This window comes from Anolis carolinensis, unplaced genomic scaffold, assembly GCF_035594765.1.
Source record: "Anolis carolinensis isolate JA03-04 unplaced genomic scaffold, rAnoCar3.1.pri scaffold_12, whole genome shotgun sequence".
Lineage (NCBI taxonomy): Eukaryota > Metazoa > Chordata > Lepidosauria > Squamata > Dactyloidae > Anolis > Anolis carolinensis.
The window spans coordinates 24,727,161-24,798,634 of NW_026943823.1; the positions used below are offsets into that span (position 1 = coordinate 24,727,161).

General features: G+C 43.8%; 4 protein-coding genes across 5 annotated transcripts; 2 read left to right on the forward strand and 2 right to left on the reverse strand.

The window, feature by feature from the left end:
• The first annotated feature begins 25,746 nt into the window (after window positions 1-25,746).
• On the forward strand, window positions 25,747-29,328 carry eola2 (endothelium and lymphocyte associated ASCH domain 2). 2 transcript variants are annotated; one of them, XM_062963804.1, is made up of 3 exons: window positions 25,747-25,851; window positions 27,869-28,152; window positions 28,877-29,328. In XM_062963804.1, the coding sequence occupies exons 2-3, from the start codon at window positions 27,900-27,902 to the stop codon at window positions 29,098-29,100; spliced, it is 477 nt and encodes a 158-aa protein (XP_062819874.1). In that variant the 5' UTR covers window positions 25,747-25,851; window positions 27,869-27,899; the 3' UTR covers window positions 29,101-29,328. The 2 variants fall into 2 exon arrangements, with proteins under 2 accessions (XP_062819874.1, XP_062819873.1); XM_062963803.1 differs by having other exon boundaries at window positions 25,747-25,847.
• Window positions 29,329-30,492: 1,164 nt separating this feature from the next.
• Window positions 30,493-34,422, reverse strand: LOC100565450 (heat shock transcription factor, Y-linked-like). Its single transcript, XM_003225569.4, has 2 exons — window positions 33,540-34,422; window positions 30,493-31,373 (listed from the first exon to the last, which is right to left on the reverse strand). Exons 1-2 carry the CDS (start codon window positions 34,101-34,103, stop codon window positions 30,579-30,581), a joined length of 1,359 nt encoding a protein of 452 aa, XP_003225617.2. The 5' UTR covers window positions 34,104-34,422; the 3' UTR covers window positions 30,493-30,578.
• A 1,387-nt stretch (window positions 34,423-35,809) lies between these two features.
• tmem185a (transmembrane protein 185A) lies at window positions 35,810-43,883 on the reverse strand. The gene is made up of 7 exons (XM_062963855.1): window positions 43,692-43,883; window positions 41,744-41,920; window positions 40,017-40,224; window positions 39,538-39,621; window positions 38,688-38,864; window positions 37,159-37,282; window positions 35,810-37,027 (listed from the first exon to the last, which is right to left on the reverse strand). The coding sequence occupies exons 1-7, from the start codon at window positions 43,727-43,729 to the stop codon at window positions 36,783-36,785; spliced, it is 1,053 nt and encodes a 350-aa protein (XP_062819925.1). The 5' UTR covers window positions 43,730-43,883; the 3' UTR covers window positions 35,810-36,782.
• Window positions 43,884-53,232: 9,349 nt separating this feature from the next.
• Window positions 53,233-67,711, forward strand: ids (iduronate 2-sulfatase). Its single transcript, XM_062963861.1, has 9 exons — window positions 53,233-53,469; window positions 58,717-58,853; window positions 59,986-60,163; window positions 60,330-60,418; window positions 61,948-62,148; window positions 63,320-63,490; window positions 63,686-63,812; window positions 64,852-65,025; window positions 67,062-67,711. Exons 1-9 carry the CDS (start codon window positions 53,379-53,381, stop codon window positions 67,523-67,525), a joined length of 1,632 nt encoding a protein of 543 aa, XP_062819931.1. The 5' UTR covers window positions 53,233-53,378; the 3' UTR covers window positions 67,526-67,711.
• Window positions 67,712-71,474: the final 3,763 nt, after the last annotated feature.

Genomic DNA, 71,474 nt, shown 5'->3' on the forward strand with positions numbered 1-71,474 from the left:
AAACAAGCTCCCTCCCTCCTCCCTATGACTTCCCCTCATGTATTTGTACATGGCTATCATGTCTCCTCTCAGCCTTCTCTTCTGCAGGCTAAACAGGCCCAGCTCTTTAAGCCGCTCCTCATAGGGCTTGTTCTCCAGAACCTTAATCATTTTAGTCGCCCTCCTCTGGACGCTTTCCAGCTTGTCAACATCTCCCTTCAACTGTGGTGCCCAAAATTGGACACAGTATTCCAGGTGTGGTCTGACCAAGGCAGAATAGAGGGGGAGCATAACTTCCCTGGATCTAGATGCTATACCCCTATTGATACAGGCCAGAATCCCATTGGCTTTTTTAGCTGCCGCATCACATTGTTGGCTCATGTTTAACTTGTTGTCCACGAGGACTCCAAGGTCTTTTTCGCACACACTGCTGTCAAGCCAGGCCTTGTCCCCCATTCTGTATCTTTGATTTCCATTTATACAGAATGGGGGACGCCTGGCTTGACAGCAGTGTGTGCGAAAAAGACCTTGGAGTCCTCGTGGACAATAAGTTAAACATGAGCCAACAATGTGATGCGGCAGCTAAAAAAGCCAATAGGAGAGGAGGAGCTGAGATCGACTCCCGCTTGCTTTCATGTCGGGTGTGTTTTAGTTCCGGGAGGGCCCTTACCATTATGCTCCTGAAGTACTGAAAGTACTGAAGAAAACGGAGGAAACGAAATCCTCGCACAACCCTAATAGATAGGAAATGTGTTGTCGGGGGGGGGGGGGGGTGGAATGAGAAAACCAAAAAATAAGAAAAAGTAGTAAACATTACAATGAGGTCAGACTTGATGACCTTTTGATTCCTATTAACTTGACGACAATATTGCAATATCCTCAACAAAGCCATTTTGCTAACGGAAAGTTCTCTCTGCTTTTTCAGGTTCATAATGTTCATGTAATAGCTATTACCTTCTCTGCCGTTGGTTAAACCTTTCTCCTCGCTGCCATGGACCGGGCAGGCAGTGATCTGCTTAACCTTAAAGAGAGAACAGTGTGCAATCAATTTCTGGGGAGGCTCCGGCAAAACACACTCGAGCGAGCGAGCGGAGCCTCTGGCAGCAGGAAACCCATCTCTGGGCTCTGCTTGATGTCAGGTTAGGCATACTGTGTGGTATCATTACTAGACATCAAGAACAAGTGTGATTTTGAAAGTATGTTCTTTTCCTTGGTGAGAAAAGAACATACAATCACTTACCCTTCAAACCTGCTAAATTGAAGTGGGAAGAGACCTAGCTGTTAAGGGAAGTTCGGAATGAGTGTCTTATCAAGGTTTCCAAAGAGCCAAGGCATCTCTTTTCTCTCCTCCTCGCAGCTAAAAGGGAGGAAAAGCAAAGGGTTCGGGGCATTTCCTCACAAAGTGACTGCTGGTGGGTTCCTTTTTCTAAAACCCTCTGAATACGGGGTGGATGGAAAGGGAACGAAACATGCTTCCAGGTTGTTGTTGTTGGTGTCTATCTTCAAGGCACTTCCAATTTACGGAGCCTGAAATCGTCTGGGGAGGCCCTGCTCTCGGTCCCACCACCTTCGCAAGCACAGCTTTCAGAAAGAGAGTCAAAACCATGTCCTTGGGAGCAAGCCTTTGAGAAATAATTCTGCAATCAGTTTACTTGAAATCGTGCAATTGACTCTGGATCGGCCTTAGACTTTGGATGCTGTGTCATAACATTGGATCGGATTCAAATATGTTTTTATGTATACTTATTTTAATCTTAAGGTAACTTTTTTATGTTTTATATTGTAGGCACTATGTAGTGCCATTTGTAAGTCTCCTTGAGTCCCCTCAGGGGTTGAGAAAGACGGGATATAAATATGGTTAATAAATAAATAATAAATCATGATATAGTCTTGGTAAAATTTGCTTATCCAAGGCTGAGAGAGTGTGACTTGCCAAAGGTCACTGGCTCTTCCTGTATCATATGATTTGTGAGGATTTGTAAAAAGGCACCATGATATAATGGGTTGACTTGAAAGGCATGTGTTGACAGCTGATTGGCTGAGCCAGTCAAAAGCCAGAATTCCGATTGGCTGCTGTCTCTAGCTTGCTGCTGAGACAAACTGCCACTTTCACCTCCGAGAGTGAAGAGAGTGCTGACTGGAAATAGTCAGGAAGGAAATGGCTGCCAACTCTCTGAAGCCTGATTATTTATAAGGCAAATGAGGCACATTTAAAGACTGTATAAAAGGACTGTTTATTCCCTCTGTTCTCTGTGTGAATTCAGAAAGACTGCTGTATATATTGTTGCCCTGTTTGATCTTTTGAACTGAAGTAAAGATACCGTTACTTGTTACACAAGCCTGAGTGACACTTTATTGTACTGCAAGGTATACCTTGGTTCAGAAACTGTGGTAAAGCTTCTAATTATTTATATCTACAACATCTAACATAATTGACTGAGAAAGAGGCTGGTCAGGATCTGGGGCGGCATTGGCTGAGGATTCTCTTGACAGGGATTCCCACGATAGATGGTCCAGGAAGTCGCGAAGAGTCGGAAGCGACTGAATGAATAAACAACAAAAACTGATGGGTCCACACAGAGCACAGTCCAACATAATCGATTCTGCCTGCTCAGCTATTTTGGGGAACAAAAGAAAAACCAGCAAGTTGAAACAAAGTTTCAGTTATAAAAGAAGCATGGTTATGTGCTGCGACTATCTACTTGATGCCAATAGTGACCTATACCCAGCTCCAACTTACTTTTTAAACCCCAACCCTGTCTTTCCTACTCACAATATTAGAAAAAAAGGCCTTTGGGCTGCTGATACATGAAGCATTTGTGGTATTTGGTAGACAAGGGCCCTGTCATGCTGTCCCTGTGTTCGGCAGTCTGCTTGGAAAGGGCTCAAAGGCAGCGTTCTTTGCACACTATTTTGGGCATGCCATCTGTGTGCCTTCCCGAAGCTTCCCATCAAGAGCTGGCCACAGAGATTGTATTATACCAAACTTGCTGGCATCTACCGGCTGCCCATACTTTCCCAGACCCAGTTTAAAATGCAGGCTGACACCAGATTTAAAGCCTAAATCTGAAAACATACATGATGAGCCTTCCTGAAATTTGTTGTCTTCTGGAGAAGTTGTCCCATTGTCGTGGTTTAGCTAGGCCAGGAGAGAGAAAGAGACTCACCACACTGAAGACAAGCCACAAAGGTTTATTAAGATTTGGCCAAAAAGGATGCAAGGACAAGCAATTTGCCTCGAAACGTATCCATACTATTCCAATGCACTGAATTTTCCTTTGTTCTAGCCAGTTTCATTGCAAAAGCCATGAAGGACAGCTCTGTCACAAATCGGGAAATCACCATGAAGAACATTACTACCAGAGAGGGGTTTAGGATTCACTCGGCTCAGATTTCACTTTGTTCTGATTGTGCAAAGGCTGATGATCTGGATAAGCCTTCATTTCAATGCTCTCAGGTTTCCTTAGGTTATTCCCAGGTCAGTTGCAGCCAGTTTGAGGAAGATTGTGTTACGTCCAGCAGTCCTTATAAGTGAACACAGGCTAGATGATCCCTGGTTCGAACTGCGGCAAATCCTTTCTTTCCATGAGCTTCCTTGTTAATTTGCAACTCGGTTTTATATAAACTAAACGCAAACTCTACATTACTTCATTGGTGGATCTCCTGCGGTGGACAATGAAAACTTCCAAACTTTCAGAACACTGAATGAGAAAGATCGGCAAGCATATACTGAAGATCAAAACTGTTAATGTGGGATTTGTGTATTGGTAGTGTTTAAATGCAATTTGTGTCTTGCTTGTATTGCATACTGATTGCATCATCCAGAGTGTGCTATAGTCTGGAAAGAGTTAATTACTGAGAAGCTGTGGTGTCCTTGATGTGTGGCTGGAACTGGGGAGTGTCCAGACACAAGTGTGTGTATGCATTACTGATTGCATCAGTTCAGTTCTGTTCTGTCTGCCTAGAGTGAGAGTCCTGTGTCTATTGTCTGCAAGTCTGTTTGTCTTGATTATTACTGAAGTCAGTAAAACTTTGTATATAGTTTTACCAACGTCTCTGATGTCTCTTCGTTCTGCGTTCCACTGATTCCATCCAACTGCTGCTGCGCTGCGTAAATTACTCTGACAAAAACAACTTGATCTGGGAAGAAACACCTCAAAAGGATTAAAGAAGGGAAGGTCTCTTTGCTTTTGGATTTTTAAAAAAGCAGCATGGAATAGAAAGAAAATGAGCATTTGGCACAATCAGAATAACCAGCCAGATCTCTGTTAGTACACCTGGAGTATTACAATAGTGGTTCCCATCTCTGACATCAGGAGGGATTGTTGTACATACCTGTTGTGACTCAGACTTTGTGTGACTCTGATGAGGATTCTGGGATTCAGTTTAAAGATGGGAAGTATGGGATTCAGGTGCAGAGTGTTCCTGCCGTGGGAGATGAGGAGCAGGGAGGCTTTCCCACGGGTAGAGATGTTGTTGTTAATGATGATGGTTTTCAGGTGCAAGAAGCAGAAAGGGAGAGCAGCTCCCAGCCTCAGCCTGATAACACTAACGAGCCCTCTGGCCTTGAAAGCGATGAGGCCGCTTCTCTAGATCAGGCCAGTCGTTTGGAATTTCGGTGGTTGCGCAGAAGTCTCAGAATAGCAAATAAGAGGGAGGTCAAAGAGCAAAGAAATGCCTTCATGTTCTGCTATTAAAACAGTCTGCTGAGAGGGAAATCTTTGTCAAAGCAATTTCCTTGCTTGGATCAGGAACCAAGTCTGCTTTCCTGTATTATCTTATAGCCTGGATGTTTCCTCGTTTCTGGGACTTTGGCTTCATTTTAAGGACGTTGTTTCATGCCTAATGTTTCCATGGATTTGTTCTTACAGCCTTGTTTTTGTAACTATCTTTTGAAACTGAACTTTTGCATTTATGAACGATCTTTTCCCTATTCCCTAATAAACTACAAAAGACTACATTTGGTGTGCAGTCTGGTGTCTTTAGCAAGGTGAAGCTAATCTGAGGTGCGACAGTACCAGTGTATTTGTACTGTATTGTTTAATACATGTAGTTAGCCCCGCTGAACTTTTATAAGGACAGACAGGCTATAAAGACTTGAAACAAATGAATATACATGACAGGCCATGCAAAAGCACTAGCAGATTTGAAAGGCTAATGTACTAGATATGTCAGTCATTTCAGAAATCAACATACCAAATGATGTGTTGTTGAAGGCTTTCATGGCTGGATTCCCTGGGTTGCTTTGAGTTTTCCAGGCCATATGGCCGTGTTCCAGTAAAATACTCTCCTGTCGTTTCACCTGCACCTGTGGCTGGAATTTTCAGAGGTTTGTTGGAAGTGAGGCAAGTGGAGTGTATATATATCTGTGGAATGTCCAGATATATAGACAGACACCATCCTGACATTCAGAAATATTCCAAAACATTGTGCAGGCTTTTCTCCAAGCACATGCTCAACAGACCCATGAAGACAGTCGAAGCTCACTGACTGATGTACCTACATGACCGAACTCTTTGCAAACATATTTTTGCCTTCATTCCCCATAATTTAGAGACCATTAAGGAGCGCAATACGTGGAACGGCCTTTTATTTGTGGGTGATCATTTATTGTCACCGGAAGACAAAATGTTCCGTCTGGTTTTAAGACGATGTAACACCGGTACAATCACCAACTTTCTTTCCGTCTTTGAATAAATTGTCTCAACATCAGGAACGACCCACCAGAGAATCACCCCAGACTGACAAAATACTCACAGAGTACACAGACAGTGCAAATAACAGACACAATTTACAGTACATAATAAAACAAGAAGAGTTGAGCAACATGAAAGAAAGCTGGGAACCAAACAGAGTAATTTATAAGACATAATAAAGGAAGAGTTGGGCAATATGAAAAATAGAACTGTTGCTAGTAGTCTAAATGGCTGACAAGCAGTCTGGATTCCCCCGCCTTTCCATATTTTCTCATAATCTGTATGTGCTAAACATCCACAAATGTTATTTTGTTTTGGTTTTCAAGAGCTACCATTTGTTTATTTATTAAGGAGGAAGAGGGGGAAATTCTGCGGTGCATTTCAGCAGCATCTGCTTGATAGATTGTTCAATATTAGCCTAGATCGCAGCCTGGATTCCTCTTTATTCCATGGGACAGCAAGAGATCTAGCAGATGCGAAGCTATTGTGCCATGCGGGCAGAGCCTGAGTGGAGACAGGGGCGGTTCACCCGTAAGGCAAACTAGGCAGTTGCCTGGAGCCCCACGCGTTGGGGGCGCTGTTGGGGCCCCTCAGCAGGCGGCAGAACCGATCAGTAAACTGGCGGGTGCCTGCTTGCGCCATGTGGCCACTTGGCTCCGGGCACAGGCCCCAAAGCCTAGCTGGCCGAGAGACCGAAGCTGAGCGGAGGCGGGGTGCATACCTTTCCCACCTTGAAACTCTACATAGAAGTTGCCGTTTTCGAACAGTAGGTTTTATCAAAGCATCGCTATTTGAAAACCACCACTGAAAACTGGCACATCATGTAGGATTTCCAGCTAAGGTTGCCCGCCTGCATGTTCAAACACTTTGTCTATAGCTTTCCAGCCTTTAGTGAGAACATTTGTTTATTTAATGACTACACTTCTATCCTGTTTTCCAGACTGAAGAGTTCAAGGAAGTGTACACAGTTCTTCTCTCACTCCTCTTTAGTTTTCACAACAACCTTGTGAAACAGGTTAGGATGAAAGAGTATGGCTGGTCCAAGCAGGCATCATCGTTCTGTAGGGATTTGAACCTGCGTCTATCCTGACATTACTCAGACCTTGAATGGTTACCAAGCACAGGCTCTGAGCCCAGCATGAAATTTTATTTAACGTTACTTTAAAATCTTCAGCTTATGAGCAATAAATTACCGGGAACTTTGTAAATATAGTGTAATTTTCATTGTACAACACTGACCATTTACGAGAAGGATAACTCAGGAGGCACGCAGGGCAGTAAACAAATAAATCACGGAGACTGCATACTTCTTTCAAATGAAAAAGGAGCAGTAAACTCTCTCTCTCTCTCTCTCTTTCTCTCTCTCTCTCTCTCTCTCTCTTGCCTACTGCACTGAACTTTCACAGCGGTGTGGTCTTCTCAGTTTAAAAAAACAGCAACAGACTGTCAGGTCTTAATTTATGATATAGCTTCTGCGAATAAGGACCATGGCTGAACAGCATCACACAAACTCACAAGAACAGCCCAGACCAAGCACAACGGTTGCAAAACACCACCATCTAATGGCTCCATGCTGTAACTGTATCACTGGCATCAAATAAAGCTGAAACCTGTTGTCTAGCACCACCAAGCTCTTCCAAGGCTGGAATCCTGTGAATGATCTAATACTAAGCAGTGAAATTACTTATGGAGGGAAAAGGTGCAAAGACGACTATTAGACTTGTGCATTTCAGCTGAACCTTGATCCGTTTCTGTTGGCCAAATTCCATTTTTGCTGCCTCCTGAAAATGGGCAGGTTGCTGAATATCCGTTTCTGGTCCACAGCTGAAAGATCTGAGAAGGTCCGGCCCATTGGTGGGAATGGGGAACTTATGAGGCTCCCTTTTCCTTTCCTGGGATCCTTTCTTTTCTTCCTTTCAAAGGAGCCTGGGTTTGAGCAACGGGGTTAAAGAAGCATCCCTCCTGGGACCCTTTCCTTAGACACAGTTTCATAAGACATGTTATGGCATTCTGCTATTCTGATTGGCCCATCAGGCAGGGCTCACAGGGAAACCCTGTGCAAGCAGCACGCGGTAGCCTTTCCATGTGTTGCTAAATAGGGGAGGAGGAGCTGTGATCAGCTACCACGTGGCCCTGTAACAGACAAAAAAGTGACAACTCAGCCCTTACCATCAGGCCAAGACAAACAAGCTGTATTGGCCGAAGGGAACCGACCACTCTGAATCCATGCACAAGCCTCACGACCACAGCTGTCCACCAGCCTCCAGCTTTTATCCAAGCTTTGTGAGCACAGTCATCTGTTGTGGTTCAGTCTGATGATGAAGGGGGATTTGGGTTTCAGCAGGTTGACCAAGGAAATGTTGAAGACTCTGAATTGTCAGAAATGCAGGCTGACCAAGGATATGTTGAAGGCTCTGAAGTGTTAGAAAGGCCGCAGACTAGCAGGTAAGCTGAAGTTAGTGATAAGGGTGACCTTGACACAGGATTCTGAACATCAACAAAGTCCAGGTGGCTCTGGCAGGGAGGCAGAGGAGTCTTCCTTAGATAAAGACACAAGATTAAAGTTAAAAGTTCATCCCAGACGTTCTGTGAGAATCGCTAATACATGTGTGGGAACCCAAGGTCAGAGGAATGTTTTCCTAGCTTGTAAGCATGGTTAAAAAGGATGAAACAGGGAAAGATTTCAGGCTGAGCAACATTGATTTTGGAAGCTTTACTCCTGCCTTGTCTCTGCTCATGGAAATAGATCCTCGCTTTGGTTCCTGCCTAGATTCTGTGTTTGGATTTTATTTCGAAGTTCCTGCTACCTTGTTTTCCAAGACTGAGATGCTATTTTAGAGACTTTAAACTATTTTCTACAAAGACTTTGATCTGTATTCTGCAGATTGCCTTTGCAATTGGATTACTGCTTTCTTTACTGCTTTTTATTAAGTTTTGTTATCTTTTGTCAATAAACTGAAAAAAACCCAAGTCTGCTGTGGTGGAGTGTGTGTTAAGAGCAAGGTGAATCAGTGCTGAGGTGCAACATCATCCTTCAGGAGTGGCTCATTTCCCCCGAGAGGCACCCTGGGGAGCTCCCACTCCAATACGCAACTACTCGGTTTAGCAAAAGTACTCCTGAGGCAGAGCTCCAAGGTGCTTCATCCCAGGCGAGCGAGGCAACTCCGTAATGTAATGTAATGTCATTACAATGGCATCTCATGCTTTTTCTCCACTCACGTTGGCACCCAACTGCAACCAGAAGAGTGACTTCCACAGAGAGCAAGCAAAGTGTAGCCAGAAAAAAACAGAAGGGTGAACATTTCCCCTACATAATGGAGAATGCTCTTCTGCTTGCAGGTGTTTTCTATCTGAAAGGCTGATCGAGCCCAGTTTTAAAACAGGGAATGATGTGGAGGGAGAGGCAGGGAAGAGACGGCCCGTGGTGAACAGGTGAGCATCGGACGGAGCCGAGACGCAGCCTTTTCCACTATGGCGCAATATAGTGTGTTTCTATTTAAAATATGGAACTATGCCTAAATTTACATCTTAAAACATGCAAATTTTATGCAGAGCATTTGTGCTCTCCCTTGATGGTGCATGTTTTACTTTTTTGGGATGTGAAAGTGGTAACCTTAGTAAGCTAAAAAAAGTCATTGCTCAAATAAATGTCACATCATCTACAGAGAGACTAGGCACACGGTAACAAGTCGCAACTATTTTAGCCTCGTTTTCCTCACCTTGCAAAGTACAGTCGAGAGCAGAGGCCAACCTTTTGGGGCTGTTTGAAGGGTTTCTGTTAACGTACCGGAGCTCTTGGAAAGCACAGTTGTCTTGTCTTGAATTGGATTGCCACTTCATTTACGGTCATATTGCCACTTGGCCAAGGCCGTTCTCCAAGAATAGATGTTCTCCAGTTCTCAAATGAATTTGAAAACATCCATGACAATCTTTATTTTTCAAAAGACAACATTTTACAGAAGTATTCGATGTCTCTCCTGCAGCAAATAACAGAAGTTACCGCCCAAGGCATTTCCAGTAACCTTTTCCCAGTTGAAGAGGTGAAGTATAACGCAAGTGTCGAAGCTTTGCTTGTTATTCTGCCATCAAATGACCAGAGACATTCAAGGGACATCTTCCTTCAATAACAGAACACGCAAAACCAACTCTACTATTCTATGATTCTGTGAAAAATGGAAGGAATGTCTACTGACAGTTGAGTTGGAAGAACAACTTCTGTAGAGTAAAGGGCAGCTGTGTGAAGGCAATCCAGAGCTGTGTCGGAAAACATGGCTTTCGTAATGAAAGAACTTAAGGAACTATAAGATGAAGCTGAGTTAAGGAGAGAACAGAGCGCTCTCACTCACCCTTTATGTGTAAGAAATGCATTCATTTTTAGGGAGACTAAGAACGGTTAGACATTATCGACCTTTCCTTGAAAAGGTTACTATGTAAATTTCTTAGGATAATTAACAAAAGAGCACTTTAGTTACACTTTCCTGTGAAATGTTATTATTTACTGTTTTATGATTTGCTGTTACTGGCAACCTGCTGGGCCACTGCGGGCCTCCTAGTTTGACTGAAATGGCATTGCTATCACGTTTGCCCGTACGAACAAATGCAGAAAGCCTGGTCACCAACTAGCCCTAGACATACAGCTTGCGGAGATAAGTATTGATTTTCTGTTCCTTTTAAACAAAGCCTTACACATCCTGATAAATGACTGACCACAACGGAGAGGCCTCCTAAAAGCAGAGAGAAATGCTGAAAATACACAAAAGTCAGTCCTGTGTGCATAACTTAATAGCTTGCCTCTCTCTGTATTCTAGATGCTACTCAGAGACATGTTTTTACCGGTGAGCCTGTGAATGGAAATTAAAACAGTGCAACATGAACCATGGCATTCATATTACCAGGGTTAAACCCATCTTCCCATGGGCAAACACGTGAAGAAAATACCTAGCCAAAAAGAAGAAAGAAAGAAATGCCGTGCACATTTATAGTGGGAAGATTACTGTTTTGTGCATTTCTTTCAAGCCTTCAGTGTTCAACGTGAACATTATATTGTCAAAAATTCAGCAGGCGTCTGAAAGATGTAGCGTGTTTGTGAGCAAACACATTTGCATCGCAAGAAATCCAAGGTTTACGATGAATGGATTCAAATCAAGGAGAGCACATGTCGGTTACGCCAGGTGCACATCCACGATTCTCATGTTTGTCTCGTAAATTCAATGCTAAATTCAATTGGAAAATGAGAAGCCATATTTCCATTGTACGGATATGAAGAGGAGATAAAACAGAGCAGCAGTGCGACAAAGATTGGCGGATACTAAGATTGAGGGCTGGGCTGTAGCACAGCTGGTAAATCACCGGCAGTAATAAGGTCGCCCAACCGAAAGGTGCCCAGTTCGAAGCCTGGTTGGGGTGAGTACTCAACCGTCAAGCCCAGCTCACTGTTTACCTAAGCAGATCAAAAACAGCTGTAAGTAGAGAAATTAGGTACCGCTAATTTAGCAGGGGAGATATTTTATGACACCATAAAATGCCGGTGACTGGAAGGAAGGAGGAAGTCCTGATGGCTCTTCGCCATAGAGAATGGAGCAACAGCACCCCCTGTGGCTGAATCCGAGCACAACCTCCAAGGCACCGAAGCCGGACTTCAAAATACAACATACCTCCTTTTTGTGTGTCCTGTTCTGTTCTGCATGTCCAAAATGGCACTAAATGTTTGCCGTGGATGTGTACTGTGACCCGCCTAGTTCCCTTGGGGAGATAGATAGGGCGGAATATAAATAAAGTATTATTATTATTATTATTATTATTATATGACACAGCAAACACGATAGACATGCTGGATTTCGTATCACAAAATCACAAGTCGAATACTTCCCAAGCGTTTAGGACTGTGTGATGTATTTTCGGATGATGCGCGCAGATCCCAGTAGGCTGGACTTTTGCAGTTGGCAGATCGTAATTTTGTCAATGTCTATTGTTTCCAAATGCCGGCTGAGATCTTTTTGCCCATCACCACCGGGACCACCTGCATTGGTTCCTGCCAGAGTCTTTGAAGTTCAATCTTGAGGTCCTGAGAGCGGCTGAGTTTTTCCTGTTGTTTTTTGTCAATGCGACTGTCACCTGGGATGGCAACATCTATTATTATTATTATTATCATCATCATCATCATCATCATCATCATCCTCGGGATATAGGATCAGGCTCTGCCTCCTTCTCCATACAAGCTCAACTCATCCTCTACCACCATGAGCTGAGATGCAGCTGCTTATTGATTCTGCTTCCCAGAATCAAGTTGGGGCACTAAGTTGGCACAAAAATCATTGCATAGTATAAGTGGTAACCAGCTGCAATAAATCACTACTGACCAAGAGGTTATGAGTTTGAAGCCCGGGTTGGGTTAAGCCCCCGACCATTAAATAGCCTGGCTTGCTGTTTACCTAAGCAGCCCAAAAGACAGTTGAATCTGTCAAGTAGGAAATTTAGGTACGCTTTATGCGGGAGGCTAATTTAACTAACTGACAACACCATAAAACTGCCAACAGCAAGTGGAAAGGAATGAGGAAGTACAGCACTGGGTGTCACTCGTGGATGAAGCAACAGCTCCCCCTGTGGCCGGAATCGAGCATACCCTCATGAAGCTGGAAATGTTAAAATTACCTCTGTGTTTGTCTATACTGTATGTTGTTTGTCTGATGGCATTGAATGTTTGCCATATATATGTGCATTGTAATCCGCCCTGAGTCCCCTTTGGGGAGATAAAGCGGGGTATAAATAAATATAATAATTATAATACCGGGTGGTTGTATGTTTTCCGGGCTGTCTGGACATGTTCCAGAAGTATTCTCTCCTTACGTTTCGCCCACATCTATGGCAGGCATCCTCAGAGGTTGTGAGTATATAATTATAATACCGGTTGTTATGAATTGCGGGAAACACCTGGAGGGCTGAAGTTTGCCCAGGCCTGCACTATAGACTCTATTTCAGGGAATGGCAAAATCTCCTCTGCATATCCCTCGCCTAAGAAACATCTATGGAAAATTAAATAAAAACCAACTGCGAATATCTTTATTTTGTTATTTCACCACTTACAAAGGGAGGACTGGCAGAGCAACACATGGTGAATCAGATTTCCGCTTCAGTATTCAAGGGATCTGTTTGCTGAGAGCGGGAAGTATATTAACGGAATGACAATTGACAAGAGCATCTATCACAACAATGGGCCCGCGGCTTTCATTGGCAGATGTGGGAATACGACCAGCCTCTGGAATTCAGGGCTTATTTGTAACTAAAACATCTTTGGAACTATTATAATAAAAACAGGGAGCCTTTATTTTATTCTCAAACCAGTCAAGACGATACTCCTAAAGATGGATTCACAACATGAAAATAAAATTATTAGGGTGGGAGAAAGAACTCTTGTCTGTTGGAGGCAGGTATGGATGTTGTAATTAATCACCTTGATTAGCATTAATGGCCTTGCAAGTTTCATTCCTGCCTGGGGAAATCCTTTGTTCTGAGGTGTTAGCTGCCCCTGATTGATTCCTGCTTGGAATTCCTCTGTTTTCAGAGTGTTGTTCTTTATTTACTGTTCTGATTTAGAGGGTTTTTTAAATACTAGTAGCCAGATTTTGTTCATTTTCATGGTTTCCTCCTTTCTGTTGAAATTGTCCACATGTTTATAAATAAAGATCAACACTCTGAAAACAGAGGAATTACAGACAGGAATCAACCAGGGGCAGCTAACACCTCTGAACAAAGGATTCCTTCAGGCAGGAATGAAGCCAGCAAAGTCATTAATGCTAATCAAGGTGATTAATTACAACATTCACACTGGCCTCCAACAGACAAGAGTTCTTTCTCCCACCCTTGATCTTCCACAGATATAGAAAGTTCTCTTGCTTAATTTTCCAACATAACCTCACAACCTCTGAGGATGCCTGCCATAGATGTGGGCAAAACGTCAGGAGAGAATGCTTCTGGAATATGTCCATTCAGCCTGGAAAATACACAACAACCCACTATTACTATTTGGATCACTAATAAACCTCTCTGGCTGCCTTCACCTGGTGAGCATGTTCTTCAGTCAGGAACTTTGGGCTTTAGCGTAAACGCTTGCCAGGCACGGACCCTCCGTATCCGCGGTGCTAGTCTAAAGTAGACCTCAATTTTATCTTTAGGAGAGAAGGAAATAATAATAATACCAACAATAATAAAGGAAAGGGCATCAACATATACAGTCAAGGACAGGAAAATAAAACTGAACACTATAAATACACGTGAAATAAATGGAAGGATATACCTGAAGCCTTACCAGGGATTTGCCTTGACACCCTCAATTCCGAGAGTTCTGAGTGTTTTTATTGATTGTCCTCCTCTGTTGTAATGGTGCAATGGTAGTAAATTGACAAATGACCTATTTCTGAAGCACTTTTTCCGAAGTGAAGGGGGGAGATAGCCCTCCTCTCACACTTTGGTGTTCCAGTCTTCCTCCTCCGCCTCCTCCTTTCTTATCTGTTTCCAGACTGAAGCTGAAAAACTCGAGGAGAAAGCCCAGCCATTACAACACTGCCAGTTGAATTGCATATATCTTGGTTCCAACCGTTCCCTTCCTGTTTGTTCCCCGTTCCCGCTCTGCATGCATGCGTGCCTGTGTTTGTTCTCCATGCAGAGTTGGACATATGGACAGTTACTCTGAGTATCCGGATCGGGACAGCCTTGTCTTGCCTCGATTTGGGCCTTTTCATCATTGTTAATAATACAATCCTTGATTTGTGGGTGGGAGGGCAGTGAGAAGTGTTTTGTGAGACCGGCGGAAGTTTCCGCGCACTCCTGAGGCAGCCCCAAGGAGAGAGCATTACAGTAGTCCAGATGTCATGCTGCAGAATCCAGTTAGCAAAAAGAACAGGTTTGATTGGAGCAAGCCCATCACTCATCCCATTCTTTGGTTTTCCGTTCCCGAAGGTTCCACAACTTGGTCTCCAATGCCGTCTCCTGGCCCAGGATGTCATGGAGAGGTTTTATGATGTCTTCGGGACTTCAGAAATCTGATCCCTGACACCAGATGGATTCCAAGGCATGGACCACTGTGGCCAGATCTGTCTTCTCAAGGAATGAACGCAGTTGGTAAACAAGGTTTAATTGTTCAAAGAATGCCCTCCTGGCCAGGGTTGGGGTTATTGTCCCTGGATCTGGGAGTTGTAGCTCGCCCTTACCCAGGGAGCCCTGAACCCAGCCAACAACGTATCTGGACCAAGCTTAGCTCCTGTCAAGTTCGAAAACAACAGATGTCAGTCCTGGTCTGCAGCAGGGACTGGCTTGGTCAGTAGACTCTCCTCTACAGTTCCATTTGGTGGGAAGCCTTAGCATTGAACAGTTGTGTTGTTAAAGTGCGAAGTATGGAACCCTGCGCAGACAGTCAGTCAATGTGACTTAAGCAATATGCAGTCATTGAATTCTTGGCAGCAGAAGGTGTTAACCCTAAGGAGGTTCATCAGAGAATCCATCTGTTCCCGATAATGAAAGAAGATCTGCGGGGACATCATTATGCTTCTGATGAAGACGTTGAGAGAACTGTGAGATGCTGGTTGCGGGAAACAGAGTGTCGACTTCTTCCGTGACAGCTTCAGAAAACTTGTTCATTGTTGGCAGAAATGTATCCAATTGTCTGGTGATTATGTGGAAAAGCGAATAATGGTAGTTAAAGAGCACATTCTGAGGATTATTTCTGTGTTTGATTTATTAAAATATTCCCATCCAAACCCAAGTAACGAAGGTGGAGGCATTACTTTTCATTCATCCCTCATACACTCTGGAAATGCAACCTGCCTTTTGCAACTACAATGGAGAGCTGCATGTTTTTAATGATAGGATGCTTTGACTCTTTGTTGCTTCTACATCACACACATATTTCTATGGGACGCTCAATAACCATTTTTAAGAACCAAGGGCCTCATCCTGCCTTTTCCTTTTTCTTTGCCAGACAGATGAATCCGCCGGGCGACCTCCGCACATGCGCATAACTCCTTCCTTTCTCCCCCTTCTTTCTTTCTTTCTTTCTTTCTTTCTTTCTTTCTTTCTTTCTTTCTTTCTTTCTTTCTTTCTTTCTTTCCCGCCTGGTAAACAGAGCCCTATGATTAAAGTCTGGGCTCCCATGGTTGTCGCGCACACAAGTATGCATTACACATACTGTCTCAGCAGGTCCTCATTATGTAGTCACGGCGTCGGGAAAAAATAAATGCCTCACTGAACAAGGCGGAAGGGAGAGATTTTTCAATCGCTGTGTGGCAAAGCATTAACAATTTAAAGGGGGAAAGAAAAAGAAAACATAGGATTAACATCGTTCTCGGGTTTTTTTATCCCCGTTTCCAGAACATTTACTGATAGAGTAGAATAAATGCTTTAAGGGCGAGAAGAAGCGCTCTCCGGAGATCTTAGACTAAGCAGATTTACCGTCTAGGACTTGCTGGCTATTGTGTCCAATATGATTTGCAATGTGCTACCGAGTAAATTGTTCATTCAGGCCACCGGTGAACCCACTTTTTCTTATTTCAGCAGTCAAAATGGCTAATGTTCTGAGAGTTACTTTTTATTTCGTGTCAAAAGCATTGCATAATAAATAATTTTAAAAGTGATAAAATACATTTTATCTGAAAGTTACTGAAACACACACACGTTTTGAAGACAAGCTCCAAGGTTCGACTCGATGCCTTTGGAAAACCAAAATGGGTGTCACTGCAAACAAACCTCTTCCACAAACAGCACCTCCAAAATCATGTCCCAAATCATCTTTGAATGAACATAATTGAATGTTTATCAACAATTGATACAGAATCCTAGAGTTGGAAGAGACCCAGTGGCCAATATCCGGATGCTGGATCATGGAGGAAGACAAGGAGTTTCAGGAAAACATCTATTTCTGTTTTATTTATTCCAAAGCCTTTGACAGTGTGGATCATAACAAACTATGGCATATGCTTGGTGGTATGCGCATACAAAGTCACATTGCTTGTCTCCTGAGAAATCTGTATAAAGACCAAGCAGCCACAGTGAGAACAGACTACAGAACGACAGACTGGTTCCAGACTGGGAAAGGAGGGCTGTGTCCTCTCACCCTCCCTATTCAACTTGTACACAGAACACATAATGTGGCGTACATGCAGGGCTTGCTAAATCTAAGGCTGGAGTTAAAATTGCTGGAAGAAACAACAATTAATATGCAGATGATACCACTCTGATGGTGAGGAGGAGCTGAGGAGCCTTCTAACCAAGGTGAAAGAAGAAAGCGCAAAAGCCGGGCTCAAGTTAAACATCAATAAAACCAAGATCATGGCAACCAGACTGATTGATAACTGGCAAATAGAGGGAGAAAATGTGGAAACAGGGACGGACTTTGTATTTCTAGACACGCAGATTCCTACAGCCAGGAAATCAAAAGACATTTCCTTCTTGGGAGGAGAGCAAGGACCAACCTTGACAAAATAGCGAAGAGCAGAGACATCACACTGGCAATGAAGATCCGCATAGTCAAAGCAATGGTATTCCCCATAGTGACCTATGGATGCGAGAGCTGGACCATAAGGAAGGCTGAGTGAAAGAAGAGAGGCACTTTTGATCTGTGGTGCTGGAGGAGAATCCTGAGAGTGCCTTGGACCTTGGCAAGAAGATCCAACCAGTCCATCCTCCAGGAAATAATGCCCAATGGCTGCTCACTGGAGAGAAGGATATTAGAGGCAAAGATGAAGGACTTTGGCCACATCATGAGAAGACAGGAGACCTTGGAGAAGAGAAGGATGCTGGGGAAAATGGAAGGAAAAAGGAAGAAGGGCCGACCAAGGGTGAGATGGATGGATAGGATCCTTGAAGGCACTGGCTTGACCATGGCCGACAGGGAGCTCTGGCCTGGGATGGTCCATGAGGTCACAAAGAGTCAGAAGCAACTGAACGAATGAAGAAGAAGAACGACTCTGAATTGAGCACAGCAGGCTAAACATAAAGGCAGGAAAGATATATACAGTAGAGTCTCACTTATCCAAGCCTCACTTATCCAAGCCTCTGGATAATCCAAGCCATTTTTGTAGTCAATGTTTTCAATATATCGTGATATTTTGGGGCTAAATTCGTAAATACAGTAATTACAACATAACATTACTGCGCATTGAACTACTTTTTTCTGTCAAATTTGTTGTCTAACATGATGTTTTGGTGCTTAATTTGTAAAATCATAACCTAATTTGATATTTAATAGGCTTTTCCTTAACCCCTCCTTATTATCTAAGATATTCACTTATCCAAGTTTCTGCCGGCCCGTTTAGCTTGGATAAGTGAGACTCTACTGTATATATATATATAAAGGCATTGCAATCGTGGTGATCTTGTTTTCAACAGCATTCAGATGCAATCTTATTTTCCTTTTTTTTCCACATGTGGACAGATGTTTTCAGCACTGTTCCAGATTTCTTTCCTAGCCCATCACTGTTGCCGTAAAGCCCAACAGCAGACGTGTGAAGTTAAGATGTATTTGCCAGAATATGCATCGCTTTACACACCACTCCACTGAACTGCATTGGCCACTTTGGTGCCTCTTCACCCGCTTGGAGAGCTCTTTCTTAAAAGCTCTTCGCTGTCGTCTTTTTTCTTCTTCTTTGAACTGCCCTAAATAATTTAGCGTCGTCCACAAATTTCCGCTGCAGGTCTTACTTTGCTGCAGATCTTGCATGCGGATATTGTCCTTCCCTGTTCTCCTTCAGCATAATTTGTCTACACAAAGGTAAGAAACAGCCGGATCAGTTGCCCAGACATAAATCGAACCTGGGACTCCCTTTTGGGTTGTGAGCTGGCCAGGGCTGAATGACACCAATTCTGTTTACAGCGAACTTCCATCGCTTACAACTTTACAAGATGCAACAATATCCAGTTTCAACATCAGCAGAGGACAAAAGAAAGCTTTGGGCAAACTTATTTTCATTTTAACCTCAAAGGAATCCGTCTGTCCTTTGGCCCCATTCTGTTGTTGGTGGAGTTCAGAATGCTCTTGATTGTAGGTGAACTATAAATCCCAGCAACTACAACTCCCAAATGTCAAGGTCTATTTTCCCCACACTCCACTAGTGTTAAAATTTGGGCATATTGATTACTAGCTGTTCCCAGCCACGCGTTGCTGTGGCAAAGTATGGTGGTATGGGAAATAAAGTATTGAGGAATTGGTGGTAGTTAAGGTAAAGGGTAAAGGTGTGGAGTCCAGATAATCCAGTTAAAGCAGATAATACAAGATTCTAAATGGGTTATATAGCTGTGTGGAAGGGCCTTGAGTCTACACTGCCATCTAATCCAGTTAAAATCAGATAATCTGTATTTTATAGGCAGTGTGGAAGAGGCCTAACTCTGCTTGTCCCCTGGGTTGAGTGGGTTGCTAGGAGACCAAGTGGGCGGAGCTTAGCCTTTTAACTGGCAGCAATTGGATAAAAACAATTATTCCTCTCCCTCTAATTAGGACTTCATTTTTCTTTTCTTTTTGTTGTATCAACCTAGAGGCATGGATGATGGGTTGTGTTGTCAATTTTCGAGGTTGTGGGTGTTTAGTTTTGTTGTTTTGGCGGTCGCCAGGATTCCATCACTCTTTTATATATATGGATTTATGCCAAGTTTGGTCCAGATCCATCATTGTTTGAATCCACAGTATTTCCTGTTGGAGTTCTGTGTGCCAAGTTTGGTTCAATTCCATCATAGATGGAGTTCAGAATGCTCTTTGATTGTAGGTGAACTATAAATCCCAGCAACTACAACTCCCAAATGGCAAAATCAGCTCCCTCCCAACCCCACCAGTATTCAAATTTGGGCGTATCGGGTGTTTGTGCCAAATGTGGTCCAGTGAATGAAAACACATCCTGCCTATCAGAGATTTACATTATGATTCATAACAGGAGCAAAATGAGTTGTGACGTGGCAACAAAAATAATTTTATGGTTGGGGGTCAGCACAACATGAGGAACTGTATTAAGGGAAATGTATTAAAGGAGGTTGAGAGCCACTGGCTTAGACGGTAACTCCACGAGACTAAAATGTTGTCGTTCCTGTGAAGTCTGAGTGCAGTTTAGTCCTTATGATGAAATATAAATCATTTTCCCAGAGAAAACAGAACTGAACGCATTCAGAATGTTTTCAGCCACCTGTTTGTGTAGTTTTAAGTATTGCTTGTGCTCTTTTATGTACCAAGAAACAATTGAACAGCCGCAGCAACAACAACAACCACCGTGTTTCCCCGAAAATAAGACAGTGTCTTATATTAATTTTTGCTCCCAAAGATGTGCTAGGTCTTATTTTCAGGGGATGTCTTATTTTTCCATGAAGAAGAATTCACTTTTATTGTTGAACAAAAAAACCCAAAACATTATATACTGTACAGTAGTTCTCATCACAAACCAACGTAACCAGATGAACTGTGAATCCTATCAAAAATTTATTGTTACTACCATTATTTCTATGTACAACACTCAATGGTATGTACATTTACCAATACTGTGTGCTCTGGTGTTTTGTTCGGCGGGCATGCTTCCAAACAAAACCTTTGCTAGGTCTTACTTTCGGGGGAGGCCTTATATTTAGCAATCCAGAAAAACCTTTACTAGGTCTTATTTTCTGGGGATGTCTTATTTTCGGGGAAACAGGGTACTACAACAACTACAACAACAACAAAAAGACTCTCGCAGCACTGATCTTTGTAGTCTTGTATGAATGGATTAGTTAAATTGCACGGAAAGTTATTAAAGTCAGTCCTGAGCGACTATAAAATGTGAAGAGCCTTCGCATGGTGTGTAAACTTAGCCCAAATGCCACATCCTTTGTGTCCCCAAGAGATGCCTTAGCTGTTTGTTTTCTCAGAAATCTGTTTGTCTGTCGCAGCTCCCCCCACTTCGGTTACACCGGAGGGAATAGCATCGACACTCTGATTTGAAATGCATAACCACACTCGTAAATTTTCCAGGAACCTGTCATTTTAAGTCACAGCAGATGTTTTGTGTGTGGATGGAGGGGCTGCGTTACAACAACATCAATCTCTTACGGCCGGGGTTTGCCTTGGCTGAAGGGCTTCTGCAGGAAAGGCCACCAAAGAGATTTGCAGAACACCGGAGCTTGTGTGATCATGATGCTGGGGAAAAGGGAAGGAAAAAGGAAGAGAGGCCGACCAAGGGCAAGGTGGGCAGATGATGGGATCCTTGAAAGGACTGGCTTGATCTTGAAGGACAATGTCGAAGAGATAAGAACACTATAAAGGTTCAAAACATACAAAGAGATGTGTATATTAGAGCATCTTTCAAAGGCCACAGAAATAGCCAGGCCTCTCTGAGTATAGAGCTATCTTCCTTCTATGTCAAAAAGATAAGCAAATACAGTAGAGTCTCACTTATCCAACATAAATGGGCCGGCAGAAGCTTGGATAAGCGAATATCTTGGATAATAAGGAGGGATTAAGGAAAATCCTATTAAACATCAAATCAGGTTATGATTTTACAAATTAAGCACCAAGACATCATGTTATACAACAAATTGGACAGAAAAAGCAGTTCAATACGCAGTCATGTTATGTTGTAATTACTGTCTTTACAAATTTAGCACCAAAATATCACAATATATTGAAAACATTGACTACAAAATGGCTTGGATTATCCAGAGGCTTGGATAAGCGAGGCTTGGATAAGTGAGACTCTACTGTACTATAAAGTTTCAAAACATAAATTGCACTATGTAATTTAGAGCATCATGTACATACAATATTACCTGAGAGTTGACAACAATAATGAAAAATAATTAAATAATTAATTTTCATTATAGTTGACTGTACTTATTATTTTTCATTATTGTTGTCAACTCTCAGGTAATATTGTATGTACATGATGCTCTAAATTACATAGTGCAATTTATGTTTTGAAACTTTATAGTATTTGCTTATCTTTTTGACACAGAAAGAAGATAGCTCTATACTCAGAGAGGCCTGACTATTTCTGTGGCCTTTGCAAGATGCTCTAATATACACATCTCTTTGTATGTTTTGAACCTTTATAGTGTTTGCTTATCTCTTCGACATTGTCTAGTATAGACATTTCTGTGTATTTATCATTGACCTTGAAGGAGCCGGGGGCGGCAACGGCCGACAGGGAGCTCTGGCCTGGGATGGTCCAGGAGGTCACGAAGAGTCGGAAACGACTGCGGGAATAATGAAGAAGAAGAAGAAGAAGAAGAAGAAGAAGAAGAAGAAGAAGAAGAAGAAGATAGCCTTTGGGGTCTCTTTCAAATCTCTCTATATAAAAGAGTGATGGCATCACGGCAACCCACAAAACAACAAAACTACAGGCCCCCCAACCTCGAAATTTGAAAACACAACCCATCATCCACGCCTCTAGGTTGATACAACAAAAAGAAAAGAAAAATAAAGTCCTAATTAGAGAGAGAGGAATAATTGCTTTTATCCAATTGCTGCCAGTTAGAAGGCTAAGCTTCACCCACTTGGTCTCCTAGCAACCCACTCAGCCCAGTGTTAATAAAAGAATAAAAATAATATAATACAAATAATACAATAAAAAATAATAAACACTAAAATAATTAAAAACATTAAAAATAATTAATACAATAAAATACTATAATACCAAAATAACTAAAAATAATAAAATATAATAAATAAAAAAGATAAGTTACAATAAAATTAATTAAAACATACAAATAACGTCAAATAAAAATTCCACAACAATTTTTAACCAATACCACCACCACTTTGCCACAGGGCACAGCTAGTATTATTATATTTGATTCTGTAAAATTCATGGCGCAATCCAAGGGAGTTGTAGTCTCCCACGTGTGCAAATATTAGATCTACCGCTTCACTGAGGTGATAGTAGTGCGTGCTGCCTGAGAAAGCCACGAGTGCCTGTCCAGATTGGGACTTCCTTCTGGGCACTCACTCGGTGAAAAACCGGTGCTTTTTCATGATGGAGGTGCCCATGCTAAGTAGATAATACAGCACACATCACTCCCTTTCAATCATGGAGATTGACAGAGTAACCGGCACCCCGGAAGCTCCCGGCTAAGTACAGAGAGGGATCCTTCAGCCCGAACCATCCCTGTGGTTTCGCTATACGTTAATGGGATGAGGGCGGATCCTCGGCTGGTAATATATAGTTACGGCACGAAGCCAATTTTTTAAAGTCCCGGAACACACAGCGGAGGCTGGGCTCAGCTTGTGAATTCAGATTATCCTGGTTATTTTCCCATTGCTCCTTGAATACGAAAAATGATTGCCCGATGTACATTGACACCAAGAAGAATAAGAGCAAAGGAAGATGTTTTAAGCTTTTGCATTACGTTCAAGGTGCTTTCCAGCAATCGGGTAACCTTGGTACTGAAAGATGCATTTTATTTATTTAATAAACACACAATAAATAAATATAAATATTTCTGAGCATCTTTGAAAAATCAATCAAGGCATCCACTGCCCTCGGGTTTACAATGGTTCTGTAAATTGTTATCTCTTGATTCTGAAAAAGCCAGGCTCCTAAGACCCAAACTGAATTACTCTGAGTTTACAAGTGTCTGCAGGGTGTGTGGAGAATGACTATCGATGGAAAAAGAAACATTTATTATTTACACACGCGCCTTTGCCCATAATTGGAAAATACATTGACATCTGTATAACAATTCATTTATGTAGATCAGCTTCAGGCAACGGTTCATGCCTGGCATCTTGATACACGGTTGGATTGCCTACAAATAGCCGCTCAAAAGTCATACAGACTGACACAGGACGGGAAAAGACCCTGCCAGACACCGGGTGCAATACAGAGTTTTTTACAAGGGCTGTGATGCACCCAAAATTGAATATTGGTAGGGCTGGAGTGACTGATTTTGCCATTTGAGAATTGTAGTTGCTGGGATTTATAGTTCACCTACAATCAAAGAGCATTTTGAACTCCACCAAGGATGGAATTGAACCAAACTTGGCACACAGAACTCCCACGACCAACAGGAAATACTGGAAGGGTTTGGTGGGCATTGAACTTTGAGTTTGGGAGTTGTAGTTCACCTACATCTAGAAAGCACGGTGGACTCCAACAATGACACATCTGGACCAAACTTTGCATTAATACTCAATGTGCCCAAATTCAATCACTAGTGAAGTTTGTAGAAAACAGACCTTGACATTTAGGAGTTGTAGTTACTGGGATTTATAGTTCACCTACAATTAAAGCGCACTCTGAACCCCACCAACGATAGAATGGGGCCAAACTTTCCACTCAGAACCATTCTGCTTGACCCATTCTTATGCTGGGAAGAAGCTGGGACTTGCGGTGAATGCCTCAATCCTCCTTCCCATCCTCCTCCTGCTATAGATGTGGGCGAAACGTCAGGAGAGAATGCTTCTGGAACAAGGCCATACTGCCCGGAAAACACACAACAACCCAGCATTGGGTAAGATTCAGTTTGAGATGGATATTGCCTTGTAAGGACGAATTTAACGAATTTGATATGACTTACGACTAACGAAAAAATTGCACAGCCCTAATGTTTAGTTTTGTATATTATGAATAACGTTTTGTATTGTTTCATTTCTTTAATTGTATTCTTTTCTTTCTTTCTTTGAGAAGCCCTCCTTCTGTGCATCCCTTGCCTAAGAAAACCACACAAGTCAACAGACATGTATTCAGTACACACCCCTAGCCGTTTACCCACCGGTCTGCCCAGGACTTTATCCCATCTTACCTTTCAAAACACCTTCACTTTGTAACCTCAGGCTGCGTTCTTTTGCTGCCTGGAAAAAAAGAGGACACCGTAATCAGCAAAGGAAGGAGAATTAATGGTAATGAGCTCCGCTTCCTGTACAGATTGCCTCAGCGTGGAGCCATGTCCCAAGGAAGGAGGGAAACGCCATTCAAGGCAGTGCTTTCCTCCATCCGTTGCTCACAATGTGCAGGATCCCAAAAGCAGAACGGCAGCATGGAATAGGTGTGCATACCATCAGACTGTAATATGATTAGTAATATTACATGTAATATATAATATATAATTAATATATTAATGTATTATATTGTATTATTAGTATAGTACTATATTACATTATAATATTATTACCAATATGTATATACAATATATATTTATAAATTGGGTTAATGCCAATTACAAAATCGAAGCCCAGGTTGGATTGAGCTCCCGACCAGCTTGCTGTTGACCTAAGCAGCTTGAAAGACAGTTGCATCTGTCAAGTAGGAAATGTAGGTACTACTTTATGCAGGGAGGCTAATTTAACTAATTTACAACACTATAAAAATTGCCAGCAGCCTGAGGAAAGGAATGAAGAAGTACTACCATCAAGGACTTGGTGTCATAAGTGGACGATGAAGTGGCAGCTCCCCCTGTGGCCGGATTCGAGCAGACTCTCATTAAGCTGGAAACTGGAAAATGTTAAATTGCCTCTGTGTCTGTCTATACATGTGGTACGTCTAATGATGGCATTTAATGTTTGTCATGTATATGTGCACTCTGATCAACCCTAAGTCCCCTTTGGGGTGAGAAAGAAGGGCGGAATATAAATGCTGTAAATAAATAAATAAATAAAGATTGGCAGCTAGAATCCGCGAGATGGGGGTGAGCTCCCACCTGTCAGCTCTAGCTTGCAGGGACATGAGAGGAGCCTCCCACAGGATGGTAGCACATCCGGGCAACGTCTCTGCAAAATGCATTTCAAGGACGAATGTAAGATAGGACAAATGCAAAGAGGCAGGATTGGACTAGATGTCCTTTGGGGGGGGGTCTCTTCCAACGCTATTATTTTCTCAGTCTATCTCTCCTTCTCTGGAAGCCTTTAAGCAGAGGCCGGCTGGCCATCTGTTGGGGGCGCTTTCATGGTGCCTTTCGTGCACAGCATCATGGGGCTGGACTAGGTGGCCTCTGGGGTCTCCTTCCCATTCTATCATTCTGATTCTCTCTCTCTCTCTCTGGAAAGGCGGCGGAGGGAGGGGCGCTTCCAGGGCCGCGGGACTTCATTTCCCAGAAGCCTCGGCGGCCTGGCACCGCGGGAGGGAGGGAGGGAGGGAGGGAGAGAGGCATCCTGGGAGGTGGAGTCCAGGCCAGCAGGCGGAAGGAAGGAAGAAGGAAGGAAGAAGGGAAGATGGCAAGAAGGGAGGCTGGCGGAAGGTAGGTAGGTGTGTGTGTGTGTGTGTGTGTGTGTGTGCGCGCGTGCGGGAGGGGGAGCTCTGGGGAGCCCCAGGGAAAGCAGGGTGGCCTCAACATATACACATACATATACACATATATATACACAGACACACACACACACATACAGACATGCACACACACACATATATACATACACACTCATACACATACACTCATATACACATACACACATATATATACACATATATATACACAGACACACACACACACATACAGACATGCACACACACACACATATATACATACACACTCATACACATACACTCATATACACATACACACATATATATACACACACATATATATACACACTCATATACACACACACATACATACTCACATACACATATATACACACATACACATATATATACACACATATACATACAAGCACACACACACACATATATACATACACACAAATATACACACACATACATACTCACACACATGCACACACATACACATATACACATACATACATATACACACATATTTATACACATATACATACACACACACACATATATACACACACACACATATATATACACACATTAACATACAAGCACACACACACACATATATACATACACACAAATATACACACACATACATACTCACACACATGCACACACATACACATATACACATACATACATATACACACATATTTATACACATATACATACACACACACACATATATACATACACACACATATATATACACACACATACATACACACTCATATACACACACACATATATATACTCACATACACTCATGTTCATATATATATATATATATATATATATAAAAGGGTAATGAAATTTCGGCCTAGGACAAAACAACAAAACTACACACCCCAGAAACATTAAACTTGGCAGCACAACCCCTCATCCATGCCTCTACGTTCATACAGCTCCAGCTACTCCAGAAAACGGCCAGGCTTTGAGGCTGCAAGGCTATTCACTGCTATTCCACCTGGCCAAGAAAGGATTCCCATAAGCCACAGCAACGCGTGGCCGGGCAAAGCTAGTATATATATAAATGTTGTGTGTTAAACAGTCAGAAAGCAGGCTTCTTACCCATCTTTCAGACTGCAGCTCCCATCATCCTGGGGGCAGAGTAAGCAGGCATTGCTCGGCCTGCTGGGAGTTATAGTCCAGCCATATCTTCCTCCTAATTTGGGATTGGTGTTTCAGAGGAGACATGGGCCAGTCCCTCCAGTATTCCCATGAGGCCTGGCAATGGATGCATCCAGGCTGGGGTTGATGGGAGTTAGAGGCCCAGCAAATGTTGCTCCAAGTCTGCACACAAGTCCTGATACTACGTATCCACAGAAACATAACATCCACTGAGACAGACAACAGATACATATTATATCTCTACCAACAACAGAAACAACAGGAAACAGATACATATATCTCTACCAACAACAGAAAACAGATACATATTATATGTCTACCAACAACAGAAACAACAGGAAACAGATACAGTAGAGTCTCACTTATCCAAGCCCCGCTTATCCAAGCCTCTGGATAATCCAAGCCATTTTTGTAGTCAATGTTTTCAATATATCGTGATATTTTGGTGCTAAATTCGTAAATACAGTAATTACTACATAGCATTACTGTTTATTGAACTACTTTTTCTGTCAAATTTGTTGTATAACATAAAGTTTTGGTGCTCAATTTGTAAAATCATAACCTAATTTGATGTTTAATAGGCTTTTCCCTCCTTATTATCCAAGATATTCGCTTATCCAAGTTTCTGCCGGCCCGTTTAGCTTGGATAAGTGAGACTCTACTGTACATATATCTCTACCAAAAACAGAAAACAGATATATATTATATCTCTACCAACAAGAAACTTCAACCACAGATCTAGGGGCACATTAAACCAACTCCGAACACAAACTGAGAGGGAAGAAGGCTGTTCTCAGTTCTTGACTGTGTTCTCTTTGGATGCGGAAGGTGCGCGACGGGACGGTGAAGGCGGTGAAGGATGAAGTTTTCCTGCCTCTCCTTCCGGCAGCCGTACGCGGGGCTGGTTCTGGGCGGGATCAAGACCCTCGAGACGCGCTGGAGGCCGCTCTTGGCCGAGCACCGGGACCGCACCCTGGCCGTCCACATCGCGGTCAAAGACTGGGACGACGAGACCTGGAAGGACATCCTCACCCACAGGCTCGGCATGACGCACAGCCGCCTTGAAGAGCTGCTCAATGCGGGAGAGAAGTTTGGCAGAGGGGTCGTGGCAGGTACGTCGCCCCAAATCTGGCCCCTTCGGCACGCTTTCGGTTTGGCCTTTGCCCATCCATCAAACTGGGTTGCTGTGAGTCTTCTGGGCTGTATGGCCATGTTCCAGAAGCTTTTGTCAAATTTGTTGATTGAGACGAATTACCTTCTTGGTCTCAATTCCTCTCCAATGACTCTGGCTGTCTGCTCAGAACACATGAAATAAACTCCAGATTCCTTCAGTTTTATCTAAGCAGCTCAAACCTTATTTACAACTTATTTACATAGTATGCCAGACAACAACCATGCTCCATCCAAGCCCACTTCAGGACTGAACACATTCCATTCTACTCTTACCTTAAACTGACAAAGTACAAAGTGGAACCTCCCAAAAGTTATGCTCTAGCAATTCATTCCCACCCTATGCATTTAACCTCATCACTACTGGAATACACATACAAGACAGCTTTAAACTCTAAGCACAATTTCACACTATATCAATACCATTTTACCAACAGCTTTCTCTCCCAATGTTTTGCCCACATCTGTGGCAGACATCCTCAGAGAGAATGTCAGGAGAGAATGCTTCTGGAACATGGCCAGGCAGCCCGGAAAACTCAGCAGCCCAGTGATTCCGGCCATGAAAGCCTTCAACAACGCAACAAACACTTTCCTTTCAGATGAAACAAGCATTTTGTTTTCAGTGATAACAAAGTATTCCGTATTTACTTTGTTTGTTTATTTCAGGCCTAATTGACATTGGAGAGACATCGCAGTGCCCTTCCCACTTACCTCCGGCAGACCTTTTGGCCCTGGAAAACCAAGCCGTGCTGTCAGGCCTGGAGCAGAAATACTTGACTGCGATTTCCAATGCCCGGTGGCTGCTGGAGCCCATTCCCGCCCGAGGACACAAGGACATCTGGCAGGTAGACATCCCGGAGGAACTGATTCCTTCCGCGGAGACCCCGTGACGTTGCCGTCTTTCTGGTTGTCCCTTGGCCCTCTGTTTTCAGCAGGAAAGACCCTCCCCATAATTGTATTAGCAGCAGGGTGACCCAGCACCAGTACCCAAAAGTGATAAAACACACAGACCAATGTGATCTCTTCCTCTGGAGACTTTTCTTTGTAGCAACATAATATGGTTGCACTATTTGCAATAACAAGGTTTCCATAACACAAGTAAAGTTCTTTATAGTTTATTCTTTGCTTCCACGCTGGGCTTCTTTCTGATGCAGATAAACAGCTTCGCTCTCACAGAGCCTCCTCTCACACCGAACTGCACACAATAGCTTTACACACAGCAGCTTACACACCGGAGCTTCACACACGAGGCCTTCAATTTACCTCACTGAGGCCTTCTGCCACTGTGACTGATGTAACACACCTCAGAACGACACTAGCTTTGGCCCAGGCTTCGACCTACTCAGTCTCCTCAGGGCAATGCTAGATTATTTAACCCTTTCAGTGCTTGAGTCACATTTTTGTAATTAAACATACTTAATGTATGCACATAATAAAAGTGAAAAATGTGCATGTGGTGGAGGTGTCCACTTACACGGAGAGCCTTCTGCCAACACCCTAGATGTTGTTTTACCCCCAGAATGGACATCCCAGGGTTCCTTAATTTGCATGACTCCGCCCACTGCCTCTCCCTTAACCCTTTCCTATGGCACACAGTTAACTGAGGAATTGATCAGCCACTGAACAAGAGGTTTGGGGAGAATTCATCATGATTTACAAGAGCTGTACTTGATCTACATCTGGATCAAGCACTCTTAACCATAGATGGATCTGGACCAAACTTGCCACGGATGATGGGACTTTGCAGTACCTTCACTGATACTGTGACCCCCACTGACAGTGGACTGGGATCAAATTTGGTACAGAGAAGCCCTATGACCTACTGAACATAGTTCAGGGGTTAATGGGATGGACCTTGATTTTGGGAGTTGTAGTTCACCTGCATCCAGAGAAACTTTGACCCACACTGACAATGGACTGGGACCAAACTTGGCACAGAGAAGCCCCATGACCAACTGAATATACTGCAGGGGTTTGTGGGAATGGACCTTGATTTTGGGAGTTATAGTTCACCTGCATCCAGAAAGCACTGACAGACAGCAGATCTGGACCAAACTTGGCACACAGTGCCAGATCTGGACCCAACATAGCCAACTGTGCATACAAAGGCAAGAGGCCACTACAACCGAATATGTGTTTCAATATTTTGGTTTAGAGACTGTTTTTGGAAGCATTTAATATAGTTTGAATCTCTATCATCCCTGAACGTACTGCAGTGGTTAGTGGAATGGACCTTGGTTAAAGCAATGTAAACACTGCCCTAGGCAAACAAGACAATCATAACAAAGGGAAGTAAGAGGTTTATTCTCCAGCCTGAGTCACGGCGGGTTTCCCTGTTCCAAAGGCGGTTGCCAGTCGGCCACTTGCTTCACCGGTGGTACCCCGTGTATTCTGTCGCCGTGGGTCCGACCACTTTGGAAGCCGACGCGGCGTTGGATGTGCAGTTGCAGTTGGGGCAGTGGTGGTAGGAAGGAGTTCGATGGTGGTGAGAAGACCTGGACATGGAGATGGCCGAGGCCGCGGCGATCATGGGCATGGAGAACCACGGGTTGCAGAAGGGGAGCAGGCTGGCCCAGTGGGCCTGCATGGCGGATAGGTCCGGGTACATCGTGGGGAAGGCTGGCAGGCCCATCACGGGGGCAAAGGGCGTGTTGGGGACCGGAGGCAGGACGTGGTACAACGAGGTCGCGGACGTGGTGGTGGTGGAGTCTATCTCGTGCGTGTTGACGCGAGCGTGGCTGGCGTGTGGGGGCACGTGGAAGGGCGCCAACTGGCCCTTGGGGGCCTCGCTGTCCTCGGCGGCACCGCCTGGCTCCGCGGCCCTGAGAGGAGCCGGAGAGGGAGCGGAGTAGCCACTCCGCAGGCGGATCGCGGCCCCGGCAAGGCCTTTGGCGGCGGCAGCGGGTTTCCGGAGCCCCGACTTGTGCGTTTTCTCCCTGGGGGAGGCGGAGGCGGTGGCGTGGGGGTCGCTCTCCCTGGAAGCCGGCCCAAGCGCGGCCTGGCCGTCGGGGCTCCGTGGCCGGCTCTTCAGGCAGCTCTCGTGGAAGTCCTCCTCCAGGGAGAAGGCCACGGGCGGCGTGTTCTTGATCCCGACTCTTCTCTTGCATCTCGCAAGGAGGTGAGGACAGCCCTTCTTGAAGTTTGGGTTGTGATAAAACTGTAACTGGGGAGAAAGCAGAGGAAGAAGCCGGTTAGGCCCCCAAGCAGAGCGAGACCCACAGTTATTGCAGTCGAGTCTCACTTATCCAACGTAAACGGGCCGGCAGAATGTTGGATAAGCAAATATGTTGGATAATAATTCAGGAAAAGCCTGTTAAACATCAAAATAGGTTATGATTTTACAAACTAAGCACCAAAACATCATGTGATACAATAAATTTGTCAGAAAAGTAGTTCATTACACATTAATGCTATGTAGTAATTACTGTATTTACGAATTTAGCACCAAAATATCACGATGCATTGAAAACATTGAATACAAAAATGCGTTGGATAATCCAGAACGTTGGATAAGTGAGACTCTACTGTATCTATAGTTTTATCTTTATTTACATCGGTTGCTCCAGAAATAGGGAGCCCCATAGGAGCCACCCCAAGTCCCTTTGGTGGGATGGTTGTAGGATATAAGAATAAAGTTGTTGTTGTTGTTGTTGTTGTTGATGGTTGCAGGATATAAGAATAAAGTTGTTGTTGTTGTTGTTATTATTTCACTTCACATCTGTAGCCATCTTTGCATCCTTACTGTAATGAGTTGAGAATCTACCGAAACCAGAATAGACTTTGACCCAAAAGAGATGAAGGATTGAAGGCACAAAATTGTTCATATGGTAGTATTGATGGCTTTTCAGAAGTAGTATTGTGCAATAGGTTCAATATGTTTAGTTGAAATCATGCAGTTGACTATGGATTGGCCTTAGACCTTGCTTTTTGGGTGATGCGTCTTAACAGTGGATTGTATTTTAATTATTTTTTTATTTATGCTTAATTTTTAATTTAATCTATTTTATGTTTTTATGCTTTTGGCACTATGTAGTGTTGTTTGTAAGCCGCCTTGTTTACCTCTGTTTCTGTAAATATTCCAATACCCTGTAACTCTTTTCCTAGGATAAATATCAATAGAGCTTATCCCTGAGTAAAGGGAGATGTGGCTGCATAATGGGTTAATGGGGTGAGCTCCCATCTGTCAGCCCCAGCTTCCCATGGGCAACGTCTCTATAGCAATGGGTTAAACCCTTGTGCCAGCTGAACTGCTGACCTGAAGGTTGGATGGCTGACCTGAAGGTTGCCGGTTTAAATCCTTGAGATGGGGTGAGCTCCCATCTGTCACAGTGGATGATGGAGCGGCAGCTCCCCCTGTGGCCGGAATCGAGCAGACCCTCATGAAGCCGGAAGCTGGAAAATGTTAAATTGCCTCTGTGTCTGTCTATATATGTTGTATGTCTAATGGCATTGGATGTTGTGCATCGTGATCCGCCCTGAGTCCCCTTTGGGGTGAGAAAGGTGGAATATAAATACTGTAAATAAATAAAATTGTATTTACAATTCCTCAAGCAGGTAGTTAGTCATTGCAGGCCTTAATCTTAATACAGTAGAGTCTCACTTATCCAACATAAACGGGCCGGCAGAACGTTGGATAAGCGAATATGTTGGATAATAAGGAGAGATTAATGAGAAGCCTGTTAAACATCAAATTAGGTTATGATTTTACAAATTAATCACCAAAACATCATGTTATACAGCAAATTTGACAGAAAAGGTAGTTCAATATGCAGTAATGCTATGTAGTCATTACTGTATTTACGAATTTAGCACCAAAATATCACCATGTATTGAAAACACTGACTACAAAAATGTGTTGGATAATCCAGAACGTTGGATAGCCGAATGTTGGATAAGTGAAACTCTACTGTATGTACATTGTGATTTGCCTTGAGTCCCTTAAGGGGTGAGAAAGAAGGGCGGAATATAAATACTGTAAATAAATAAAATTTTAATTACAATTCAGCAAGCAAGCAGTTTGTCATTGCAGGCCTTAATCTTAATATGTACATCGTGATCCGCCCTGAGTCCCTTAAGGGGTGAGAAAGAAGGGCGGAATATAAATACTGTAAATAAATAAAATTTTAATTACAATTCAGCAAGCAAGTAGTTTGTCATTGCAGGCCTTAATCTTAACATGTGCATCGTGATCCACCCTGAGTCCCTTAAGGGGTGAGAAAGAAGGGCGGAATATAAATACCGTAAATAAAAATAAATATCCTTCTGTTCTGCACGCTTGTTTTATTGCTCCCACGGGTCTTTCCAAAAGCCACGCCAAGGCTTTCCTTACCTTGCTAAATGCGTAGGCAGCTTTTTCTTCGGCCAGAAATTCAACCAGGGAGGCCGACCTTTGGAAGTTCTGCCTCATCTTGCTAAAGCCGTAAAGGTTGAGCTGCCGGATGAAGCTTTTCATGCAGTCCGTTTCAAAGATGCGCAGCGGGCCCTTCCTCTCCAGGACCTCTTTCTTGAAGAGCTCCTCGTCGATCACCACGCACGTCCCGTCCTCGTCCCACCACAGCGACTTGAAGTGCTCGCTCTCCACGATCTTCCAGAGTTTTTTGGGGAAGGTGAGCGAGAGGAAGTCGCTGTCCTCGAGGGCGCTGTCGTCGCAGAGAGCGAGTCGGGGCCGCTTGGGCCAGGGCCCGTCGCTCAGGGCTTGGAAGGCGTTCTCCTCGATGATGGACCTCAGGGCCGAGTCCCCGGCCGCGGTTTTGTCGTGCAGCGGAGGCGAGGCAATGGAGATGGCGGAATGCACCACGTCATCCTCGGCCGGGAGGAATGGCGCTTGTGCGGGAGGGAGGTCCACGTCCGGGCCTCCCTTTTCGTTCAGGCAACTTTTTTCAGCTGCAGCCATTTGTGCTACGAGGCAGGCCTTGCCAGGAAGGCAGCATCAGGCCCACGAAAAACGAGGCCAGCTGGTGAGGAGCTTCAGCTTCAGTCAAGAGTTCCAGAACATCACAATGAGGCCCATCCTGTGTAGGTGTGACATCACAAAACGAACTCTGGTTTCCTAGCAAATGAAGCCATAATGAGGGGAAAGGCTGGGAACATCACAGGGTAAAGCAAAGGCTTTCTCCAACCGTGGTCCTCACCAGCTGCATTTGGGCATGAGGAAATGAACAATACCGTTCACGTTATTTATTACAGTCATGGATCAATCTGGTCTGGTTTTATATTTATATTGTTCGAGATGCTGGAACACCAACCCGAGTCATTAGGGTTATTTAAATTAACAATAAAGATAATGCACATCTCTCAAGGAGATAGAGCGGTATATAAAGGTTTATTATTGTTGTATTATATTATAACAATTTGCCCACAGTAGGCCCAAAAAAGGAGCTTTCCTGGGCTTACCCCCCATTTTATGTAAAGAATGAATGAATGAAACCTAATAATTTCAAAGACACCAGTCTGAAGAGTAAGGCCTGCAATGACTAACTACCTGCTTGCTGAATTGTAATTAAAATTTTATTTATTTACAGTATTTATATCCCACCCTTCCTTCTCACCCCGAAGGGGACTCAGGGCGGATCACAATGCACATCTACATGGCAAAAATTCAATGCCATTAGACATACGACATATATAGACAGACACAGAGGCAATTTAACATTTTCCAGCTTCCGGCTTCATGAGGGAATGCTCGATTCCGGCCACAGGGTGAGCTGCCGCTCCATCATCCACTGTAACACCGAGTCCTTTTTGATGGTAGTACTTCCTTATGTTCTTCGCACGCTGCCAGCAATTGTATGGTGTCATAAATTAAGTTAAATTAGCCTCCCCGCATTAAGCATTATCTAGGATTCTCTACTCACAGACGCCAGTTTCAGAGCTGCTTAGGTGAGCAGCAAGCTAAGCTATCAACGGGCAGGAGCTTAACCCCAACCCAGGCTTAGAACCAATAACCTCTCAGTCAGTAGTGATTTATCGCTGCCGGCTACTAACCAGCTGCACCTCAGTCCAGCCCCTGCCCTTCTCCCGACATCATTCATAGCTCCCTTTGAGCAAAAAGGCTCACACACAAAATCCTCAGATGTGTTGTTCTGTGAAATATGCAGTATTTGTACAGTGCCATTTACTTTGCCAAAACAATTAATAAATAAGCGGCGGGATGAGCCAAGGTTTGAATGCTGGGTCAGGAAGCCGGGATTGAAATCCCTGCTCAAGTATGGAAACCTATCAGGGTCACATACTTTCAGTCTCAGAAGGAAGCACAGATCAGGCTCCTTCTTTGTAGGCTTTTAAGTAGAGGCTGGATGGCCATCTGTTGGGGGTGCTTTGAATGCGATTTTCCTGCTTCTTGGCTGAATGGGGTTGGACTGGATGGCCTGTGAGGTCTCTTCCAACACTAGGATTCTGTGGCATGAAAGCATGTAACAATCAAACAAGAGAGTCTACTGAACAAGCCAGGACCTACCGCTTACCAGGACTGCCATCTGTTGAGGAGGTACAAAGGTGGAGGCATTACTTTTCATTCAACCCTAGAATTTTGTGTGTGTGTATATTCCCAGCCTCTCCAAGAAAATAAAAACATTGGTAGACATACCCAGGACAATGAAGTGTTCGTCAAGGATTATAGGATACTTTTTATTCAACAGCCAAAAGTGGGAGGATGAGAAATAGGCATTACCGAGGAGTAACATTTTAACAAAAGTGGAAAACAATCCCCTCCGCCCCCTCTCGACAATACGAAGAATGTGGTCATTTACACAATAATTTACACACCTTTATCAAGGTAATTTGATCCATTAACAGAGAAAGAACTTCCAAGTCCTGCCTGCGGACATGTTTGAAAGGCGATGTTCCTAGTTCCGTGGGAGGACGAAAAGGCAAGCGTGCTGATGTAACACCACGTGGCTCTGCTGCTCCAACAGAGATGGAAGCCAAGTGCACAGATAAACACCAAGCACGTCATTCACAATAGATTATGCGTTTCATGCAGCCTTTTAAAAATACTTTTACATATTTATACTGTACAGACTTTTTAAAATATATTACACTGCCAAAGGTTCATATAAATACTATACAGGCAAGCATTAATCCAACCAAGTCAGGAAGATTCACAAACAGAAGCCGTCCTTGCCCACTTGTGGCTGAAATCCAGAGTGACATGTGCATAAAGGCCACGGATTTCAGTCGGTCTTGCCCACATGCGACTGTGGACAGATATGAGAATAAAGATAATGCTCCAAATCCATTTGGGAAAACACGACATTTTGTTCACAGCTGGATATAAAAGTGAATTCTGTTCCATACGTTCTGATAAGGTACTTTGCACAGGTGAACCTTACCCTAGCTGTTGCATTTTCATTGATTTTACTGCCATGGTACTTTGTATGCAAGGAAAGGATATTAAGACAAATCTCCATTATCTCCTTTGTGTCTATGTTACAAGCCACTGAGGCACAAATCACGATTCATAACAAAAGAAAGGCATGAGATAAAAACACGTTGGCCACTGGTTCCCAGTCATTTTCGAAACGGAAAGAGTCAGTAGTCCTGGCGAGGTGCCACGCTGCTTCCAAACTTACTTTTAATCTGGCATATCAATGTTTAGTTTGGGAGGCGGAATGACGTATTTCCCGGGACTCTGCGTAATAACCACGCCAGTCTTTTTTCTAAACATGGGAGCAATTTTGGGAGGTTCGGGGATGGGCGTTTCTTCCGCCTCGTCATTGTCTTCATGATGCAGATCATAGGAAATGTTGCCATACTCTCTCAGGAAGGGGAATATTTCAAGCAGGAATTGACAGAAGTCCTTGCGAATTCCAAACCACCCTGCAACAGTTTCAAAAAAAGAAAAAGGGGAAAGTTATTGATAGTTTGTATCCACAACAAAAGAGACCAACACCACAATGCCCCTTTCCTCCTGCATTTGGAAATAGCAGCTCAAACTATTGTATACTTACAATGATTGCCCCCTTTCTGCCCAAATGTTGTTGCCATTAAGGTTATCAGTGAAAGCCAAAGAGGGACAAATATAGGTATATAGGAGAATGTGTTATGTCCATCCAGTCTGTGCACAAGCAGGATCTACAAAGACAATAAGACAATTTCAGATTCATGCTTCACACAACACACTTTGTCAGGACTCAGGTATTATTTAGATTTGCTGTGCAGAAAGATAACCAAGGACTGGAGATATTTTTTTTCAAATCCATAAATCTCAGCATCATACAACCAGCCCTCCACATTTTCTGAGGTTAGGCGTGCAGGATACTTCTGAAAGTGGAAAACCTAAAATAAGATTTTTTTAAACCTTAAAGAACTCCTTTTCTAGGAATCCCAGTGCTTTACTCCTGCAGAAGGCTGAACATGCAACCATGCTGGAGGACTTGCAAATGCACAGAAAAGTGTTATTCCTATGGATCCCTATATTCGCCAGCACAGGAAGACAGGAGGTACACGAATCTATGGAAGCTGGCCATGCTGGAGGAACTAGAACAGTGCTTCTCAACCTCTGGCTCCCCAGATGTTTTGGCCTTCAATTCCCAGGAATCCTAACTGGTAAACTGGCTGCAATTTCTGGGAGTTGTAGGCCGAAACACCCGAGGACCCACAGGTTGAGAACCACTGACCTAGAGATCCATAGAGGGGACATACCAATCAAATCCACAAAAGTGAAACCCATAAACATGGAAGACCAAACCTGCCTGAAATCTGGTTTTAGAGATAATCTGATATCTACTACTAGTTCACGGAACTAAGGATTTCATTAGTCAAGTTGCAAGTTCAAATGGTCTCACTGAAAACAGAAGTTTCTTCAACTGGGCAATGCCTTTATAATACTAATACTACTAATACTACTACTAATAATTAATTTTTCTATCCCACCTCCATCTCCCCGCAGGGACTCGAGACGGCTAACACGGGGCCAAGCCCAAAGAACAAATAATAAATAAAATAAAATACATGTAAAAACAACATCTTCAAGCAGATAAAAACATATTAAAACCACAGTAATGCAATATAATACAATAAAAACAGTAAGATAATAAAATGGTAACATGCAAGGACCGCCATTTAGTAACAAAGTGAGTAAAATCTTGAAAGTATCTCCAGCTTGCTCCTGTGAAAGTATCTCCAGCTTGCTCCTGCAAATTTGATTTTAAAGCGCAGGAAATACAAGATGAGGTCTCTAGAGTCTGAGGAAAGAGCGGGCTGTTCAGGCATCAAGGGCAAGGCTTCACCACCCTGCATAAACTCTCTGTGACTAGCACAAGTGGAAGAAATTATGCAAAATAAGCATCTGCATCCAAATGTGTTTTGCATTTATAATTCAGAAAACTTAGTGGTGGTAAAAGTATCAAAGATGCCAATAAAGCCCTTGAAATTGCCGGCTTTCTGAAATACATATTCTATCTATTTTGTCGCAACTGTGACAGCCTTTAAATACATATTTTAAAATGCCCACAATGAAAGCAATGCTCTGACTTACTTCAAAGGTGAGCAATGGGACCACGATTGTCATCCAACTGATAGCCATTGTTATGTGTGTTCTCCTTTGTTCAGCAATTACATCCATGGAACGCAAGAACAGGACAGACCAGACAATGTAGTAGAGTACAACCAAACACAAAAAAGACATGAGGATCCACAAAGGGACACAGACAACCTAGAAACAGAAGAGGATAAAAGAAGTCAAACCTTGTATTACTTAGAATTATAGAATTGGAATAGACCACATGGGCCATCTAGTCCAACCCCCTGACATCCGGGAAAAGCACAATTAAAGTATCCCTGACTTAAGAGAAACTGTTCAACCCCAAACATTCCCATCCAATTAGTCAACATCATTATCAGAGTGAGATTAAAACTGGTTCTGAAAATAATAAATCGTTAGATCCATAGTTTATGGCAAATCCTTAAGTTTAAGAACTTTTTTAGTGTCAGGAGCAATTTGAGAAACTGCAAGTCGCTAATGGTGTGAGAGAAATGGCTGTCTGCCAGGACGTTGCCCAGAAGATGCCCAGATGTTTACTATCCTGTGGTAAGCTTCTCTCAAGTCCCCGCATGGGGAGCTGGAGCTGACAGAGGGAGTTCATCCACATTCTCCCTAGATTCGAACCAGCCACTTTCAGGTCAACAGTTCTGCTGGCACAAGGGTTTAACCCATTGCACGACCGAGGGCTCCAGTTTAAGAACTATATAGTTTAGTCTACCAAGAACATGGTAAATCTGAATGGCAGTAGGGGATCACACATCTTCATGTTCCCCATATAAGCATAACTTCCATTCCAGTCCCCACATAAAGAACTTTGAAAATAACATGAGCACGGTTTACATACAAGCCATGGCCACTTGATAATTTCATCCAGACGGAGTGCAATAAATATGAACTGGAGAATATTGACGGAACACAGGATTTCCAGCTAGGGAATAAAGAAAGACATATGAGAATCAAGTGAATTTTGATGCAAAAGACAGATCACCCATCAAATATCTTATATTTTAATATACTATTTCAGAGGATTAGTATTTTGCTTTTCATGTGGCCCTTGACAAGAAATATAATTAAGAGCAAGAGCACAAATTAAGAAATAAATGCTACACCAGTAAGAGTCTTCAAATAATATTTTATAATTTATGTGTAGCTTTATAGGAGCAGATATACCATTCGCACAACTACCACAAAACAGCCATATTAAAAATTATTCTAAAAGGATATACTGCAATGTTTGCGTTCTATTTCTCAACCTGAATAATTACCCTGACTCCCCAATCGGCTTCACGTGGTGAGCACTCAAATGCACAAAGAGAGTCTTACCTCCAGAGATCTGTCATGGCGAAAGCCCCACACACAAGCTGCAACTGACACTGGAGATACGAAGAACAATGGCATGAAGACTAGAAGCCAGAAGCGAGTTCCTCTTTCAATTCCATCGCAAACCAGCACTTCAAACATCAGAAGGAGCAAATGGATGCCGACTGCAATTAACATGGCTTTGAACTCCACGCACGTTTCTCCTTCTGCTCTGAAAAGGGTCCAATACATATACCGTTCATTCTGTTAGTTCACATCATCATCTTATTCACACACCATTGTTTAGTCCGGTCTCTACTCTGTGTTCAATGTGAACGTGCTCAACCTCTTAACAGAAATGGGTTTTGTATACTGGAATTATGGGGGCAACACAAATGACAAATTACATCTAGAGATTGCTTAAATGCTGAGCTTTGCATGCAGGAGATCTAGGTTTCAATTGTCTTCCCTTGTTAGGGCTAAAATATTTCCCTCATGAAACCTGAGAAAGCTATTTTCAGAATGGAATTAATTATATATACGTTTTTAAGGTTTTATAATGTGTTTTAACAATGTTATTAATAGATCTGTTATTGTTTTGTTTTTAGGATTGTATTTTGGGCATTGAATTTTGCCAATTTTTGTAAGCCGCCCTGAGTCCCCTCGGGTGAGAAGGGCGGGATATAAATGTTGTAAATAAATAAATAAAAGGCAGACCTGGCTGGACTCTCAACACTAAGAGGTTGGAGCCTTCAGTAATTCAAGTATTACCATCTTTCTGCAGCCTCCTAGAAAGCCATATTGTCAGGGGACTCAGCCTGCATTGCAACAATGATACACAAGTACTCTACAATGGAGATGTACACAAAATTTTTTACTTTGTTTCCTTCGTGCTATTGTTTTGTTTCGACTGCTTCTCTACACAAAATGAATGACATTTTCGTAGGAAAAGGGAGGTGACACGAAAATGAAAGCTGCACAGTCATTGTGTTTTGGCCCTGTAACAACAAGCAGGTACTGACAGAGGGCTGCTTTCCCATTACAGATAATGTATACCAATGGGTTTTAATATTAATATTAGTAACAATAGTTATTATGGGACCCTAAGCTGAGTCTGAGAGAGGAGTGCTTCCCCATTATATCTGATGTGGACTAATGGGTGTTAAGATTAATGATGTACTGGTAGTGATCCTACCAGTTGTGTAAGCCGCCCTGAGTCCCCTCGGGGAGAAGGGCGGGATAGAAATATTGGAAATAAAATAAAATAAATAAAATATTAATAACAATAGTTATTATGGGACCCTGAGCTGGGTTTGAGAGGTCTGCTTCCCTATGACAACTGATGTGTGCCAATAGGTGTTAATAATATTATCATTATTAATAACAATAGCACTCTGTGGAAGATCCAAACGTTTTAAAAGTTGGTGGGCTAAAAGGGGTCAAAATGCCCTCCGTGTGTGGCGATTTTCACCCCTCTAGCCCAAAAACTGTGCGGCGGGAGGGGGGGAGCCTCGGAAGCTCTCACAATGCAACCAATGGTCTGAAAGTTTTCATTTTTTCGTAAGCCAGACAAAAATTCTGTTCATATAGGTGCCCCATTTTCGTTAGCGGGAACCAATATGAAAATGAGACGAAACAAATGAACCTACACAATACGAGCAGCAATTTCATACAAAAGCACAACACTACTCTACAGCATAGTACAGAGCAATCTATTTTACAGAATAACAGCAAACTCATAGTACTCTTACCGATACTGTGGGTTTCGTGCCCACACTCCAGTTCCTACTGAAGCACCTACAATGACCATCAACTTCCATAGCCATATTGGAGCAAACACTGCCCAATAGCTCCACTGAATCTTGTCATCCAAACGGAGAGAAAGCAAAACTGAGAACAGCAGCAGGCAGGCATAGATAAGAAATTTGCTGTTTCAAAAGATGAGAAAAGGCAGTTTTAATCCATGTTGGTTTCTAAAATGTATATCTTGGGAGAAACACACAATTCAGATTTCTAATGACACATGTATAATCCAGAATAACACAACAGGCATAATCCAAAGGGTTTAACTTGACATAGATAAAACACTGAATCCCACCCATGGGAGAAAAGCAGGATAGAAATAAATAAATTGATGATTAAAGTAGTTTAGCAATTAAGCAGAACATTCAGGCTGTGACATGCCGCATTATCATAGGATGTCTACACCCCACACCACTGGATAAGTTATATTGTTTAGCTGGTATTGCACCACTTGACATCCCTTGTGTAGTAGCAGCCAGCAATGAAAGGCCCATCCCGTTCGGGTATCAGCCAGTGCCCAAGGCCTTACATCAATAAATAGTTTTCTAAGAATTACAGAGATTCTCGCAGGAACACCTCAGCAAGCGAGAGTCCAAAAGTGGCAGGCTAAAACCCAGAATCTTAATCAGTGGCTGACGCCGGATGAGAGACTCCCCCCTGGTCACACAGCAACACCAGGGGCCTTACTCCAAGTGCCCAGATTCTGATCAAAGGACATTTAGTATCATGCCAAGTTTGTGTTTTCAAATACATTACAACCTGTACCCTTGGTTCGCTTCTGACACGGTAAATAAATACAGTAGAGTCTCACTTATCCAAGCTTCACTTATCCAATATTCTGTATTATCCAAGGCAGTCTGCCGTTTAGTAGTCATTATTTTTGTAGTCAATGTTGCCATGTTTTGGTGCTAAATTCGTAAATACAGTAATTACTACATAACATTACTGTGTATTTAACGGATTTTTCTGTCAATTTCTTGTAAAACATGATGTTTTGGTGCTTAATTTGTAAAATCATAATGTAATTTTAGGTTTAATAGGCTTTTTTTCTTAATCCCTCCTTATTTTCGTTTATCCAAGGTTCTGCCGGCCTGTTTAGCTTGGATAAGTGAGACTCTACTGCAGGGGTCCCCAAACTAAGGCCCGAGGGCCGGATGCGGCCCATCGAAGCCATTTATATGGCCTCCACAGCACAAGGGCAGAAGGGGGTTGGGCTAAATGACCCAAGGGGTCTCTTCTTCTCTTACAACCCTTATTATTATTATTATTATTATTATTATTAACATTGAGGCTGGGTGGACATCTGTCAGGGGTGCTTTGCTTGTGCTTTTGGTGCACAAAGGCAGAAAGGAATTGGACTCAATGGCCCAATGGATCTCTTCCAATCCTTATTATTACTATTATTATTATTATTAACATTGAGGCTGGGTGGACATCTGTCAGGGGTGCTTTGCTTGTGCTTTCGGTACACAAAGGAAGAAATGGATTGGGCTCAATGACCCAAAGGGTTTCTTCCAAACCTCTTTTTATTATTGTTGCTGTTGTTGTTATTATTATTATTATTATTATTATTTATTTTTATTATTATTGCTCGGTTGCCAACTATAGTCCGGCCCTCCAATGGTCCGAAGGATCGTGAACTGGCTCCCTGTTTAAAAAGTTTGGGGACCCCTGCTCTACTGTATCACAAAACAAACAAGGCCTTTCTCAAAGAACCCGGGCCTAGTATTGTAATAGAATTCTACTAATACAGATGGGAAACGAGCTGCTGTTTCCTGGCTGCCTATCTGAATGTTTGGGAAGGCCCACTCTCGCGCGTACTCTCGCGAGACCTCCCTCCCCGCGGCGGCGCTTCCTCGGCCTGCCCGCCCGCCCGCCCGCCCGCTCTTCCCTCACCTGGGGTTGAAGTCTTGGAAGAGGCCCCGCAGGTTCATGGCGCTCCTCCCGCGCCCCTGCCTCACAGGAGCCTGCCCATCGCCGCCCACGCCGGAAGGGAAACCGAGGCGGAAAGAACCGGAGCCGAAGAAGAACAGCGACCGCCTTCCGCGCCGCCCCTCACAGCGGCCGGGCCGCACTGCGCCTGCGCCCTGCCCCGAGCATGCGCAGTAGCCGGCACTACGCCACGCCCACCGTGCGACCGTCGCCACTCCCCCTTGTGGGCGTGGTCTAGGGTGGCTTCCTAGGGGAAGGCAGAGTTGGCGCTGGGTTGTTTGCTGTGAGTTTTCCGGGCTGTATGGCCATGTTCGAGAAGCATTCTCTCCTGACGTTTCGCCCACATCCAGAGGTTGTGAGGTCTGTTGGAAACCAGGCCAGTGGCGTTCATATCTCCAGGGTGTTGGATGCAAGTGTGAATGTTGCATTTGGCCAGCTTGATTAGCATTGAATGGCCTTGCAACTTCAAAGCCCGGCTGTTTCCTGCCTGGGGGAATGCTTTGTGAGGTTGTGAGGCCTGTTGTTGGAAACTAGGCAATTGGGGTTTATATAATAATAATAATAATAATAATAATAATAAGTTTATTTATATCCCGTCTCCATCTCCCCCGAATGGGACTCGGGGCGGCTTACAGCAAAATCAAAATACAAGCGATGATAAAATATGAAACATCAAAGGACAACAACAAGAACCTATAATAAAATATACACAGTAGGCGTATATACACTATATATATATATATATATATATATATACACAGTAGAGTCTCGCTTTTCCAACTTAAACCGGCCGGCAGAACGTAGGATAAGCGAATATTTTGAATAATAATGAGAGATTAAGGAAAAGCCTATTAAACATAAAATTAGGTTATGATTTTACAAATTAAGCACCAAAACATCATGTTTTTGATAGAAAAAGTAGTTCAGTACACAGTAATGCTATGTAATAATTACTGTATTTACAAACTTAGCACCAAAATATCACGATGTATTGAAAACATTGACTACAAAAATGCGTTGGATAATCCAGAACGTTGGATAAGCGAGTGTTGGATAAGTGAGACTCTACTGCATATCTATCTTAAGGGTAGGAGAAAGAAAAAACTCTTGTCTGTTGGAGGCAAGTGAGGATGTTGCCATTGGCTCCCTTGATTACCATTGAATGGCCTTGTAGCTTCTAGGCCTGGCTGCTTCCTGCCTGGGGGAATCCACGCACGGCAAACGTTCAATGCCGATTATACCATTAACAAGGGCAGACAACACAAGCAGAGGTGAAGGCAGTTTTTTTCCTCCCATCTTATTAATCACTGTCAGCTCACCACAGCCGCTCCTGAATGAACACACGAGATTCTCTGTGGTATCACCAGGAACTTTTACTGTAGGAAACATGAACATCAGAAAAGCCAAGAATGGGAGGCTCCGGCCAACCCTCCTTTATATACCCTCCCCCTCATTTGAACAGTCTCTTCCCGCTCAGTAAAACCCCGCGCAAATTCCCCGCCAAGTCCATCAGCCGTTTCTCCTCCGAGTCCTGGGACGCAGGTGTCTTATCAATGTCAGTGACCCTGAAACTCAGAGCCACATCCAGGCTCTAGTAGCAGGGTTCTGACATGGCGTCCTCCTCCCCTTCGTCCTGGAAGGAAAAGATTAAACACAACTATTGTTCTCCGCTGTCCAGAGTTCCTTTATACTTTTTTAACAGGCTGCAATGGAATACCGGGTGTACCTTTCCTAGGTCCTTTGGTAGCCTCAGCTCATAGGTCACTTCGTTTATTCTTTTTGCTACCCTGAATGGCCCTATATAGCGTGGAGCCAATTTCTTGGATGGGAACCCCAATTTCAGGTTTTTTGTGCTCAGCCAAACCAGATCTCCTTCGCCCAATTTGTCCCCCTCTCGGCGCCTACGATCCGCAAAGAGCTTGTACTTCTTTTGTGTTTCCCGCAATGCCTCCACCACGGTTTGCCACCCTTGCTTGATTTTGGCCGGCCATTCCTCGTCGGTCTGGCCCTCCCCTTCCTTCCACTCGGGTAGCCTGGGGAAAGGTGCCACCTCCTGTCCGTATACTATTTCGAATGGGGCACGACCTGTGGCCGAATGTACGGCCCCGTTAAAAGCCATCTCAGCAAACGGAAGAAGGTCCGCCCAATCATCCTGTCTATAATTGGTGTACATCCTTAAGAATTGGCACAGTGTCTGTTGGGTACGTTCGACCCCCCCGTTGGTCGCGGGATGAAAGGCCGAGCTCAGGTTCCTTTCTGCTCCTAACAGCTGTAAGAATTTTCCCCAAAATTTTGCAGTAAATTGGACTCCCCGGTCACTAATTATCTTGTCGGGACACCCATGTAGGCGATATACATGCTTCACATACAAATCAGCAAGTTTTTCAGCTGAAGGGAGTTTTGGCAGGGCCACAAAGTGTGCCTGTTTTGAGAATAGGTCCAATATTGTCCAAATGTATCTGTGGCCTCTGCTGGGGGGTAGTTCGCCTACAAAATCCATGGCTACGCATTCCCATGGCCTCATGGGCTCCACCACCTTCTGCAATAGCCCCTGGGGCTTCCCCGGTGGTGTTTTTCCCTCTGCACATAATTCACACTGCGTGACGTATCCCCTGGCGTCTTTCCTCATTCCGGGCCACCAGCATTGTTTGGCCAACAGTTTAATAGTCCTGGTGGGGCCTAGATGACCCGCACCCTTGTTATCATGGTACTTCCTTAACATTTCTCGTCTTAAACATTCAGGAATATACAATTTCTTATTTACAAACACCAAATCCCCACACAATTCTCCCTTTTCTTTGTTAGTTTGTAACCATTTGTCCATTCCATACGCTCGCTTCAACTCTTCCTCCCATATTTCTCCTCCCCCCGTGGAAATGGCAGTACGTTTGTTTTCTTTGGCCGCTTGTGCTCGAGTTAGTACTGCCAGGCCCCATTGCTTATCAAGAAAAATACTCCCTTCAGATTCCTGAATTCCTCCCCCGTGCTGAGGCATCCGAGAGAGAGCGTCAGCGAGTATATTATGTTTCCCCTGGAAGAATCTGAGTCTGAAATCAAAACGGCTGAAATATTGGGCCCATCTAATTTGCTTCGCTGATAGTTTACGAGGGGATCTTAGATACTGTAAATTTCTATGGTCAGTCCACACCTCAAACGGTGTTCCACTTCCTTCCAGGAAGTGTCTCCAGCACTCTAGTGCTTTTAGAATCGCTAAGGCTTCTCTCTCCCAAATCGGCCAGTTTTTTTCTGTATCGCTAAACTTTTTTGACAGATAGCCACATGGCTTCAGGTTCCCCCCCTCGTCTTTCTGTAGCAGAACTGCCCCATATGCCCGGTCTGACGCATCGCAATGTAATACAAAGGCTTTAGACATATCAGGGTGCTGTAGGACAGGCTCCTCAGTAAAACGCTTTTTAAGGGCTTCGAAAGCTTCCTGGCATTCTATTGTCCAGGTCAGTTTGGCCCCTGGGGCCTTCACTTTGGCTGTTTCTCCCCTACCTTTAGTCTTTAACAAATCCGTTAATGGCAAAGTGAGGCGCGCAAAGTCCTTGATAAATGTTCTATAGAAGTTTGCGAACCCTAGGAAGGATTGCAGCTGCTTCCGTGTTTTGGGGGCTTCCCACCCCCTCACGTCTTCTACCTTCGCAGGGTCCATCGCCACTCCCTGGGAGGAAATCCTATACCCCAGAAAGTCTATCTGGTCTTTATTGAACTCGCACTTGGCAAGCTTCGCATACAGTTCTGCTTCTCTCAACTTTTGCAGGACTTCCCTGACTAGTTCTATGTGTTGCTCCTTAGTCCGAGATACTAACAATATGTCATCTAAAAAAACAAAGACTCCCTTGTACAACAATGGATGCAACACTTCGTTGATTAATTGCATGAACGCGGCGCCTCCGCCGCACAAACCGAAAGGGAGCACACGATAATTGAATAATCCGAATGCACAGGAGAAGGCCGTCTTCCACCTGTCCTCTGGTTTAATCTGCAATTTATGGTACGCTTCAATTAAGTCCAATTTAGTGAATATCTGTCCCTCCGATAACTGGGCGATCAAGTCCTTCACTAAAGGTAGGGGGTATTTATTTCCAGAACTGATTGCATTCAGGCCCCTGTAGTCAATGCAGAGCCTCAGCGTTTGGTCCTTTTTGCGCCTGAACAACACAGGCGCCCCTAGAGGGGAATTTGAAGGCTCTATGAAACCCCTCGCTAGGTTTTTATCAATGTATTTTCTCAGTTCCTCCTTTTCCCTAGCCGACATTGGGTATATTTTTGCCTTAGGAAGCTCTGCTCCTGGGACTAGCTCTATCTTCACTTCAACTCTCCGCTTCGGTGGGAAACTGTCTGCTTCCTTCTCATCAAATACGTCCACAAAATCCCGATACTCTGGGGGTAATTTATCTGCCAGTTCTGCTATCCTGATAGAGTCTTCCTCCCCCCTTTTCCCCGGCTCCCTTTCCACTTCCTGGCTCCCTCCTTCCAACTTCATCCTGAAGATCATGCTCTTATCCTCCCAGTTGATTTGCGGGTTGGCCTGCCCCAGCCATGGCATGCCTAGTATAACATTATAGCTGGCTATTGGTGATATCACAAATGACACCTTTCCTTCCCAACTCCCTATCTTACACTTTACATCTTCGGCACTGTACTTAGCTAATGATCCCGATGCTGTGGATCCGTCCAACTGCGAAAAAGCTATTGGGGATTCTAGGTTCGTTCTTTCGCATCCCAATCCCTCGGCTAATTCAGGGGAGATGATGTTCCTGGAACATCCACAATCCACAAATGCTTTGCAGGTTGCTTGTTTGCTGCCACTTTCCAGCTGAATGGGGACCACTATCATGGCTTTGTCCTGACTTACCAACCCCCCCGAGTGGTGCCTCATCGGTGGTTCTTCCTCGGCGCGTTTCCCTGCCACGGCTCTTGGTTTGGGCGGGCCTCCGCCTTCCCCTTTTCTCTGCCAGCACTCGGCAGCCCTGTGGCCCAAACGGCCGCACACGAAGCAGCCCCTCCTGCTGGTGCTCACGTTCCCTGTCGGCTCCGTTCTCCTCCCGGCTGGGGTTGATCCCTCCTTCCGGCTCCCCTCTTTCATCTGCGGCCGCTGCTGTAGCCCTCCTCGGTGCCTCCTCGCCTGGGCCAGCGATGTCTCGATGCGCCCCGCCAGCTGAATCCATCCGCGCAGTGTGTCAGGCTCATCACGATGCACCGCCCAGGAGAGGATCTCCCGCCTGAGCCCCTCTTTGAAGAGTTCTATCTTTGTCACTGCAGACCATTCCGGCACCTTTTCAGCGAGGCATTGGAACTCCTCCGCATACTCAGATACCGACCTCTGCCCCTGGGAGACGGTCTTCAACTCCTCCCTCGCCCGGATCTGCTCCAGTGGATCTCGGAAACGGGTCTCCAGGGCCCCCATAAAGCGTCGGAGTGACCCCAGACATGGGTCGCGCCGCGCGTGTAGTTGAACGTACCAGCTGGCCGCTCCCCTCTTCAACACTGCACCAATGGCCCGTACCCGGCTGGATTCCGTTCTAAAAGTGTGGGCATTGTCCTCCATATAGCCCCTCACCGTGGTCAGGAAAAAATCCAGTTCAGAGGACTCTCCCCCAAACTCGATCCTTAGTTCCTCTCGTCTCGGTAGGGGTCCCTGTGGTGGCAATCCCCAATTCTCCGCCCGTCGCAAGCCCCCTTGCGGGCCAGTGGGCCCCGCTGCTGCTTCCCTTTGTCCTGTGCCACGCCCGGCATTCGCCAGGGGCACCAGGGTCTCAGTTGGGAGCGTAGCCGGGATTCTCGGAGGCTTTTCCCCTTCGTCGTCACTCTCCTCCACCCGCGTCAGGCTCGTTTGGATCTTGGGCCGGGCACCGGGCTCCTTTCGCATTTCCCTTCCCTTTGGTGCTGGGAGGTCTGCAAAGCCCTGGCTGCTTCCCATGCTCACGTCCCACATTGAGCTAGCCCGGAGTTCCCTTCCTCGCTCCGGCTCCGCCAAAACCGCCAGGCGCTCCATCGCCCTCGACATCACTGCCAGGGTGGTCTCCATCGCCGACATCCTCTCCTCCAGAAACACCATCTTTTGCGGGCCTGGGGAAGGTGAACCTTCCTCTCCTCCGGTGCTATCTCCCCGCACCACTCCGCGCCTCTGGGTTACCCCATTTGGCTGGGCATAAGCGGTGGATGACGCCAGGGCCGCCAGCTGGTGGAACTCAGCGTCCGTCTCGGGAGTGGCCCTTTCCGACCTTCCTCCTCCGGCGCCCAAGAGCTCTTCATCCTCCACTTGCATGTTACACCTCACCGCTACAGCGGGATGGTGTCCGTATTCTTGGCTTAGTGTCAGCTCACCACAGCCGCTCCTGAATGAACACACGAGATTCTCTGTGGTATCACCAGGAACTTTTACTGTAGGAAACATGAACATCAGAAAAGCCAAGAATGGGAGGCTCCGGCCAACCCTCCTTTATATACCCTCCCCCTCATTTGAACAGTCTCTTCCCGCTCAGTAAAACCCCGCGCAAATTCCCCGCCAAGTCCATCAGCCGTTTCTCCTCCGAGTCCTGGGACGCAGGTGTCTTATCAATGTCAGTGACCCTGAAACTCAGAGCCACATCCAGGCTCTAGTAGCAGGGTTCTGACAAATCACTATGAGGAGCCGCTTAAAGAGCTGGGCATGTTTAGCCTGCAGAAGAGCAGGCTGAGAGAGAGGAGACAGGATGAGGGCCAGGGATCAATATGTGAAGGGAAGGAGATGCCACCTGAACATGAAGAAGAACTACTTCTGGGAGAGAGAGCTGTTGAGCAGTGGAACTCTCTGCTGCAGAGTGTGGTGAACTGGATTGTATGGCAGTGTCAAAGGGCCCTTATAGAAAGACGTTTTGCTCGCAGCTTGCGTTGTTGTCGTTGGAGACAGTGATAGGAGATAAAAAATAATAATCATAGTTACCATAAAGGAAACATCCTCCAAATCAGTGGCTTCGGCAGTCGCTGTGTTTTCTATGATGTAATTAAACGCTAAAGGTTTAAGATCTTTAATTAAAACTGTTAATTTTTCTAATTTGCAAGCCACAGACTTGCAATCAGAAGTGAACGTTCCTGAAATTAACTCCTCTCCTTCTCCGATATCTATGCACATGATTGCAATTATCCTTAATAAATTGGGTATTAGGTTGTAAGCGACATACTTCCTTTCGGTGCCTGAATACGTTTCTTGTGTTTAGATAAGTTTTTGGTTTCATTCTCTTTCCGTCTTCACAGCCTGCGGGCTTTACATTGGACATTGTATTGTTTTTACCCCTGTTCAGCACTTTGAGTTCCTTTAAGAGGAAAAGAAAGTGGTAGCCAATTACATATAATCATAAAATATTATAATATAAATACAGTAGAGTCTCATCCAACACTCGCTTATCCAACGTTCTGGATTATCCAACGCATTTTTGTAGTCAATGTTTTCAATATATCGTGATATTTTGGTGCTAAATTCATAAATACAGTAATTACTACATAGCATTACTGTGTATTGAACTACTTTTTCTGCCAAATTTGTTGTTTAACATGATGTTTTGGTGCTTCTTTTGTAAAATCATAACTTAATTTGATATTTAATAGGCTTTTCCTTAATGCCTCTTTATTATCCAACATATTCGCTTATCCAACATACTGCCAGCCCATTTATGTTGGATAAGTGAGACTCTACTGTAATAATAATGATAATAATCATAATTTAGATCAGTACCATGGCAAATAATTTCCATTGCGTATTATCCTGCCGTAACCTAGAAGCAACCTTGGTCCCATCTACACTGCCATATAAAAGCCAGATTATCTGCATTGAACCGGATTATATACATTGTAGACTGGATGGCCATCTGTTAGGGCTACCATAAGCCAGAAAAGGGTAAACTTTTGCATAGATGGCTTTGTCTCTGCATATATCATATTAGCCTTTTATATAGACCATGTAAACATTTTGCATGAACCAAAGTACAGTAGAGTCTCACTTATCCAGCATAAATTGGCCGGCAGAACATTGGATAAGCGGAAATGTTGGATAATAAGAAGGGATTAAGGAAACGCCTATTAAACATCAAATTACGTTATGATTTTACAAATTAAGCAACCAAAACATCATGTTTTACAACAAATTGACAGAAAAAGTAGTCCAAAACACTGTAACGTTATGTAGTAATTACTGTATTTATGAATTTAGCACCAAAACATCACAATGTATTGAAAACATTGGCTACAAAAACATTGGCTACTATCAAATTGACTACAAATAAAGATAGAATTGCGTAAAATGAACTTGCAGTAGCAACATTGTCGGAAATTAAATCCATAAACAGTTCAATCCTTGCTGCCTAGAGAAACAGTTTTGGATCGGGAGTTCTAAGGAGCGAAGAAAGCTCAGAGTAAACAAGTTTGGTCACTGGTATCACTTGTGCCAAAGTAGGTGTGGAAGGTGAGGAAGACCCTCAGCCATTGGTCAAGTTTAGATAAGCCAAGATATATATTCTTTGTTGGCTGCGACATGCTTTTGCGGCGGCTATTTGAATAATACAGACCTTTAGGGTGTTTACGGCTGTTTGCCTTCTCATAGCTACCGTGTTTCCCCGAAAATAAGACAGTGTCTTATATTAATTGTTGCTCCCAAAGATGCTCTAGGTCTTATTTTCAGGGGATGTCTTATTTTTCCATGAAGAAGAATTCACATTTATTATAAATTTTATTATAAAAAATTAACATTTATTATAGTTGTCATCATAAACTGTAGTTATACAGTAGTTGTCATCATAAACCGGCATAACCAGACAAACTGTGAATCCTATCAAGAATTTCGTTACTACCAATATTTCCATGTACAACATTTTATGGTATGTACATTTACCGATCCTGCATGCTCTGGTGTTCTGTTCGTTGGGCATGCTTCCAGACAAAAACTTTGCTAGGTCTTACTTTTGGGGGAGGCCTTATATTTAGCAATTCAGCAAAACCTCTACTAGGTCTTATTTTCCGGGAATGTCTTATTTTAGAGGAAACGGTATGGTGAAAATTTACTAGCACCAAAATATCACAGTATATAAAAAACATTGACTACAAAAATGGCTTGGATAATCCAGAAACTTGGATAAGCGAGGCTTGGATAAGTGAGACTCTACTGTAGTTGTTATCCTCCAGAAACTTTGTTTTTGTGGCTGCCACAAAGTAGGTTGAATTGGTCGAGAGCACAAATCTTTACATCAGGTTACAACTTGACTCTTGATCCTCTTCATCCAGATGGCGGAGTGGACCAAGTGGCTTGAAGGTTGGGCTGCTGACCTGAAGGCTGCCAGCTTCGAATCCCACCCGGGGAGAGCGCGGATGAGCTCCCTCTGTCAGCTCTAGCTCCACGCGGGGACAGGAGAGAAGCCTCCCACAGGGTGGGTCAAAACATCCGGGCAACGTCCCCTGGGTAACGTCCCTGCAGACGGCCAATTCTCTCACTCCAGAAGCGACTCGAGTTGCTCCTGACACGGAAAAACAAATCAGAGGCTGCAGCGGCCTCTGGTGGCCGGTGTCGGGCGGCGCTCCCACTCGCGGCCGTGGGAAGGGAAGCGAAGGGAAGCGAAGGGAAGCCCCGGGAGGCGGAGTCGGGGCGGCGGCGGCAGCGTCGGCGGTGGGGCGAGCATGGGTCCGGGCCCGGGCCTGGGCCGGGGTCTCCTCGCCGCCGCCGGGCTCCTGCTGGCTTTGCAGGCCTTGCAAGCCTCCCCTCCTCCAGGTGAGTCTCCCCGCGGGGCGGAGGGAGTTGCACTTCGCCGGGGCTCTCGCCACGCCACAACCCCCAGGCACCCGGACTCGGGCTCCCCCGCCCCGTCGCCCTGCCTTCATTCCGCACCCAGCCCTGCTTCGCCTTAGGAAACACTGGGATTTAGAGTTGGATTGATTTTGTTGTCGTGTTCGTATTTTCCTGTTACTGTTTATGCACTCCTATGGACCATGTATGTACTTAGTATGTTCATATTTTATATTTTAACTATATGTGAGCTGCCCCGAGTCCCATCATTCGGGGAGATGGAGGCGGGGTACAAAAATAAAGTTGTTATTATTATTATTATTATTATTATTATTATTATTATTATTATTATTATTATTATTATTATTGGCTTGCAAACCACCAAGAGATTTTGTGTTTTAGGGCCCTTCCAGACAGCCCAGAAGATCAAGGCAGGAAATCCCACAAGATTAGCTTTGAACTGGGTTCCCTGAGTCAGTTCACGCTGCCATTATATTATATTATAGCAGAATTATAGCAGAAGGGGCCTTGGCCTATTCCCAGTCCCTATGGGGTCCCTTTGGGCTCTTTTAAAGGCCTGGAGTGCATAACAACACACTTTAATAAAGTTTATTGTTCGAGGTGGGCAAAACGTCAGGAGAGAATCCTGCAACATGGTCATACAGCCCGGAAAACTCACAGCAACCCAACTTTAATAAACTTTACTTGTGACCTGCCCTATCTCCTCAGGGAGGTTTCCAGAACAGAAGTGGCAAACATTCAGTGCCATTATTAACAAACAAAATAACCAAACAGTAAAACAAAACAAAACAAACCAAACAGTAAATAAATAGCCTCAGTATAAACTTATACACTTAAATGACTAACCAAAGAATAATTAAAACAAATAAACCTCATCTCTACCTTATTATTATTAATATTACTATTATATGTGAAACTTTGTTACGGTCCATAGACCCACAGCTGTAGAATAAATAGCATAGAGGAATATCATCATCATCATCATTATTATTCTAGCCTAAAGGAAAGGCATGTATTCAATCCATCACCATCATCATCATTATTATTATACATGCCTTTCTTTTAGGCTAGAAATAATAATAATAATAATAATAATAATAATAATAATAATAATAATAAATTATAATAAAATTATAAAATTATATGTTGACCGGCTGTATCTGCCTAGAAGATCAGGGGTCAGAGGACTCTTACAAGTCAAACAAGCAGTCAAAGAAGAGGAACATGCCCTGGCAGAAGATGGAAAGCAAAGTGAAGAACCTGCTTTGATTGAAGTCAAAAATCAGAAACTCCTCAAAGCACAGCAGACAAAAAACCAGAACAAGAAAGCAACACTACAAACTAGAGCTGACAGCTGGCACAACAAAACATTGCATGGAAAGTTCCTTGACAAAATTGAAGGAAAAGCTGATAAGGAGAAGACCTGGCTCTGGCTCACGAATGGGATCCTGAAGAAGGAGACAGAAGGCCTGATCCTTGCAGCCCAGGAGCAAGACATCAGGACAAAGGCAATTAATAATAATAATAATAATAATAATAATAATAATAATAATAATAGAAGACCTGGCTCTGGCTCACGAATGGGACCCTGAAGAAGGAGACAGAAGGCCTGATCCTTGCAGCCCAGGAGCAAGACATCAGGACAAAGGCAATTAAGGTCAAGATCGAAAAATCAGCTGATGACCCAAAATGCAGACTGTGCAAGGAAACCGACGAAACCATTGATCATATCCTCAGCTGCTGTAAGAAAATTACACAGACAGACTACAAACAGAGGCACAACCATGTGGCCCAAATGATCCATTGGAACTTATGCCTCAAGTACCACCTCCCAGCAGCAAAGAACTGGTGGGATCACAAACCTGCAAAAGTATTGGAAAATGAGCACGCAAAGATACTGTGGGACTTCCGAATCCAGACTGACAAAGTTCTGGAATACAACACACCAGACATCACAGTTGTGGAAAAGAAAAAGGTTTGGATCATGGATGTTGCCATCCCAGGTGACAGTCGCATTGACGAAAAACAACAGGAAAAACTCAGCCGCTATCAGGACCTCAAGATTGAACTGCAAAGACTCTGGTAGAAACCAGTGCAGGTGGTCCCGGTGGTGATGGGCACATTGGGTGCCGTGCCAAAAGTTCTCAGCCGGCATTTGGAAACAATAGACATTGACAAAATTGTGATCTGCCAACTGCAAAAGGCCACCCTACTGGGATCTGCAGCATCATCCGAAAATACATCACACAGTCCTAGACACTTGGGAAGTGTTCGACTTGTGATTTTGTGATACGAAATCCAGCATGTCTATCTTGCTTGCTGTGTCATAATAAAATAAAATAAAATAATAAAAATTATAATTATTATTTTATTTTTATACCCCGAAGGGACTCAGGGCGACTCAAATTGTCAGACGATAAAAGCACATCACAATAAAATGCAATTATACACATTAAACATAGTAAAAATAGCAATTATGTCAAAGTTTGTAAACATAATGTAAAAACCTGACTTTGGCCACCTTGCCTGTCATTGTTGTGAGTGCAAGTCTTTCGTGGATTCATACACTATTGATTGATTGGTGCCCTTAATGCACAGATATCACCTCCCCGCCCTTTTTTCCTCGCTGATGAATCTCCGCGATGCCCTCCTTTCCTTCGGTTTTAATCCCACGATAATCCTGTCAAATAGATTAGGCTGAGAAAGAGCCAGCGAGCCGTAGTCCGGAAGGGAGATTTCAGTCTTGACGCCCTTCTTCAAAGCATAGAGAAACCAGCAGTGCGTCCACACTGTGGAATTCATGCAGTTTGGCACCACTTGAACGGCCCCGGCTACGGGATCCTGGGCGTTGTAGTATTTCCTGGAACAGCCCTCTCTCAGGGCACTCTAGGTCCGAATCCTTTCATCTGCATAAAATGCAATCAAACAATAACAACAACAACAACAACAACAACAACAACAATAATAATAATCAAACAAGATGGTTATAATGTATTTATTTGCTAGCTGTACCCGGCCACGTGTTGCTGTGGTGTAGTCAATGGGAAAGAAAGGATTGAGAAAGAGCAGGTTTCAGATATATGTGATTTCACAATGCTTGTGGGTAGGCAATATTTGTGGTGGTTCCATTGTCTGCAGATATAGAGAATGTCTGGTTTGGCGACTCTGGAAAACACAACATATTATGGTCAATGTGAGAAGCAATCCGTGTCTTGATGTAAACTGCAGAATTCTAAAGATTGCCCCTGAGTGTAAATATAGATGGATGGATGGATGGATGGATATAGATCTCTTTCTTTCTCTGCCCTCCCCTTGGGCAGAATGACGGGGGCGTGGCTTCGTCATTGGCCACGCCTTGTGTTATCCCAGGGAGGGACCCCAATGCCTCCGCCCAGTTCCGGTTGTAACCCTATTCCCGGATTCATCCTCCACAAGATTGTCTTAATTGGATTTAGTTTCAATTCGTTTACCCTCATCTAGCCCACCACTGCCTCCAGGCATTGGTTCAGGCTCAGCACGGCTTCCTTGGCGTTTTCAGGTGGAAAGGAGTAGGAGAGTTTGGTGTCGTCTGCGTTCAGGTGATACCGAACTCCAAAACTCTGGACAATCTCTCCCAGTGGTTTCATAGAGATTTTAAATAACATCGGGGATAGAGATGAGCCCTGTGGGACCCCGCAGTCTAATTGTCATGGGATCAAGCAGGACTCCCCAGGACGACCTTCTGGCTGAGAGAAAGGACTGGGACCACTGCAAAACTGCCTCACTCCAGAAGGATACTGTAACGGAATAGGCCTACCTTGCTGGGTTGGTGTGTAAAGTCAGTTCTAGGCCTTGGTAGGAAAGGCAGCCAGGCAAGGGGAGGCGAGATCAGGCAGCTCCATATATGGTGGTGGAGTCTGATTGGTTGATGGAGTTGGAGGGAGTTGCCTATCAACGGGAGGTAGGCGGAGCCAGAGAGAAAGAGTTAGTCAATCAAAGAGTGAGCTCAGTCAGGGATTGGAGTATAAAGAGAAAGGAAGGAAAAGTGTTGGGAGCTGGTACAGTAGAGTCTCACTTATCCAACACTCGCTTATCCAACGTTCTGGATTATCCAATGCATTTTTGTAGTCAATGTTTTCAATATATCGTGATATTTTGGTGCTAAATTCATAAATACAGTAATTACTACATAGCATTACTGCGTATTGAACTACTTTTTCTGCCAAATTTGTTGTATAACATGATATTTTGGTGCTTAATTTGTAAAATCACAACCTAATTTGATGTTTAATAGGCTTTTCCTTAATGCCTCCTTATTATCCAACGTATTCGCTTATCCAACATTCTGCCGGTCCATTTAGCTTGGATAAGTGAGACTCTACTGTAGTTAAGAGTCTTTGTGAGGAAGAGTGAAATTAACCTTCAGGGAGAAGTGCTGGATACTGTAGTGAGCCTCTAAGGATTAGAGTGCTTCATATAAGAGGGATGTTTGAGAGGTTTTAAAAAGCCTGTTTTGTTCTCTTATGAGGGAACTGTTTTCTGAAGAAGTTAATTTTATTTTAAGTAAACCAATACGCAACCTTTTTGTTCAAGTTTGAATAAACATCCCAATTTCTTTTTCTACTTCACCTCAAGTTTTCGTGTTTCTTTCCGTTCATCATAATAAGGAGGTGGCCTGTCTGCTTATTAACCATGGCTCTATAAGTCAGAGTTTCCTTCCATTTTTGGGTGGCTGTGCATACTGGCTCTGGTGAGTGGTGGCACATATATGTTATAATTGGTGCATATAATAGAATTGGTGGCAGCAACGGCCTCGCCTGCTAGAGATACCATAATCGATGGAATCAAAAGCCGCTGAGAGGTCCAGGAGAACCAGGTCGGTCACCCTCCCCTGACCTATCTCTCCGCGTAGATCATCCACCAAGGCGACCAAAGCCGTCTCTGAACCCCGACTGAAATGTTCTCTAATTAAGTGCTGGGTGTTAGGTCTGGACCGTGCAGAGTGTTTCTGCAGCTCTTTTCTAGCAGTGCTCCAAGATCGCTTGAGCAAGTTTGAGGGTGTTAATCCTTTAAAGTGGTATTATTCTGCAAGGGCCGTTGATCTGCCACCGCCGCTGGCATCCGTAATAGGGTTAAGAGGAGTTAAAATTAGCACCAGAGAAGTGCCGCTGTGCTCGTTGTTCCACATTCAGCATTGACTCACAAGCATTTCCTTCCCCTTTGGCTCCGCAGATGGCATGAGTGTCCTCCTTATCATTGCTGACGACCTGCGCCCGGCCTTGGGGTCTTATGGGGACAAACTGGTCAAATCCCCCAACATCGACCAGCTGGCCTCCCACAGCGTCGTCTTCCAGAACGCCTTCGCCCAAGTAAGCAGCGCCGCCTTACCTTGCGCGGTTGCATGCTCATCGAGACTCTTTCTACGTTGCATGAATGCGGTTTGGACCTGTGGATACCAAAATCTGTGGATGCTCGAGTACAAGGGTTGAATGAAAAGTAATGCCTCCACCTTCGTAACTCCTCAACAGATGGCAGTCCTGGTCTGCGGCAAGTACTGGCTTGTTCAGTAGACTCTCCTCTACAGTTAGTTCCATTTGGAGGGAAGCCTGAGCATTGAACAGTTGTGTGGTTAAAGTGCAAAGTGTCTGCGCAGGGTTCCATACTTTGCACTTTAACAACACAACCGTTCAATGCTAAGGCTTCCCTGTCTGTGCATGGTTCCATACTTTGCACTTTAACAACACAACTGTTCAATGCTAAGGCTTCCCACCAAATAGAACTAACGGTAGAGGAGAGTCTATTGAACAAGCCAGGACCTGCCGCAGACCAGGACTGCCATCTGTTGAGGAGTTACGAAGGTGGAGGCATTACTTTTCATTCAACCCTCGTATATATTATATTAAATATATTATTATATATAATTATATTTTTATAATTTTTTAATAATTTTTATAATGTATTTTAATGATGTATTTTTATAGTTTTAATTGATTATATGTACTGTTTTTTGTTTTATTATTATGTTCTTGGCATTAAACGTTGCCAACTGTGTAAGCCGCCCTGAGTCCCCCCGGGTGAGAAGGGCGGGGTATAAATTCTGGAAATAAATAAATAAATAAATAAATAAATAATAAACACAACAATAATATAATAATATCATATAACGTGCTACAGGATGCTGTTCCTCCCATAAGAACAAAGTTTTTGCAGTTTAATAAACTTTTCCCATGTTTTGATGAGAGAAACAATTCGGAAATGACACTTAGAACCCAGGAACAAAAACCATAGTGTTACCTAGTGTAATGATCCTTCCCAGAGTCTCTAGCCAGTTGTGGGTTTTCTGAGTATTGTAGCCCCAATAGTTTGAAATTCTAGACTCTCAGGCAGTGTTTCCTATGTGTTAACTGGAGATGCTGTGGATGGGATCTCCGATGCCGAGCCCGTGTTGTCCCCTTGAGCTCTCTCTGCCTTTCTCTTCTTTTCTCCTGGCTTGCCTTCCAGCAAGCGGTCTGTGCCCCGAGCAGGGTGTCTTTCCTCACCGGACGAAGGCCGGACACCACCAGGCTCTACGACTTCAATTCCTACTGGAGGACACATGCAGGGAACTACTCCACGTTGCCACAATACTTCCAGGAGAACGGCTACATCACCCTGTCCGTCGGGAAAGTGTTCCACCCAGGTAAGCGCCGACCCTGTAGAACATCTTGGGACTGAATGTCTGCTTTTGGATCCCCCGACGAATAATACCTATTGTTGGGTGGCCCTGAGTAGGACATTGAAGCCTGGTCTCCAGAGTCGTAGACCAACTCTCAAACCACAATAATATTGCCTCTTCTCTTGCCCAGGGATTTCCTCGAACCATAGTGATGACTACCCCTACAGTTGGACCATTCCAGCTTTCCATCCTTCTTCTGAAAAATATGAAAACATAAAGGTAAACGGGCATTCTGGTTGGGCCTGGATGGGTATCCCCAACCCTAATAATAATAATAATAATAATAATAATAATAATAATAATAATAATAATAATAATAATAATAATAGACATTGACAAAATTACGATCTGCCAACTGCAAAAGGCCACCCTGCTGGGATCTGCACGCATCATTCGAAAATACATCACACAGTCCTAGACACTTGGGAAGTGTTCGACTTGTGATTTTGTGATATGAAATCCAACATATCTATCTTGTTTGCTGTGTCATAATAAAACAATAATAATAATAATAATAATAATTCCTTATTTATACCCCGCTTTTCTTGCACGAAAGGACCCAAAGCGGCTTCTAACACATTAGAATAAAGTCAAATAAAATACAATACAAAACCAGCAAAGACTCAAATAGAAAACACAATAAGCAATCCATAAAACATAAACATAAATAAGCATTTAAAACCAGTATACATTATTGTGCTATCTTGTGATATCGTATTGCATGCTGTCTTGGATTCTGAATTCCAGCATCATATACTATATAATCCCCTGTCATATACAGTAGCGTCTCACTTATCCAACATAAACGGGCCGGCAGAATGTTGGATAAGTAAATATGTTGGATAATAAAGAGGGATTAAGGAAAAGCCTATTAAACATCAAATTAGGTTATGATTTTACAAATTAAGCACCAAAACATCATGTTATACAACAAATTTGACAGAAAAAGTAGTACAATAAACAGTAAAGCTATGTAGTAATTACTGTATTTACGAATTTAGCACCAAAATATCACAATGTATTGAAAACATTGACTACAAAAATGCGTTGGATAATCCAGAACATTGGATAAGTGAGACTCTACTGTCATAATAATATATAGTGCATCTATTGTAGTATAATAATATAATACAATACAATAATATATCATATATATAATCTATATATATAAAAGGGTGATGGCATCACGACGACCCACAAAACAACAAAACTACAGGTCCCCCAACCTCGAAATTTGACGACACATCCCATCATCCACGGCTCTAGGTTGATACAACAAAAAGAAAAGAAAAATAAAGTCCTAATTAGAGAGAGAGGAATAATTGCTTTCATCCAATTGCTGCCAGTTAGAAGGCTAAGCTCCTCCAACTTGGATCTCCTAGCAACCCAATAAAAAATAATAAAAAACACTAAAAAATTATTAAAAACACTAAAAAATTAATACAATAAAATACCATAATAACAGAAAATAACTAAAAATTATACAAGAAAATAATAAAATATAATAAATAAAAAGATAACTTACAATAAAATTAATTAAAAAATAGAAATAAAAATTACACAACAATTTTTAACCAATACCACCACCACTTTGCCACAGCAACGCGTGGCCGGGCACAGCTAGTACTACTATAATACTGCAATATAATACAATATAATATATAATCCTGATATTATGCTATGCTAACAATATAACATTATATTGGTGGAAACACCTCACCCGCCTGTCCTTTTCCTTCCCTTCCCAGGTTTGCAAAGGGGAGGATGGGAGCCTCCACGCCAACCTCATTTGCCCGGTGGACGTGTCGGAGATGCCCGAGGAGACCTTGCCGGACATCCAGAGCACCGAAGAAGCCCTCCGTCTCTTGGACATTGTGAAAGAACACGGCAGGAAATTCTTCCTCGCCGTCGGATACCACAAACCACATATCCCATTCAGATATCCCAAGGTGCGGTGGTGGTGTAGTCTGGTCAGATTCCGAGTGTTCAGAGGATGAGGACGGGAATGCTGCCGGGACAGATTCAGAGGGCCCAGCGGAGGATAGAAGTGGCCCAAAGAGAGTTGTTTTGGAATCTCCTGGTAGATTCCACGAGACTGGAAAAACAATATCGGTCTCATGAGAACCTGCCAGCAGTGTAGGCTGAGAAAAATGTGGGAGACGAATTTATCTTTTTATATTGTGATTCGTATTATGTTGTTGTTTATTTTGTTCTTATGTTGTTTGGGCCTCTGCCCCTTGTGAGCCGGGCTGTGGCGCAGGCTGTTGAGCAGCTGCAATAAATCTCTCTGACCATGAGGTCATGAGTTCGAAGTCAGCCCGTGGCGGGGTGAGCACCCGTCAATTAAAAATAAAAAATAGCCCCTGCTCGTTGCTGACCTAGTAACCCGAAAGATAGTTGCATCTATCAAGTAGGAAATAAGGTACCACTTATAAAGTGGGGAGGCAAGTTTAACTAATTTACGACCTGGAATGAGGAAGTGCCATCAGAGTGGATGATGAAGTAGCTGCTCCCCCCTGTGGCTAGAATCGAACATTCCCCAGGAGAAGGTTAAATTGCCTCTGCGTCTGTCTGTCTGTTGTCTCTGTCTCGATGTGTTTATGGCATTGAATATTTGCCCTATATGTATATAATGTGATCTGCCCTGAGTCCCCTTCGGGGTGAGAAAGAAGGGCGGAATATAAATACTGTAAATAAATAAATAAATAAATAAATATGTGAGCCACCCCAAGTCCCCGTGGGGAGATGGTGGCGGTGTATAAATAAAGTATTATTATTATTATTATTTGCCTAGGTCAAGGTACTTGGAACTGTCAGAGTAATTTTGCAGCGCAGCAGCAGTTAGATGGGATGTTTTTGGGATGTTTTTGGTATTCTTCCTTCTCAATCCTCTTTCTAAGTATATAGTTACCCAATGGGTTGCATTAAGGTTTTTTTTTCTTTCTTTTCCTCCAAACTGGTGTGGGAATGACATGGCTCTCTGGGTATTGGTCCCCATGTTCTATACTATAGATAACCAATAGACATTGGCTGTTATGTTAACATTGGTTTGCTCAAAGTCTGCTGGACTGGTCCTGAAAGTGGCCGCGGCGAGCCTGGATTCCTCTTTCTCTCCCCAAGGAATTTCTCAAGCTGTACCCCTTGGAAAACGTCACGCTGGCCCCGGATCCCGACGTCCCCAAAGAGCTCCCTTCTGTGGCTTACAACCCCTGGGCGGACATCCGGCACCGGGAAGACGTTGCAGCCCTGAACATCAGCTTCCCTTACGGGCCGATCCCGGAAGACTTCCAGGTAGGAGCCGGGAAGCCCCTTGGCCCTCGGAGGCGGGTGGAGGACCTTCTAGACACATTTGAAAGGAAGGCTATGGAAATGATACCCACTCTTGGTATGATTTGGGAGGTAGCTTGCAAACACAACTTCCACCAAGATTGTTGGAGTAGACTTCTCAGCAATTTGCAACCGGCTGATTTTGCTTGTATTCCGTAGCGGCAGATTCGCCAGAGTTACTTTGCCTCTGTCTCTTACTTGGACATGTTGGTTGGGAAGCTTTTGAATGGCTTGGACGATGAAGGGCTCTCTCATAATACCATTGTCGTGTTTACGGCTGACCACGGTAAGTCCTTGATGCCCACCCCCTCCCAGCCAGGAAACTCTGTGCTCTTCTTGTGAAATCCCACCCGTCACCTGAATTCTTTGGGTGCCTCTACACTTTAGAATTAATGCAGTGAGATATCATTTTAACTGGCACAAGGCTTTGGAATTGTGGGAGAGGTACTGTATATACTCGAGTATAAGCCTAGTTTTTCAGCCCTTTTTAGGGCACAAAAAGCTCCTCTCGGCTTATACTCGAGTGAGGATCTTGGCTGGCTTCTATTCAGGTCGGCTTATACTTGAGTATAGAGGAATTCAGAGTTGGGCAGTCTTATCTTATTAAAGTCTTATTATTATCTTAAATTACAGTTTTATATAAATATTCAAAATATTTAGCCTACTGATGCCTCAAGTAATGCAATTTTTACTATCTATTTTTATTTTTGAATTTGACCCGTAGCTGCTGCATTTCCCACCCTCGTCTTATACTCAGGTCAATAAGTTTTCCCAGTTTTTGTGGTAAAATTAGGTGCCTCGGCTTTTATTCAGGTCGGCTTATACTCGAGTATATACGGTAAGTGGTTTGTTTTCAGCCTTTCAGAGGAAACAACATTGCCAAAGGAGATCAGTCTCCTGTTAATGATTCCAAGTCCTTGGTTCTTGTATTGTCAGGGTTCCTTTTTCATGTTCCTGTTCATGCCTATGTATCTTTGGAGAAGTTACCTTGGAGCAGCTCTTGAATTCATGTTGGATTAATGTTATTTTTTTGGATTACTTGGTTTTGTGTTCTAACCTGGCATTTTTGGATTATTGTTACTGAACTCTGGCTTCTTTTGAGAAGTGCGTTTTATATCTTTATTGACTCTTGTATTTTGCCTTTTAATATCCATTCTTTTATTGGAATATTGGATTCCGACGTGGTGCTGGGAGAAAAGGTTGTTCCCGTGCTAGAGTGCAACACAACCTAGTTGGTACTTGCAAAGAAAAACAAACAAACTGTTGGAGATGAGAAGTGACATGGAGGTGAGTCTGTTCCTTCATCGGCTTTTGATCTCGTCCAGGTTGGTCCTTGGGGGAGCACGGCGAATGGGCCAAGTACAGCAATTACGACATCGCCACCCGCGTTCCGCTGATGTTCTACGTGCCCGGAGTGACGGCTCCCACCCCCCGCCCGGGAGAAGAAGTCTTCCCTTTCATCGACCCGTTCGCTCAGGTTTCAAGTCCCGCGCCCCAAGGTGAGCTGGTTGGATTGACAAAGGCATCTCCCAGGTGCTGGGAGTCGTAGGCCAAAACACCTGGGGAGAGACCCACAGGTTGAGAGACACTGGATTAGAAGATTCCACCTCACTTTCTGTCCCTGTGAAAATTGGATTTTGGAGAATTTGGCTTGTTGTGGAAACAAGGATTGAAGCTACAGCTTCACTTCACTTCACTTTATTTCTTAATTAGTCGCTCTCCACCCAAGTGCTCCGAGCGACTTACAATTTAAAATATCATTCCACAATATAAAAACATTCAGCATAAAAACATTCAACCTAAAAACATTCAACAGTGACTATTTGGCAAATTAGATCTGATTTACTTAAATGCACAGCCAAACAGCCAAGTCTTGAGCGCTTTTACAAATGGTCGCAACTTTGATATTGTTGTAACATATGGAGGCAATGAGTTCCACAGAATTGGAGCATCGGTCGAAAAGGTTCTACGCCTTGTAGCTTCCAGGCGTATCTCCCTAGGGCCCGGTACGTATAGGAGATTTTCCTGGGAGGATCGAGGTGACCACGGATGGAAGAAAGGAATGAGGCGGTCCCTAAGATATAATGGTTCTTGGCCATTTCGAGCTCTAAATGTCAGGATCAGTATCTTGTAAGAGATCCGATGTTCAATTGGTAGCCAATGCAGTCGTTTCAGAATCGGTGTAATATGGGATCTTATAGATGATCCCGCTAGCAGCCTGGCCGCCGCATTTTGGACCATCAGTGGAGACTAGGCTTGTGCACGGATCTGCTTTAGCCATTTTCCTTCGGCTAATCCGGCTTCTTTGCCTCTGTCGGATAGCTGTCACGGCAAGGGCCCAGCTGGCACCTTTTCCTGTCCGTGACAGGACCACATGGCAGCCGATCACGGCTCCTCCTCCCCGATTCGGTATCTATCAGACGGTGCACAAACCTTAATTCCGTGGCTGAAACCCAGTCTCCCTTGAAGGGAGAAAAGGAAAGGGTCCCAGGAACGGAAAGGGGAGTCTCATAAGTTCTAACAAGTGTCCACTAAATGGAATAATAAGTGTATTAAATATTAAACATTGTATTATACACAATAAACAAATATAAAATTCAGATAAATGGTTACAAAAGCCAATCAAACTGTTGCATTCACAGTATGATGAATGGTAATCAACTCGCAGTAGAATAAAACCTGAATGCAGAGTATCTTTGATTTGAAACGGAATGCTTTGTTCCACGGTATCTATGAAAGGCTGTATGGTTTATTGAGCACATGCTTGAATTGTTTGAACTAAATAACAAAAACCCTACCACTAGACGAAGACTAAGTAGTCAAAACCGGTTGTGGATCAGGGGTCTACTCTTCTTTGAAGAAGAAACAAAAATATAACCAAGAAAGTTGATTACCATTCATCATACTGTGAATGCAGCAGTTTGATTGGCTTTTGTAACCATTTATCTGAAATTTATATTAGTTTATTGTGTATAATACAATGTTTAATGATATTTAATACATTGTTGTTATTCCATTTAGTGGACACTTGTTAGTTCAAGAACTTGGGAACCCATTTTTTCTTATAGAGTCTCGTAAGTTCCCCATTCCTGCCAATGAGATGGATCTAGCCATATTTTTGGCTGTGATCCAAAACAGCCATCCAGCTACTGACCGGTTTTCGGGAAGAGTGCGGAAATGGATATGGGGGTCAATCAGTATCTATCAGTATCTATCAGTATCAGTATTCCTTTCTTGCACGCTGCTGGAGGTTTTTATGGTGTTGTAAATTAGTTAAATTAGCCTCCCCGCATAAAGCGGTACCTGAATTTCCTACTCGACAGATGCAACTGTCTTTCGGCTGCATAGGAGGTCACCAGCGAGCTAGACTATTAATGGTCGGGAGCTGACTCAGACCCGGGCTGGCTCAAACTCAGTAGTGATTTATTGCAGCCGGCTACTAACCAGCCACGCCACAGCCTGGCCCTTGTTTGGGGTCACTCAGCTCAGGGCCGGCCTGTTTATTTCTATCCCGCCTCTCTTTTGCTCCACGCAGGGCGGCCCGGGGAGACGGTGGAGCTGGTGTCCCTCTTTGCCACGCTGGTGGAGCTCGCAGGGCTGCCGGTGCCTCCGCCGTGCCCGCAGCCGTCCTTCCGGGTCCCCTTGTGCGTGGAGGGCCAGAGCGTGGCCCGCTACTTCCCCCCCGGCCGCGCGGGAGGAGCGGACCCCCCGATCGCCCTCAGCCAGTACCCGCGCCCCGGAGACACCCCGGGATGGAACTCGGATCTGCCGGCGCTGCAGGACATCCGCGTGATGGGCTACTCCATCCGCACCGCGGATTACCGCTGCACGGTGTGGTTTGGCTTCGACCCCAACAACTTCACGGTGCACCTGCAGGACGTCCACGGCGGGGAGCTTTATTTCACCGAGAGCGACCCCAACCAAGACCACAACATGTTCAACAACAACACACTCAGCGGGCCCCTGGTCAGAAAGCTTTGCAAGATCCTGGAGCGTTGAACTGGGAAGGGGATTTAGGGCCACGTTAGTTCTCTAAACACAGAGCTTTGTGTTATACACAAAGAGGGCTCATCAGGGATAGTTCACTTTCTGCTACATAGTGTACAATACGATGTGTTACTAATTTTTCTTAAAAAAATGAATTAGTATTCATTAGGTCGTTGGTCAATAAACCAATTTATTCTCTTTTTTTGTCCTGGTTGGATCCTCATTTCTAATCTTATCACCCAGCCTGCGCTTAAAAACCCTTTTTTTTAGGTTTGAGCCTAATAATAATAATAATAATAATAATAATAATAATAATAAGTCGTCAATACAGTAATTACTACATAGCATTAATGTGTAATGAACTACTTTTTCTGTCAAATTTGTTGTATAACATGATGTTTTGGTGCTTAATTTGTAAAATCATAACCTATTTTGATGTTTAATAGGCTTTTTCTTAATCTCTCCTTATTATCCAGTATATTTGCTTATCCAATGTTCTGCTGGCCCATTTATGTTGGATATGTGAGATTCTACTGTAATACCAATAGTAATAGAGAAAAATAATAAAAGTATTGTATATTCTCGAGTATAAGCTGACTCAAATATAAGCCAACCAGGACCCTCACCCGAGTACAAGACAAGGGGGCGTTTTTCAGTCTTAAAAAAAGGGCTGAAAAACTAGGCTTATACTTGAGTATATACAGTAATTCCCAGGTCTTAGGAGACCTCTGCATAAAAATTATTACATCTACAATGAAATCAAATCTGCACATACTATTTCTGTGATAGTAGGTCTTCAATGCAACGCGTAAAGACGGGGCATGTTTGTCATTAAGTCAAAATTGTGCCTAATAACACAAGGGCACACTCCAAGAGAGATGGTTGAAACATCCAGCTGTCTTGGAGAGAGAGCGAGAGAGAGAGCAGGAAGTCGGAGAGAGAAAGCGGGAGGATGCAAAGCCAGCATCATCAAATAAATGAGATGCCACCGCTGACCCTCTTCCTCATGACCGCTCTGCAGCAGCTGGAGCACAAAACATTCCTCGGCATCAGCAGTATTTGCTACCTGCCTGGTGCGTCAGGAACGGCTTACGCTGGAGACGCAGACTGGAGCAGAGGAGAGGAGAAAGCAGAGTCGACAAAGCCGATAAAGCAGCAGGCCAGCGGGATGGCATCCGGGCCCTGCTTTCTCCCTTTACGGGTGCCTCCCCGTTCTTTCTGGGGCAAAAGATGTCATGCGCCAAAGACCCAATCCCATTAAAGAAAGTCTTGGAAGAGGCAGAACATTTCGTGGCTCTAGAGTTTTGGGGCATTCTGCAGCTCGTGCATTTCATTGTATAAATCCCAGCAACTACAACTCTCAAATGTCAAGGTCTGTTTTCCCCACACTCCACCAGTGTTCACGTTTGGGCATATCAAGTATCTGTGCCAAATTTGGTCCAGACCCATCATTGTATGTGTCTCTGGATGGAGGTGAACTACAACTCCCAAACTCAAGGCCAATGCCCAGCAGACCCTTCCAGTATTTCCTGTTGGCCATGGGAGTTCTGTGTGCCAGGTTTGGTTCAATTTCATCATTGGTGGAGTTCAGAATGCTCTTTGATTGAAGGTGAACTATAAATCCCAGCAACTACAACTCCCAAATGACAAAATCAATTCCGCGCTCCAATCCCACCAGTATTCAAATGTGGGCATATCCGGTATTTGTGCCAAATTTGGTCCAGTGAATGAAAACACATCCTGCATGTCAGATATTTACATTACAATTTGTAACAATAGCAAAGCAACAGTGATGAAGTCGCAACGAAAATAATGTTATGGTTGGGGGTCAGCACAAAATACGGAACTGTATTAAGGGGTCCCGGCATTAGGAAGGTTGAGAACCACTGATCTAGTGTATCAATCAATTTTACTTAAATGCTGGCTTACCAAGTTTCAGTTGATTGACTTGGAGATAACTTGATGAAATGAAGTCGACCATTGAGTCCGTCCAGGTGTTTTGGACTTCAGCTTCCACAATTCCTAACACTGATGTTCCTACTAGAGGGGTTCTTTGTGGTTTTAAGAAAGGTGGGTTTTTGTTTACATTTCTCCCCTTGCACTCCTAACCCTTGCAAAACGTAGAATGCCTACCATGCAATAAACAAGTAGTATGTTAGATCCAAGCCACCGTGTGCCGACGTATTAAGGTAAGGGGAATCGTTGCCAGTTTGTTGTCTTGCTTCTCCACATGCAAGGGATTAGCTTGGCTTTGCTTTCCGAAGGCCTCCCGTGCACCTCATTCCTCCTGGCTGTAGATTAGTTTGATCCTCTGCCAAGGGAATGGCCGGCCCCTCCTCCCGTCTCTCCTTGGCCGAGTCTCCTCAAACATGTCACTCGGGACGGCCGCAGTCGCCTTCACGGCAGCCTGGTCTTCCAAACACAATCACGGGCAGGAAGGAGAAAGACAAACAGATTAGCTGATTGAACAGGACGGTCTCATCATTTTCCCATCACAGACGTTTGTTTCCCTTGCCTGTAATGGGATTAGTGAGCGTTCTGGCTATTGATCACGGGGACGTTTGGGGAGACGGAAGGCCAGCAGCAGTGGTTGGGCGCAAAATGCGTCCGGAATGTATAACAGCATCCATCTTTTCCGTAGTTTTCAGCCTGGCATCTCCAGCTCAAAGGAGATCTCGCAAGACATTGGGCAGAAACCGTGATGGTCTGTGGTTTCCCTCTCACTGACGTAGTGAGTCTATTAGTCCGGTTTCTAAAGGGCTTGTCCAAGGGATTGAACCCAAGCCTCCAACAAGTTCAGCACCCTGGACAGTTCCTTAACTCACTTTGCTGCTTTCTGTGCTGTGACCCAGCACCGGTTCACGACCTGGACAGCCTCCTTAGCGTCCGATGGAAAGAAGGAATAGAGTTGGATTATAATTCTATCCTGAATTTTATTAGATCCCTTTTTATTTGGGTATTTGAATCTGATGATGCTATTTTTAAATTGCTGCAGCAGTTCCCCCATCTATGAAGTCGACTGAATTGTACTTGGTGGTTGATTGATATTATGACTGTTGTATTAACTCTTGTTTTATTGCCTTATTGTGTTTTATCTTTTGTATATTGTGCAATGTATTTACGCTGTTGTTTTTGTAAATTATACTGATCGGGCTTTGCCCCATGTGAGCCGCCCTGACTCCCTGATCTATCAGAAGCTAGGCAAGGCTGCTATGCTATGAGGTGGATCCAGAATTGGTTAAGTGGCCGAACCCTGAGGATGTTCTCCCCAATGTTTCCTCTCCTTCATCTTGGAAAGAAGTGACTAGTGGAGTGCCATGAAGAGGGTTCGGTCCTGGGCCCGGTTCTATTCAATGTCTTTATTAATCACTTGGATGAAGGTTTAGAGGGCCTGCTTCTTATCAAGTTTGCAGATGGGACCAAACTGGGAGGGAAGGATAATATTCCAGAGGACAGGATCGGGATGCAAAATGACCTCAACAGATTGGAGAGCTGATTGGCCTAAAACCAACAAAATGATCAAAGGCCTGGAGACCATGAATCCCGCTGAGGAGCGTCTTAAAGAGTTTAAAGAACGTTGAGAGGAGACATGAGAGGAGCCATGTATAAATATGTGAAAGGGTGTCCTAAGGAGGAGGGAGCAGGATTGTTTTCTGCTGCCCTGGAGACTAGGGTTCAAATGACAGGAAAGAGATTTCACCTGAACATGAGGAAGAACTTCCTGACTGTAAGAAGAGCTGTTTGGCAGTGGAACTCTCTGCCTCGGAGTCCTTGGAAACTTTTAAACAGAGGCTGGATGGCCATCTGTCAGGGTGGCTTTGATTGTGCTTTTCCCGCATGGCAAAACAAAGGGGGTTGGACTGGATGGCCCACGTGGTCTCCTCCAGGTCTATTATTCTATGGTTCTGCACCTAATAATAATAATAATAATAATAATAATAATAATAATAATAATAATAAT

Bases quoted from the DNA above. Each gene is read 5' to 3' on its own strand.
- eola2 (XM_062963804.1), top strand. From the start codon at position 27,900: ATGAAGTTTTCCTGCCTCTCCTTCCGGCAGCCGTACGCGGGGCTGGTT. The intron at 28,153-28,876 runs GTACGTCGCCCC...TGTTTATTTCAG, and splicing joins TGGCAGAGGGGTCGTGGCAG to GCCTAATTGACATTGGAGAG.
- LOC100565450 (XM_003225569.4), bottom strand. From the start codon at position 34,103: ATGGCTGCAGCTGAAAAAAGTTGCCTGAACGAAAAGGGAGGCCCGGAC. The intron at 31,374-33,539 runs GTAAGGAAAGCC...CTTTCTCCCCAG, and splicing joins CTGCCTACGCATTTAGCAAG to TTACAGTTTTATCACAACCC.
- tmem185a (XM_062963855.1), bottom strand. From the start codon at position 43,729: ATGAACCTGCGGGGCCTCTTCCAAGACTTCAACCCCAG. The intron at 41,921-43,691 runs GTGAGGGAAGAG...CTTTTGAAACAG, and splicing joins TTCCAAGACTTCAACCCCAG to CAAATTTCTTATCTATGCCT. The intron at 39,622-40,016 runs GTAAGACTCTCT...TTTATTCCCTAG, and splicing joins GCCATGACAGATCTCTGGAG to CTGGAAATCCTGTGTTCCGT.
- ids (XM_062963861.1), top strand. From the start codon at position 53,379: ATGGGTCCGGGCCCGGGCCTGGGCCGGGGTCTCCTCGCCGCCGCCGGG. The intron at 53,470-58,716 runs GTGAGTCTCCCC...TTGGCTCCGCAG, and splicing joins GCAAGCCTCCCCTCCTCCAG to ATGGCATGAGTGTCCTCCTT. The intron at 60,419-61,947 runs GTAAACGGGCAT...TTCCCTTCCCAG, and splicing joins AAAAATATGAAAACATAAAG to GTTTGCAAAGGGGAGGATGG.